The 72,089-nt window shown below is 34.3% G+C and overlaps 2 protein-coding genes across 7 annotated transcripts; both read left to right on the top strand.

Annotated features, from left to right (window-relative positions):
- Window positions 1-28,244: 28,244 nt before the first annotated feature.
- Window positions 28,245-47,462, top strand: LOC104899617 (probable disease resistance protein At1g15890). 6 transcript variants are annotated; one of them, XM_048647869.2, is made up of 4 exons: window positions 28,246-28,403; window positions 28,588-28,681; window positions 43,918-43,952; window positions 45,320-47,462. In XM_048647869.2, the coding sequence occupies exon 4, from the start codon at window positions 45,427-45,429 to the stop codon at window positions 46,924-46,926; it is 1,500 nt and encodes a 499-aa protein (XP_048503826.1). In that variant the 5' UTR covers window positions 28,246-28,403; window positions 28,588-28,681; window positions 43,918-43,952; window positions 45,320-45,426; the 3' UTR covers window positions 46,927-47,462. The 6 variants fall into 6 exon arrangements, 5 of the variants coding, with proteins under 5 accessions (XP_048503826.1, XP_010685135.1, XP_010685134.1 ...); XM_010686833.4 differs by lacking the exon at window positions 43,918-43,952 and adding an exon at window positions 32,420-32,544; XR_008970105.1 differs by lacking the exons at window positions 43,918-43,952; window positions 45,320-47,462 and adding an exon at window positions 31,661-32,413 and having other exon boundaries at window positions 28,245-28,403.
- A 21,251-nt stretch (window positions 47,463-68,713) lies between these two features.
- LOC104899615 (putative disease resistance protein At3g15700) lies at window positions 68,714-72,056 on the top strand. Its single transcript, XM_010686831.3, has 2 exons — window positions 68,714-69,005; window positions 70,742-72,056. The coding sequence occupies exon 2, from the start codon at window positions 70,754-70,756 to the stop codon at window positions 71,921-71,923; it is 1,170 nt and encodes a 389-aa protein (XP_010685133.1). The 5' UTR covers window positions 68,714-69,005; window positions 70,742-70,753; the 3' UTR covers window positions 71,924-72,056.
- Window positions 72,057-72,089: the final 33 nt, after the last annotated feature.

Here is a 72,089-nt window from a genome sequence, read left to right as displayed (position 1 = left end):
CAATTCATTTTTTAGTCTATTCAAGTCGGGTCCATTAATCTGCAAGGTCTAATGGCAATGGGTCTAGTAGCCGCATGTTGCATGGAAAGGGGTTGTGGTGGAGGCGGGGAAAGAAAGAGGGAGTATCAAGGATTGTTGTAAGATGGGATCTGTTATTGTTGATGTCAATCGATAATAGAGACTTTTTTTAAATTAAGTGGTTACAATTAATATTAGGAAAATTCGCCAAAAAAAACCTTCTACGAGTTCATTTTTGCGAAAAAAAAAAAACTTTCTAAAGCATTTTTTGTGAAAACAAATAAAAAGTTAATTATTTTTGCAAGATGAAACCTGAGACCATTTTCTGGTGTTGACCCTTATCTTTCTGGTGTTAATGACCCTAGTAATTTCCCTTCTTCCTCCATAATCACCACCTAGCCACCACTACCAATACCTGCCGCCAACCCCCAACCACCCCTGCAGCCCCCACTTCACCTCCATCCCCAGCCTCCACCACCTATATCCCACCCCACCCCCACCAGCATATGCGCCACCTAGAACCCCCCTCCGCAACCCCCTCCCTCCCACAGATCCCCCCTCCGCAACCCAGAAAATCTGAACCCACCACCATCACATGACCATAAAACCCCCACCACCACCACGAAACCTACTACACACTACCACCACAAATGAAACGGAAACTATCGAAAATCGAAGAACGAAAACCATCGAAAATCGAAGAACAAAAACTACAAATCAGATTCAAACCGAAAATCTCAAACATAGCAAAATTGCAAAATAAAATACCTCGAAAATCTTTGCTCAACATCATCTCATTTCTTTTGCTCAACCAAAAACTACAAATGAGCAGATCTCGAACTTAAATACTCAAAAATCGAACTTTTGGGTTTTATACTTTAATTTGAGAGTCAGACCTTAAAATTCAATTATTGGGTTTAAAACTTTGAGATTCAAGCTGTAATTTTCAAAAACAAGTGTTTGAAGTTGAGATTCAAACAAAAAAAACCAAAAAGTATAAGGAAGAGGGAGGTAATTTAGGAAGGGATAAGGCTCAGAGTCTGAAGCGGCAGCACACAGGAGGAGGAGAGGTGCGAGAAAAGAAAATGGGAACCATGGGAAGTGAGAGAGAGGATGAGTGAGGAAATAGAGAGGGGTGGCTGGTGTGGTGGGGGGCTGGCGGCAGGTGTTGGTAGTGGTGGCGGTGGCTAGGTGGTGATTATGGAGGAAGAAGGGAAACTGTTTGGGTCAACGCCGGAAAGATAAGGGTCAACACTGGAAAATGGTCTCAGGTTTCATCTTGCGAAAATAATTAACTTTTTGGTTTGTTTTCGCAAAAAATGCTTTATAAGATTTTTTTTCGAAAAAATGAACTCGTAAAAGGTTTTTTTGGCAAATTTTCCTTAATATTATTGTTGTCGATTTTTCCTTTAGGGATCTATACTTCATGCTTTTTTTTTTAATTGCATCATATTATTTTTCATGTTTGCCAAGACGCATCTTTGAATGTCAATATCTCTAATTGCGTATAAGTAAAAGTTATGAAATATTGATATTTGGACTCCTTGTATTGAAAGAAATCTAACAAGACTTCAGTTGGTTTTATTTGGCACTAGCTATTTAGGTCGCGGGTAGCGGTTGGACAAGATCAAAACGCTACTTTAGAAATTTATGCATGTTTAGTAAGGTAGTGGTTGTAATAGCAGGTAGCTGTTGGTGCAGATTGTGGGTAACAATTATAAAACGTTACTACATGTAACATTTGAAATTTATAGGTAGCAGTATATCGAATAAACACTATATAATAGTATAAGATAGAATTGTGAACCAATGTTTTTAATTTCTTTTTCTTTTTTCTTTTTTCTGTTTATTAATTACTTTTTTATGGCAATTCATTTTTTTTTCTTTTACAATAGCAAGGAAGTGATTTAAATATTTATTTTAAAAGAAGATATAACTAAAATATCATAATATTTTATACTCCAAATTCCACAAGCGTTTTAGTTAAAATAAGTAATATAATTTTTTTAAGAGTTAAATATTATCTTAAAATTTTATACATTTCTTTGAGTAGTTAAAAAGGTGTATACTCTTTTTTTGTGTAAGCTATCTGAAAAATAAATATTGAATTTAACTATTGAACCAACTAATGAAATTATTTTAGTTCATTTCATATTTGCATAAAAGACATTTATTGTCTTTTACAATTTCAACAATTATTTTAATTGCCAAACACTTCTAATTAAACTAGGGACGTCAATGATGAGCAAGTCGAATTCGAGTTTGAGCTAGCTCGATTCGACTCATTAACATTTTGCGTTGAGTTCGAATTGAGTCGAGCTCACTTGAGTCGAGTTTTGACCGAGCGTTGACTGAGTCGAGTTTTGACCGAGTAGGTTGTCGAGTAGCTTGCAAGTGTCTCATGTTAAAAGCAACAATAAGGTAGAAAAATGTTCAATTTAGGTATTTTGCTATTTCATTGGGTATTCGAGCTTCTCTAAGTTTTCGAGTCAAGTATCAAGTTGCTCAACTCGACTTACCAAGTGACCAACATCTCGAGTCGAGCTCGAATTCGATTCAAGCTCAATCGAGTTGAGCTTTGACCGAGTCGATCTCGAGTAAGTTGCGAATTGTCTCGTCTCATTTATACCTTAAATTAAACAACTTTTTTAAACGCTAAGTAGACATGTAGCAATTACTCCCAATAACTACAACTATTGCAAGTTTGCAACATCTAATCATTACTAGAACCGTTAATTTGTCCGAACACTCAAAAAATAAAATGGTTTAATTAAAAAGAGAAGAAGTAATTATCAAGTTTTAAACCGAAACTTGGCAATAGTCGGGGACTCGTGGTAGACTAACCGTGCTAATATGGAGGAAATTTTTGGAATAAAATATATAGATGGACAAATTCAAATGGTTTTGGCGAGAAAACACCAAGTTTAGTGGACTTTGTACGTTGTCTTGACTCGTGAGTAGTCGTGACGAGAGCTTTCTAAGGGTTATTATTGGAGTTCCCAGAAATATTTAGTGGAGTGAGTTTATACATAATATTGACTACCATTGACCAATGGCAGCAAGCAAGCGTGAATTGCTGATGATAGCAAAAACGTAAAAAGATTTAAAGTATACGAATGTTAACTAATCAGACAAGTAGACAACGCCTCAAAAAACAAAATTAACCAGACAAAGCGGCATAAATTATGGCACAATTATATGGGACAAAAACTTTATGTTCGGAAGAGAGTGAGATTTAATTTTTGTTTATTGCCACTTGAACCGATCATTGACGTCAATGGTAGGCCAACTGCCAACATGTAAAGGAGGGATGAATTGGGCATTTGGGCCTTTGTCATATTACTTGGATTGGAAAAATGAAGTATTTTTTTAAGAATTAGCTAAATTTTATCAATGAAAAGTTATATGGTATTTGATAATTAGGGATGCAAATGATGCGAATCGAGCTTGAGTTTGCCTAAACTTGACTTGAATTCGAAAACTCGAAGTCAAGTTCGAATCGACTCGAAAAACTCGCGAGCTTGAAAAAATCAAACTCGAAATTCTGAACTGGAGCTCGAACTCGAATTAAACTCGAAACTTAAAACTTAAACTCAAATCAAGCTCAAACCAGAATCTCGAGCTCAAAATCAAATCAAACTCAAACCAGAATCTCGAGCTCAAAATCAAATCAAGACTCAATCCAAATTTGAGTCAATCCATATACCTTGAGTTGGGTACTTGGAGTCGCCTTTTATAGAGAAAAAAAGTTGTGTTTCATTGTCCAACTAATGTGGGATCTGATGAAACAAACTTTGAGAGAAAATAATAGTTTCCACCCAATGAAGAAATGCAATAATGTTCCATGTATAAAAGAAAACAACCTTAAACTTTTGTTTCCCAACCAATGTGGGACAACTTAAATTCAAACATTGAGTATAGTTATAGTAGTAATATTTTATATAGAAAAAAAGCTATTGTTTACAATACAAATCAACGTGAGACATTTAGTATTTTACATGAAAGATCATTTTTCATAATCTTTAATAATTTTTTAGTTTGTTCATGAGCTTTCGAGCTGAGCCAAGGTTAAGGCTCTTTAAAATCTTATGCTCGACTTGTTAACCATCATCTAAAGACAAATTATAATTGAAGTACACCATGAAAATATTTTTTTATTTAGTTTAATTTTATTTCATGAACTTCGCGTGGTGGGAAGGCTTTCACAATTCGCATCTTCACGCAAGCACCCTCCGACCCAGAAAATGCCAACAGAATTACCCGAGGCTATCCTAGCTCTAGTTTCGCTAATACGAGGAAAGTCTGAAAAAGGTTGTATCCAAAACAAATGCTAGCTACTAATAGAATATCAAGTAAAGATGGAATTGACGAGGAAGCTTTGAAAAAACCACTTGTTCCGCCGTCGTTTCAGTGACTTATGGGGCTTCCCTCAGCTCAGTCTTTTTGGTTCTTAAGATGTTTCAAGGCCACTTGAAAGGGATTTTCTAAGACGTTAGGTCGATGCGTTATCTAGACTTTCTAAGTCAAATACTACCTTAGGCACACTTTCTATATATGTCTTTGTTATCGGTTACATGACATTGACCTATGAGTACAACACCGTCCGAATCCTTAGATTGCTACCAACTAGACTAACAGATAGACAGTCCCTCTAGGATATTCTCCATAAGAGAAAGAGAGGAATATTGTTTGGTTTTAGGGGATTTAAAGTCCTTCATTGATAAGGAAGATCTTCCCGAATCCTTCGTTAAACTTTTCAATAAGTTTATTGATAGAAAATTGGTAAAAAGCATTTGTAGGAACAAAATTGGACATAAAGCAGCCGACGATTGATCGTTTTTTGGCGGTCCGGAGGCCGAATCACTTGGGGCTTATGTCGAGATATTGATTCCTCCACACAACAATTTGCTTCTCGTATCGAAACTCTACCCTTTCTGCTGAGACGGACAAAGGAAAGAGGGAAACGGGGGAGTTGGCTGATAAAGATGGACAGTAAGGATTCAACTGGATATTTCATTTATGTAGGGATCAAAAGTGCCTCCCATCTTTGATGATGTTTTCACTTCTTTGAAACTCGACACTTTCCTCCCTTTTTTTTTTTCAAAAGATCTTCAAAATTGGCAGCCTCATCAATGAGAGTTTGACCTTGTCATTCTTGAATTCAAGAATTCTTCACCTTTCTAAGTACTTTAAAGCGACCTTTATTCAGAAAAAGCTGCATAGGTGTCAAAGGCGAAGAAGCGCATTCATCCATCCTTAACGTTCTTATGCCTCAATTGGATCAATTTAATTATTTCACACAATTATTCTGGTTAAATTAGGGTGTTCCTATTGATCGGCGAAAAATAAAGTTTCACATTTTTCTTTTCTTCTCATGGGATCAAAGTTTCCTTCAAGCCAGGCAGTATCATTCCAGTTTATGGCTATCCACCAGAGCTTGTTCGTGCACAAGCTATTTTTCCATAAAAGAACCATCAATCTGGTCAATTCATTTCCGCTGCAGCACCAATGTCAATGAAGAGCCTAAAGCTTACATCCACCCTCACCCATTCATGGATCTTACCTCCTACGAGTCGTCCGTCAGAAAAGACCGTTCCAATTCCTTTCCAATGCCTCCCAACGGAAATCCCGAATCGGATCATCCTAAATCTTTCACTCACTGAGAAGTGAAAACCTATGACAAGATCATCCTGAAGAGGAGTGGGACAGGAAAAAGTGGCATTTGGAAGCGTTGCGAGCCTGCCCACTGCCAGCTTCATCTCTCGACCCGACATTCATTGGTCTCGAATGAAGTTTCAGGTTTTCAGGCATACTCGATCTTTTCTCTTTCAGTTGCTGAAAGAGCATAGCGGATGGGGCTTCTCGATCCGCTTTCGACTTTCCCCATTTGTTTTCACGCACGAATTCTTCCACTTTTCATCTGATTTTATATGATACGAAGGTACAAATCAACATGTTTGTTAGGGATGAGATTATTAGAGTGCAAACTGCTCTATAAACCAACTCACTAACTAAAGTTCTTTTTTCCGGGTAAGGAGATCCAAAAGCCAGCGAGAGAGGTTTCCCACCCTTCTTTAATCCGTCTTTGAGCCGAATGACAGCCTCGACGAGAACCCCTTGGTTAAAGAAAATAAGGATCCTGATTCTGGGACGGAGCCGTATGACACGAGAGTGTAACTCATAGGTCGCACATAAGTCGTGTTGTATAATATGAGCACTATAAGAGGGGGGGTGAATTATAGTGAGAGAATAAGCACTACTTTTTGCGGAATTAAAAGTAAACTTGGGAACAAACAATGGGAACACGAGAGATTTTACGAGGAAAAACTTCCTAGGCCTAGTAGGAAGAAACAACCTCGACCACAAGGGATTTTAAACAACTTTCCACTATAATAGGCCAAAACAACTCTGATTACAACCTATTACTTTTCTCTCGATTCTCAACTTAAGTCACTCAACTCAAGTTCCCAACGACAGTTCCCAACAACTGACGTTTTCTCTCAAACTTCACTCGAAGTTCCTTTCTCTTTCTCTTCTCTTTCTCTTGCTTCACTCAAAGCTTTCTCACACTTACAAGAGTTCACTCAAACCCTTTTTCTCAAAAATACACTTTGTAAAACAATGGAAGAGTAATAAAACTCGATTAATGTAAGTATGAATTCTCTTAAGGAAAGGCACTGACACTTTAGATAACTTAAGACAAATTAACTAAGTCAGACACAATTTTTCTCAAGTGAATTAGGCGCCTATTTATAGACTTTTAAGACAAGACATGATTTCCACTAACTTAGACCATTATCACATGTTCTCCATGATTTCTAATTAATTAATTAAATTAAATTATTTATTCTAAGTCATGTGCATCATCCACTAACCATTACTTCACTTCATAGAAGCAGTAACAAATACGTGGTTTTGCAAACTTGGAGAATAATTAATCTTATTTAATTTAATTAAATACTTGGAGGATAATTAACTTAGCCACTAAATCCACTAACTCCATAAACTTGAGCAGTAAATCACTTTAGGCGTGTAAGCTAGAATTTAGGAAATAAATAAATAAAAATCCTTTAGCTATTTTTAGGAAAAAATCTTTTTCAAAATCTTTTAAAAAACCGGAAAACAGATTTTTATTTCGAAAAATCCGAAACTTTAAAAACCGGAAATATATATTTTTAGAAAACTAAATCTTTTAAATAAAATATAAAAGATAAAATATATATTTTAAAAAGATAAGATTTTAAAATCAGAAAATCTATTTAAAATCTTTTCCTAACAAACTTAAACTAACTTCCTAAAATTATGGATCTTAGTCAAATTATCCCTAAAAACTCTAACAACTATATTGGGCACACAATTACTTAGGCGCACAATATTAGTCACTTAGAGTTCCTAAATTAGTTTTAAAGTCTTGTTCCCTAATTATTAAGTCTTGTTCCTAAGCCTTGTTCCTATAGTGCCAGGTCTGTTCCTTTCATGGGAACAGAACCAAGTTCCTTTGAGAATTCACCACGAACTTAATAAAGCTATTACTCAACCTTAACAAGAAGATTAATAAATACCCTAATGTATTCTAATCTTCATTCCATGCTTGATTCTTCATTTCTCGAACATCTTTACTTCGATCTTGATTAATTCTCCGCTTTAATCTTCAATCAAGTATTCTCTTAGCTCGAGCATGAATTACCTTGCAACAACATAAATAAAATATACTATGTCTTTTGTGGTTAGGTCATCTTCAAAACTCAAGGGTCAACAATTTCCCCCTTTTTGAAGATGGCAACAAAAGGCATATACTAAAAATAATATATATAAGTCATATAAAAATAATTTTAACAAAGTATGTAACCAAGTTAAATTAATTATTATAGACTCGTTATTTTATTTTGTAAAGTCGAAATATGAGAACATAATTCATGACAAAAAAAAATTTACTCTGATTTGCCTTATCTTTCCCCCTTTGGCATCTTCAAAAACATAGTCCACGATTTCAAAAGATGAATATATTCACTAAACACATCACACCACCAAACTTGTAAGAAATAAGTTGGTTAGTATAAGCAAATAAAGCATTCAACTCTCAAAAACCGCAATCCAAGAATATTAGCCATTCATTTAGACGCACACATGCAAAAAGATCAAACTTAGAATTAAGCAAACCAAGAAGTTCCATTGTAGCATGATTAAAGGAGAAGGATAGAAAAGACAAATATTAAACAAAGTTCATGTTCCCACACAAAATAAAACAAGCTAAATGAGAAAAGTTTATGTTTAGGAGAGGGAGGTTGTTCTACTTCTTCCACCACATCATGAAGCTTTGCCATCACTTCTTGATGATTTTCGGCCATGTATCATTTCCCTTGAGCACAATTCTTCCAACTTCAACAATCTTGAGTTCATAGCTTGAATGAGGAAGAAAGTTCACCAAGCCGAGCCATTATTTCTTGTTGTCCATCCAAGGCTTTGTCAACTTTGCTCATAACCCCTTTTACCAACCCATTTAAATCCTTAGCTTCCGTAGCAAACTCCATCATTGCTTCCGAATGACCCATAACCAAGGAAAACAAAGAATCCAACCTTCTAGCATGAGCTAGAGTATATGTAGAACCAATGGTAGGATTTTGAGAAGCGAGGGAGCTTGAGAAGGCTTGGGGTTTGCGGTTTGTTCCTTAGGTTTGGGAACAGCAGGTTGTTCCTCTAGAATGGGAACACCAACTGTTTCCTTAGCTTTAGGAACAGAACAGGAGGGTTTTGAGGTAGAGGGAGGGATAGAATCATCTTGTGGTGCTAGGGTAGAGGGTGAGGCAGATTTTTGTGGAGATGGAGGAAAAGGAGGATTGGTTTCCATGGGAACAGGAGTCGGTTCCCTAGAAGGAGGTAGGTTAGATTCATAATCTTCCCTATCAATCACCTTTACTTCATCTTCCTCACAACTTTCTTCGGCATCAAGATAGGAAAATTAAGCACTTTCATATTTTGAACCCTTTGACTAGCTCTAGTGCTCTTCATAACCGGTTTCACCACCTCATCAACCACCTTCTTCCCTTTCTTTTTAGTTTCTTCTTTTTCTTTTTCAATTTTCTTTTCTTTTTGATTTTTTTTTTTCTTTTTCCATTTTCTTCTCTTCAACTTCTTTTTCTCTTCTTCTTCTTCCACTTCATCATCCACATCATCATCATCCTCATCATCATCAAGATTAGCACGTCCCTTAATAACTTCTCCATTCACAACACAAACATTTAAGTTATTCAAGGCACGCACATTCAACATATTTCCCGTGGACACACTTATGGACTGAGTTCCCGAAATTTTCACTTTAAACTTAAGTAGAATTTCGGTTACTAAGGCTCCATAGCCAACAACAAATCCATTTTCAATGCAATGACTCAAATGTTGAATCATTAACGAAGGAAAGTTTATGTGTTTGTGAGAAGCAAGACAATGAATGTAAATTAAATCCAACATGCTAACTTGAGCACGTTTGGAAAGCGAGGCAATAAAGCTTTCTTGAGGATGTGAAACAAAATTTTGTGATAAGGGGAAAGAAGATTATGGTCAAGAAATGTTTTTCCTTTTGACCTCCATACTTAACAATCAATTGATCAAAGGAAATGTCCGAAAATGGATAGGAACCACGTTGTTTCTTGAAATAACACATTGTTCCTCTCACGGGAACACCAAGCATTTACCCAAATTTTAGCATTAAAATCAATTTGAGTTCCTTTCACCAAGTGGAACAATTTCCTTCTTCATCCATGGAAAAGTTTTCACAAAATTCGTCCATCAATTTAGGAATCAAACTATTTCCATAACATTTCACAAAAAGATTTTCCCAACCTTGAAACTTAATCATATTAAGTAATTGACGAAAGTTTACTCTTTTGCACCAAGAAACATCAATAAAAAGTCCATGCACATACCTAGTTGCCGTGGAATTTTTTCGAACAACCCGAGTTGTTCCTCTCTCGGGAACATCTGATTCCCCCTCACTAGTTGCATGAGCTTCTTCAACCTCCATTTCAACCGATTTCTTTTGTTTCTTCCTTTTCCTTAGAATTCTTGATGAAGAATTGGGAGAAATATCCATGGGTGTTGGTGATTCAATTTTAGAGGATGAAGGAGAGGGTTTTTCGGCTTTGTGGGAGGAGAGAGAGTGATGAAGTGTTTTTGGTAGTCAATTTTGTGGAGTAATTTTCGGTTTTATGAGAAGGAAGGAAAAAAAATTTGTTTTGATTTAAGGAAAGAATAACATATAAAACCGTGTATTTACACGTGTTTAAGAAAAAAATCTTAAAAAAATATCTTCAACTAACTTGAGAGATATAAGGAAAAATCAGATTTTTAGGAAATAAAATCTGAACAAATATTTTTGGTTTTTCGAATTTTGAAAGAAAAAAAATCTAACTCTAATACGCTGGGAATTGGGAACAGCGTTTGGGAACAGTGAATGGAACAATGAAATTTTGCTACTTTGGAACTCCATTAATTCTTTTAATCCTTTGTTATCACTTAAGGCATAGAATTGTCCTATGAACAATAAGGGGAATATTATTGGACATTGGTGAGCAGTTTTCAGACATTTTTACTTATACATATGAAATAATCATATAAGAATTGTGATGTATTTAAGCAAATAAAAACATCAAAAATGCACATCAAGACATAATGCCAAAGAATTAACACAAAGGGGAATAATGTAGCAATCATTTCAATTTATTAAGCCAAGTTCAAGTCTCAATTTCTCAAACCTATCTCTATTTAAGGGTTTGTCAAGATATCTGCAATTTGACGTTCAGTCTCACAGAATTCCATTTTAATAAGACCCTTTTCAACATTATCTTTCAGAAAGTGATGCCTAATATGGATGTGTTTGACTCTTGAATGTGTACGGGATCTTTAGAAATACTAATAGCACTAGTATTATCACAATAGATGGGAACACATTCAAAGTAGATTCCATAGTCACGTAGTTGTTGTTTTATCCATAGCATTTGGGAACAACATGCTGCTGCTGCAACATATTCAGCCTCTGCTGTAGATAAAGCAACTGTGTTTTGCTTCTTGGTGCTCCAAGAAACTAAACTATGACTAAGGAACTGAACCATACCTGATGTACTCTTTCTATTGACCAGATCTCCTGCATAGTCAGCATCCGCAAATCCTTTCAATTCAAAGGTATCACTCCTCGAATAGAATAGGCTTAAATCATCTGTTCCCTTGAGGTATCTTAGGATTCTCTTCACAGCTGTGAGATGAGATTCCTTTGGATTGGCTTGAAACCTTGCACATAATCCTACACTGAAAGCAATATCAGGACGACTTGCAGTTAGATATAGTAATGAGCCAATCATACCTCGATATTTGGTTTGATCCACACTTGTTCCTATAGAATCTTCATCCAATCTGGTTGAGATTCCCATAGGTGTATGATTAACTTTGGATGCTTCCAAACCATACTTTTTCAATAGTTCCTTTATGTACTTTTGTTGATGGATGTAGATTCCTTCTTCTGTTTGCTTGATTTGCAACCCCAAGAAGAAGTTGAGCTCACCCATCATACTCATTTCAAATTCTTTACTCATGAGATTAGCAAAGTCCTTGCACAAAGATTCATTAGTAGCACCAAATATAATATCATCAACATATATTTGAACAACTAATAAATGTTTTCCTTTTGATTTTAAAAACAAGGTTCGATCCAATTTTCCTCTTTTAAACTCATTTTCAAGAAGGAACTTAGAAAGTCTTTCATACCATGCTCTTGGAGCTTGCTTTAACCCATAAAGAGCTTTGTCAAGCTTAAAGACATGATTAGGAAATTCTTTATTTTCAAAACCTGGAGGTTGTTCTACAAATACCTCCTCATTAAGATAACCATTTAGAAAAGCACATTTTACATCCATTTGATACAATTTGAAACCCATGAAGGCAGCAAAAGCTATGAAGATTCTAATTGCTTCCAATCTTGCAACTGGAGCAAAAGTTTCTTCATAATCAATGCCTTCCTGTTGATTGTATCCTTTCACAACTAACCTGGCCTTGTTTCTTATGATAGTTCCGAACTCATCTAATTTGTTTCGAAACACCCACTTTAAACCAATAACCTTGTTATGTTTAGGCTTAGGTTCAAGGTGCCAAACTTTGTTTCTTTCAAATTGATGAAGTTCATCCTGCATTGCTACGATCCAATCAGCATCAGTGAGAGCTTCTTCATGATTCCTAGGTTCCAACATAGAAAGAAAAGCATGAAAAGCACAAAAAGTTTTTCAATTGAGATCTCGTTTGAGTTCCCTTATTTATGTCACTGATTATTAGTTCCACAGGATGGGAACGATGAGTTTTCCAAGGCTTTGGTTGGAAATCCTGGATGGAAACTTGGTTTCCTTGATCATCTTCATTTTCCTGTACTTGGGAACCAGGTTCAACAATAGTGGATTCATTCACTAGTGCATCATCACTTAGTTCCTCTTCTTCCTCATTGGGAACAGGAACAGGATGTTGTTCCCTTGGCTTTGTTCCCATGACTTCGTCTTCCAAAGTCTCATCAATAAGACTTAGGTCTTTTGTCAATCCTATTTCGAAGTCATCTTCAACCTGTGTGCTTGCATCAAATTTATCTGTTTCATCAAAAATAACATGCACACTTTCTTCTACACACATAGACCTTTTATTATACACTCTATAAGCCTTGCTACTAGAAGAATATCCTAAGAATACAGCTTCTTCACTTCTAGCATCAAATTTTCCAATATTTTGTTTCCCATTATTATGAACAAAACATTTACATCCAAATGTTCTGAAATATGTAATATTGGGCTTTTTACCAAAATACAGCTCATAGGGCGTTTTATTTAATAAAGGTCTTACCATGGCTCGATTTATAATGTGACAAGCAGTATTCACAGCTTCTGCCCAAAAGTTTTTAGGAAGTCCACTAGCTATCAACATAGTCCTAGCCATCTCTTCTAGTGTTCTATTCTTCCTTTCAACAACACCATTTTGTTGAGGTGTTCTAGGGGCTGAGAAATTGTGATCTAATCCATTGTCTCTGCTAAAGTCATCGAACTTATAATTTTCAAACTCTTTACCATGGTCGGATCTAAGGTGAAGTAATTATGACCACTCAAATTTTGTACTTTCTTTGCAAAGACAAGGAACTCATCATAAGTCTCGTCCTTGCTAGAAAGAAAAATAACCCAAGTAAATCTAGAGAAGTCATCTACAATTACTACACATATTTCTTTCCACTCTACTTTGTATCCTCATAGGTCCACATAAATCCATATGTATTAACTCTAAAGGTCTTGTGGTACTCACCACATTTTGGACTTGAAAGAGGACCTAACATGCTTGCCTTTTGCGCATGCATCACAACATGATCTAAATGAAACTTAGTAGAGGGTAAACCTAAAACTAGTTCTTTAGAACGCAGTTTGTCAAGCAAGGAAAAGCTAGCATGACCTAGACGCTTGTGCCATAAGAATGAATCATCATCAATAACACTAAGGCATGTGAATTTGTTTTTGGGAACAAGGTTGAGATCCACAACATATGTGTTCCCTTTCCTTGTTCCTTCCAAAATGATATCCTTTGTGCTATTGTTGACTATCAAACATTTTTCACTATTAAACTTCACACAGTTCCCTCTATCACAGAATTGGGAATATACTTAACAAGTTATGCTTTAATCCATCAACTAGAAACACATTTTCTATGGAATGTGACGATGACTTACCAACTTTGCCCATGGCAACTATGTTACCTTTCTTGTTGTCACCAAAAGTCACACTTCCACCATTGTAGGCTGAGAGTGAGAGAAATCTTGATTTATCTCCAGTCATATGCTTAGAACAACCACTGTCTAGGTACCATGTGTTGTTCCCCCTCACTCCAACCTGCAAGAAAACTAATTGTTAGAGTTAGGAACCCAATCTTTCTTGGGTTCCTTTCCTTCAGGAACAATAGATTTCTTTTTCCAAGTTACTTTACTTGTTTCCAAGTTCTCATTGATTCTTCCAAGTCTTTTAGGACAAGAGTTCCTAAAATGACCAGTGTTCCCACAAAACATACAAACTTTATCACTTGGTAAATCAACTCTCTTTTTAGGTTTTTCAAACTTCTTTTTGTGATTAAAACCAAGACCTTCAGTTCGTTTTGTTTGAGGTTCTTAATCCAGTTTGGAATAGGTAGCATTTTCTTTTCATTTCTCATTTGGTGAGTTCCCCTTCAAGTTCCTTATTTTCAATTTCCAAAAATGAAACATGATTTTTCAATTCGTTTATTTCAGATTTGAAACTTTGCAAGGGAACTGACTTAATGTCAAATGAACTTACTTCAGGAACAAACTCTTTTAGTTGTGACAACTCAAGGCTCAACAAGTAGTTCTCATTTTTAAGATTTTCGAAATCCTCTTTTAATTTAAGATTTTTGTCAAACAATTCGAAAAATCTTTTCTCAATATCAACTCGAACACTTTTAAGCCAAGAGGTATGTTCCTTTGCTACACTTAAAGCATTTTGACATTGTTTTAGTTTAATGGTTTCATCTTTGCAATCATTTACAGCGTCAACAATAAACTCAAATAATTTTTCTTTACTTAAAGAATTAAGACGAGTTTTGATGGTGTCTAGACTTGCCTCAAGAGATTCAATCTCTTCATCAGATTCGGAATTGTCAAGAGCCATAAGACAGAAGTTTGCAGTCTCCTCATTTGGTTGAGGATCATCTTCTTTCTCAGAGTCAGAGTCTCCCCATGCAGCAACCATAGCTTTCTTCATGTCAGATCGAGTATAGGAGTTTTTGTATTCTTTGTTCCTATCTCTGCTCTGTTCCCTTCCTTTGCCTTTTTCTTGTTCCCATTGGGGACAATCCTTGATGAAGTGCTCAGAACTGCCACACTTATGACAAACAAGTTTGTTAGAATATTTCTTATTCTTACCTTTGTAATCACCTTTCTTCATGTTCCTAAACATTCTTTTGAATTTTCGGACCATGAGAGCAGATTCTTCTTCATCTGTTTCTGAGCCTTCACTTTCATCAGCTTTTAAGGCAATCGACTTTTGCTTGGACATTTCTCCATTCTCATTGTCCAATTGCAACTCATGAGTCATGAGGGAACCAGCAAGTTGTTCCAAATTGAACTTAGTAAAGTCCTTAGTTTCTTGAAGGCAGTTACCTTAGCCATCCAACGATCCCTAGGAAGGCTCCTTAGGACCTTTCGTACCTGTTCCTCAGATGTAATCACTTTACCAAGAGATGTTAGCTCATTAATTATATTAGTAAAGCGTGTAAACATGTCTTGGATAGACTCTTTTGATTTCATTTGAAAAAGTTCATATTGGTTCATCAAAAGATCTATTTTTGATCTCTTAACTTCACTCGTACCTTCATGAGTGACTTCAAGAAGATCCCAAATTTGTTTTGCGGTTTTACATCCCATGACACGATTGTGTTCATGAGGACCAAGACCACAATGAAGCAATTTTATAGCAAGAGCATTAATTTCCATCTTTTCGAAATCAGCTTTATCAAAATCAGATATAGATTTAGGAATTACCTCATTCTTGTCATTAGTGGTAGTGACTTCAAAATCACCTACCTCTATGACTCTCCATACCTGGTAATTGTCGGCTTTGATAAAGATCTCCATTCTGTTCTTCCAGTAAGTGTAAAACTTACCATTGAACATTGGTGGCCTCTGCGTAGAGTACCCTTCTTCCAGTTTCTCTCTAGTATTCATATTTTTCAAGATCTTGAACTCAACAGGGTTTCCTGAATATTAGAGTTCCCGCTCTGATACCAATTGTTGTATAATATGAGCACTATAAGAGGGGGGTGAATTATAGTGAGAGAATAAGCACTACTTTTTGCGGAATTAAAAGTAAACTTGGGAACAAACAATGGGAACACGAGAGATTTTACGAGGAAAAACTTCCTAGGCCTAGTAGGAAGAAACAACCTCGACCACAAGGGATTTTAAACAACTTTCCACTATAATAGGCCAAAACAACTCTGATTACAACCTATTACTTTTCTCTCGATTCTCAACTTAAGTCACTCAACTCAAGTTCCCAACGACAGTTCCCAACAACTGACGTTTTCTCTCAAACTTCACTCGAAGTTCCTTTCTCTTTCTCTTTCTCTTTCTCTTGCTTCACTCAAAGCTTTCTCACACTTACAAGAGTTCACTCAAACCCTTTTTCTCAAAAATACACTTTGTAAAACAATGGAAGAGTAATAAAACTCGATTAATGTAAGTATGAATTCTCTTAAGGAAAAGGCACTGACACTTTAGATAACTTAAGACAAATTAACTAAGTCAGACACAATTTTCTCAAAGTGAATTAGGCGCCTATTTATAGACTTTAAGACAAGACATGATTTCCACTAACTTAGACCATTATCACATGTTCTCCATGATTTCTAATTAATTAATTAAATTAAATTATTTATTCTAAGTCATGTGCATCATCACTAACCATTACTTCACTTCATAGAAGCAGTAACAATACGTGGTTTTGCAAACTTGGAGAATAATTAATCTTATTTAATTTAATTAAATACTTGGAGAATAATTAACTTAGCCACTAAATCCACTAACTCCATAAACTTGAAGCAGTAAATCACTTTAGGCGTGTAAGCTAGAATTTAGGAAATAAATAAATAAAAATCCTTTAGCTATTTTTAAGAAAAAATCTTTTTCAAAATCTTTTACAAAAACCGGAAAACAGATTTTTATTTCAAAAATCCGAACATTTAAAAACCGGAAATATATATTTTTCGAAAACTAAATCTTTTAAATAAAATATAAAAATAAAATATATATTTTAAAAAGATAAGATTTGAAAATCAGAGATTTTAAAATCAGAAAATCTATTTAAAATCTTTTCCTAACAAACTTAAACTAACTTCCTAAAATTATGGATCTTAGTCAAATTATCCCTAAAAACTCTAACAACTATATTGGGCACCAATAAACCTTAGGCGCACAATATTAGTCACTTAGTAGTTCCTAAATTAGTTTTAAAGTCTTGTTCCCTAATTATTAAGTCTTGTTCCTAAGCCTTGTTCCTATAGTGCCAGGTCTGTTCCTTTCATGGGAACAGAACCAAGTTCCTTTGAGAATTCACCACGAACTTAATAAAGCTATTACTCAACCTTAACAAGAAGATTAATAAATACCCTAATGTATTCTAATCTTCATTCCATGCTTGATTCTTCATTTCTCGAACATCTTTACTTCGATCTTGATTAATTCTCCGCTTTAATCTTCAATCAAGTATTCTCTTAGCTCGAGCATGAATTACCTTGCAACAATATAAATAAAATATACTATGTCTTTTGTGGTTAGGTCATCTTCAAAACTCAAGGGTCAACAAGTCGTCGAATCGCACGACAGAAGAACACCCAACATAAAGATGCACACTCGTCATGCTGTCTTTATTCTAGCTTTTATTAAGCTAGTTGGAAGACAAGGAAGGCTAGTCCGGAGCCTGAGACAATAGAGTAGGGAGAAAGTGCCAAATGATATGATTTCTAACCTGTTAGATATGGTAAATCATAACCGTTAGAATTACATATATAAGATACTCTTTGCCTTGTTTTCCTTCGAAACTTCTTGCCCCATTTTCTCCATGAAGTATACTATATAGTTCCAGAGGGTTCATCTTTATGTCAAGCCATTGCATTATAGCCTGGCATATTCTGTTACTCATAGGACATCTAAAGAATAAATGGAAACATGATTCCAAAACATTACCACACATAGTACAAGTATCATCAGGGATGATTCTAGCTGCAAATAATATGTCCTTTGTCTTTACTTTTCCTAGCATAACCATCCATGAGATAAATGAATGTTTAGGCAAATTGTATTTATTCCATACCCAGCATTAGTGGCGGAGCCAGCTGGGGGGACATGGGGACAGATGTCCCCCCACTTTTTAAAAATAGTTTCTTAAAAAAAAAGAAAAAAAACACGCTCAACAGACACGTGAAGGTTTTGAAAAAAACACGCTGAAGCCTGAAAGGAAGAGAGAGACTGAGGAAGAGAGAAACGCTAAACTCGGCAGCAGAGGGATGATGACGTCGACCACACATTCGCATTTGTCGGAGCCAACAACGACGAGCGGTGAGGAAGAGGAACGAAGTCACGAACTTCTTACGAAGGAGTCAGGAGCGGTGAGGAAGAGCCGAAAAGGAACGAAGCCACGAAGCGACGTTGCGATGGTGTCAGGAGACGAAGAGACGCCGCCACCCCCACTGCCCACGTCCATTCGCCGTCACCGACCTTCCGAGACGCCCACTTCAGTCAGCCAATAAGTTTTCTAAACCATAAGTTTTAGTTTAAGTTTTTTTAAAAGAAAATATTTACAATTTACATTGTTTGGTTGTGATTATGATACTTGTGAAATGTGAATTTGTGATTGTGGATTTATGGTTGTTGATTGATTTGATGTTGGTTTGGAATTGGTCATGGACTCATGATTTAGGAAATTGTTAGTTTGCAATTTGGAATTTCTAATTAGGAAATTGTAAATATGAGTTGATTTATAATTGAAATATTGAATAGTTTGGTTGGATTACTTTGATATATAATTGATTAATATTTATCAATTTAATAGGAAATGTCAAGTAATTCACATTCACCTAATTCTAATAAGTCCAAGACTAGGAGAAAATAACCCAATCTTCGATAATTTCTCTTTAAAAGAATGAAATCCCAAGAAACCTCTTCACCCGCTCATAGTGAAACATCTCAAAATGAATGTCCTTCATTTACCTCTGCTCAAACTCATGCTGTTGATATGGATGTTGGTGGTTCAAATACTAGTAATGTACTATTAGAGGAGGAGGAAGAAGAATTAGTATATGATGTTGAATTACTTCCTCATGATCCGGGAAAAAGAATGAACATAATGAGTTATCCCTCAAATCAAAGAAATGCAGTGAGGAGAGCTTATATTCTTAAATGATCGTGTCAACCAAAAACTCATGCCTTTCCTCAAAGATTGGTGTCAGGTTTACGCCGTTTAAGTGTTAGTTGGTGTTGTATTGTTCTTTTTCGATCTAGTTTTTTTTCGAATGTATGACGGTCGAATTTTGTCCCCCCACTTTGAGAATCTAGCTCTGCCACTGCCCAGCGTTGCCGTGGAACTTTAGCCTGCTGACCAGTTTACCACTTATATCCTTCCTTCATAGAGTATCTTTTTGTGCCATCAAGCATCCTTAAACATATTCTTCACCACTGCAAACATTTTTCCACGGCCAACTTGCAGATTTAAAGGGGCTTCGAATTCCCACCAATTCTCCTCCTTAATATAAATGGTGTCAACCCATTTAATCCATAACACATCATCTTTCTGAGCAACTTGCCACACAGCGTACTTCCCAATTGCAGCATTGTTCCAAGCAAGACAATCTTTCACCACTAAACCACCATAACTCTTAGGTCTGCTAATCAAGTCCCAAGCAACTGGATGAGTTTTTATTAAGAACCACCTTCCCTTCCCACAAGAAAGCCCTGTTGATCTGGATAATTCTTTGCAAAACAGCTTTGGGAAGGATGAACAACTGTGCCTAGTAGGTGTGTATACTCATAAGCACAAAATTGATGAGCACAACCCTAGCAACATATGATAAATGTCTGGAACTCCAGCATAATACTCTCTTCAAAATCCTGTATATCAAGATGTCACAGTAAGCCTTACCAATTCTCTTGGAAGTGATGTGCAGTTCAATTTCTCGCAGTCTAAAAGAATGTGGCCTAAATGTCATAAAAATATTTTACTTTTGCAAGGGATTAATTCTCATCTGTTTTTGGCAGATATAGGCTATCTTTAGTTCACCTTATTTTTACTGATTAATCTGAACTTATTTTTATTGATTTGAATGAACTTATTTTTTCTGATTTGAAGTTATTTTTTCTGATCTGATCCAAACTTATTTTTTCTAATCTGATCTGATCTTATTTTTTTTGATCTGATGTGAACTTAGTGCAACATTAAATTGTTGTACTTAAAAATAAATAGAGGAAGTATTTTATTGATGCTATTTGGATTAAAATAAAGGATATTATAATTAATCAAAGGGCTTTTTCACCAAATACCCCCGACAAATTAGCAAATTCACCATATACCCTCAAGGTTTCAGAAATGCACCATATACCCTCAAGTTTTCGAAAACGTGTACCAGATGACCTTTTTCTAACTTCCGTTAACTCGCCAATACTTTATTTACCATTTTGTCATTATTAACCATAAATCATAATTATAATCTAACCCTAACTCTAACTCTAACCCTAATCTTAAACCTAAACCCTTAACGTAACCCATAACCCTAACCCACCCTTAAACCTAACACCCTGCCAGCCCCCACCCCCAACTCCTTCCCCTCCACCCCAGGCCCCCACCCCCTCCCCTCCCCTCCCCTCCACTGCCGCTCCCTCCACCCCCTCCCCTCCCCTCCGCCGCTGCTATGATGGTAAAATCGTAAATAAATCTAACGGTGGGTTAACGACATTTAGGAAAAGGGTATATGGTGCACAGTTTTAGAAACTCAAGGGTATATGGTGTATTTATAAAACATTGAGGGTATATGGTGAATTTGTTAATTTGTCAGGGGTATTTGGTGAAAAAGACCTTAATTAAATTACCAAATATTTTACACACCATCACAAATATTAGTTTATGTGAGTTAAGCTAAATTGATTAAACCCAGATATCAAGGAGATCAAGTCGTTCAAACCCAAGAGTGTAGCTCCAAAAATCTGATCTGATTTAATTGAAACTGCTAAACGGCTTAAGCAATTCGTGTTTCATATTTCTCTTATGTGCACCTTCCAAATATGCCCTTTTTCTTCTTTATTTCTCTTCTACAGCTGCTGCGTGTGACAGGGAAGAATAAACCAAGCTTGTCTTCTTCAACTAACAGTGTGAAAGCAATAATTTCAGCTTTAAACGCGGTTGAATTATTCAGAAGTCCCTATTTTCCACAGATAATCTAGAACCACAACCTCAACTCTCAACTCAAGCCACGGGTAGCTTTTGATTTTTCGGTGTAAAAAGTCTGTAAACGATTATTTATCTTTATGCTATATCTCCAATCATTGAGAAATGAGAATTAGTATACAACCAAACAAACTCATGTCTCTCTGAATCTCTCATAGAATACCTCACCCGTGACTTGTCAAGTTGTCATTTGTGAGCTAGTGTGCAAAGCTTAGCATGTAGTAATCCCCCGTCTTTTAATATTTCTAACGAGTGAGTATCACGGATGATGTTTCGGGTTGTTTATTTTCGTAAATTTTTGTTTGGTGAGGAAAAAATTGACCTTACAGTTTGAAAGATATAAGAAATTGAAGTAAGAATTTATGTCTACAATAGTTTATTATCATTACAATTAATTTGTGTAGGTATCTAATTACATGTGTAAGTATTTTAATGAGATATAATTACAAGACCTTATTATATTTTATTTTGAAATACAAAATAATGATGTTATGTTGGATCAATGGTTATTGAGCTTTAACTTTTCATTTCAAAAGTTACGTGTTTACATTGTAATTACACAACATTATTTTTTTAGTTGAGGGTTTGACATGTAAATATAGCATCTACATATAGCCTTAGAGGAGAGTGCCACATGGCACATAGACATTCCTAGGAACGTCTTTTAATATATTAGTATGAACTTGTAATATTAAAAAATATAATTTTTCTAGTACGTTGTTAATAGAGGTGATCATTTTGGCCCGGCCCACGAGCCCGGCCCGGCCCGACCCGCGAGCCCGGCCCAGCCCGACCCGTTTTTTGGCCGGGCTTTGGGCAGAAATTTTCGGCCAGCAGGCCGGGCCCGGCCCGCCCGTACTTTTTTTTGCTTTGGCGGGCTTTGGACAAGCCAAAAACAACTTTCTAGTCTATTTTTTGGCCCGGCCCGCAAAAGCCCGCTAATTTAGGCCCGAAATAGCGGGCATTGGACACAAAATTTTGGCCCGCAATTTTGGCCCGCAATTTAAGCCCGTTAACTATTAAATTTTGCATTAATTATGTGCTTCAGCTTGACTATTAGCATTTTTATTAATTATATATACAAAAAATTATATTTGCAACATAAAAGTTAAAACAGATTTGATTTCCATTAATCTACCTACCTAGTACAAGAGGTGATCAAGGGGCCGGGCTTTGGTAACAAAAAATGGCCCAATTCGGCCAAGTGTCGGGCCAAAATTCTTGCTAATTCGGGTCCTGCAAAAAAAAGCCTAATTTTTCATATGTATGTTTCCCGTAGCCCAGAATTTTTGCCCAAACATTCGGGCAACCGCAGGCCGGAAATTTGTGCGCAAAACTCGCCCATTTTCGGAACAGGCCCACATTAATCACCTCTACTTAATACTTACTCTAGATCCAACCAACAAAAAAAGTTCAAAGGCATGGACCACTTGATGAGAGGAGAGATAGTGTGAATGAATTACTTGGAAGTGTTATCAGAGAGAGTATGAAAGAGAAAACATAAGTCAAGGTGAATGTAATATTGTACTTTTTTAGGATTTGAAATAAGTGAAACAATTTCTTACAAAAACTTTCACATAAAAGAGAGAAGTACACTTATTTCAGAATGAAGGAGGTATATCTTGGGCGTGTTCGGCAACAGTAGCTGTGGTGATAGCTTTTAGCTGTGAGAGTAGCTGTTAGTGGTTGGTGTGTAGCTGTTAGCTGTCCAAGTAGCGGTGTAAAATATTGATGTTCGGTAAAAAAAGCTGTCAAAGTAGTTGTTTAAGAATAACTAGTTAAAAATTCAAATAAAACTTTAACATATAATTTATACACCACTAAAAACTACCCAAAAGCTCTAAATTGTAGCTTTTGACAAACACTATTAAAACACTACTTGTACCACTAAAAGCTACTTACACCACTACCTTGTCAAACACTCTTATTTTTTCTAATTAGTGTTTTGACCTAGTCAAGACACTAAAAGCTACTTAAAAAGCTTGTGCCGAACACGCCCCTTACCTCCTTAAGCTAAAATATGACGGAAGTATGATTAGGTAAAAAAAAATTAAAAAAAAAAAACGAAAACAAAGTAGAGATCAATGATATACGAGATGAAATATTTAACAACTACGGTTTGCAAATACTCTAATTCTATCGATTAAACCCAATATAATTTATAATAAGACTTGGAAGTGTTATATGAATCTTCCAGTTAGATGTAAAATAATATAATAATTAATCGAAAACATCCATGAATAAAACAGAGAATTTGGACCAATTTATGAGTTCATGTGAGATTGCACTATGTTGAGCGGAAAAAACTTGGTTAACCCACTGGGTAGACTATCCACCCCATAATATAAGGTTGTGGTAATTATGATAGTGGAATCCAACTAGACTTACATACTAATATTTTAATAGTCTATTAGTAGCGGGTAGTCTACCTGGTGGGTTACTCAAGCAATGTCCATGTTGAACCAATATGGTTTTGATGATGACAAACTAAAGTAATAACTAACAAGGTTTATAAGTTTTATGTGTGCAAGATTCATGAATTATAAATGATGTTTTATAAAGATAACAAGTGAAGTTATTGAGTTGGAACTCCAAGAGAAGAATGAAGTTCTTGAGTTGGAACTCCAAGAGAAGAAGAGCTTAGTTACATAAGGGTGTAATTAGGTTTCTTATATAAGAAACAAAGATCAACATAATTAAGGTAATGAATTGGAACTATATGGAGCTGATTCTTTTAATAAACAAATTGTTCCTATGGAACTCTGTTAGTGGAAATGATATAGGAAACATGTATCTAAAATGAGGAACTAACGAATTAAAAGGAACTAGACATATGTTAAATGATGCAACGGTTAATTTGTGTCGATTGAGTTATTAATGCCTAGAAAATAGGAAACCGTTTTTTGTTTGTTAAAAAATCTGATTTTGAGGAAAAGATTTTTAAAGGAAATATTTTCTTTTAAATTGAAATAATATCCTTTTCGGCTTTTAGAGAAAAAATATTTTAAAAGATATATTTTGATAAAAGGATTTAATTTTGGTTTCATTAATTATAATATTTTCTATTTAAATTATATTTATATTTATTACACAAGTAGTTGCTAAAATTAAGGAAGCATTGTTAATCCTCTAACACACATTCAGTAAGATCCTGGTGTTCATGGACAATTAGTGGAACGTGTTCCTTTAGTTGAGGAACATCACGGGAAAATGGTTTATCCACTAACACATGCATGAGCTAAACCACGTTCATTAAACTTACTGCTATTTAAGACAAGCACTTAACTGAGTTCCAAGTGTATCTGACAAGTGATAATTACTTTAAAAGGTATTAATTTGAGTATCGCGTTTATTGAGTGTTGAGTCAGTACCATTAAAGATCAAAGTTCCAAGTTTCAAGTTTCATCACCATATGAGTTTATTATTTCATTAGTACTTTCTATCATTCTACTATTCTGTATTTCAAGTTGAGAAAAGAGTTGAAAATAACTCTTATAGTATGATTTTGCGGAAGGTGTTTGAGTGAACTCCTGTAAAGTGAGAGGCTTTGAGTGAAGCAAAGAAAGAGAAAGGAACTTCAAGTAAAGTTCGAGAGGAACAACAATTAGAGGGAACTGTTGTTGGGAATTGAGTTTATGGAGGACTCAAGGAGTGGCCTGGGAGATAATAGGTTTGTAACAAAGGTGTTCGGGCCTATTACAGTGAAATATTGAGTTTAGAATCCCTAGTGGTCGAGGTTATTTCTTCTTGTTGGCCCAAAAAGTTTTTCATTGTAAAAATCTCTTATGTTTTTCTCTTGTTCCTTTCATTGTCTTATAATTCTGCAAAAAATTACGTTTATTTCTACACATATAATTCACCCGCCTCTTGTAGTGTTCCTATTGAAATAACAATTGGTATCAGAGCAGGAACTCAGAAAAAAGTAGGAAACCCTATTGAGATAAGATCCTGAAAAACATGAATACTATGAAAAAGCTAAAAGAAGGTTACTCAATATTACGACCTCCAATATTCAACGAGAAATTCTTTACATACGGGAAGAACCGGCTGGAGTTCTTCATCAAGGGAGAGAACTATCAGGTGTAGAGAGTCATAGAGGTTGAAGATTTCAAAATCACAACCAAAAACAAAAGAAACAAGGTAGTTCCTAAACCCATGTTTCATTTTGATTCAATTGACTATAAGAAATCGGAAATTAATGCTAAAGCTATCCAGCTATTATAATGTGGTCTTAGCTCATGAATACAACTGTTTCATAGGGTGAAAAATCGCTAAACAAATATGTGATTTTCTTGTAGTCACCCACGAAGGAACTAGTGAGGTTAAAAGGTCTAAAATTGATTTACTAATGATTAAATATGAACTCTTTACAATGAAGCCATATGAGACAATTCGTGATATGCTTAATCGATTTTCTAACATTGTTAACGAGTTAGAGTCTCTTGGAAAGTATATCTCATCTGAGGAACATGTTCACAAAAATTTAAGGAGCTTGCCACATGATAAATGGATGGCCAAAGTAATTGCTCTCCAAGAAATCAAAGATTTCACCAAGTTCAATATAGAGCAGGTAGCTGGTTCATTGTAGACCCATGAACTCCAGTTAGGAACTCAATATGGTGAAAGTTCCACAAATCAGGCACTTGCTCTAAAGGTTGATAAAGAGGAAGAAAGAGAGGAAGACTTTGATGTAGAAAAAACTAGGAAGCTTGTTCGAAAATTCGAGAGGATGCACAAAAATTTGAAATCGAACAAAACCAAAGTTAAAAAGTCTTCTAATTCAAAATTTGAATCTGGTTTCTATAAATTTGGTAGTTTAGATCATTATATTAAAGAGTAAACCTCTTGGAAACAAGAATCTGAATTCGAAGAGGAACTTTGGGTCAAAGAATCTGCTTAGTTATGTCTATTGGCCAAATCTGACTTTAAGTCTAAAACGGAGTTATGTATTAATAAATCTAATGTGTGTTCAAGAAAGAAACTCAAGGAAATGTGGGTTCCTAATTCTAATAACTAGACGTTATGTATGCCTTAGTGAGGGGGAACAATATATGGCACCTATTGTTCCTTGCATTTATCTAGTGAAGTATTTAAATTTCTCTCACTCAAAACCATATAAAAATTGTAGAGATGATTTTGTTAAGTAAGTTATGATGTCTTTTTTCTCTAAATGGCAAATACACCTAGCGTGCATATGTAGAGTTTTTGTGAAATGCCTTCCATATGAATGTGTGTCACCACGATTGTTTTTATGTTTTATGCATAGTCATGAGTTAAATTTAATATTACCATTACTGTCCATATTGCTAATTGTTAGTCTAAAGGAACAGGAAGTAAAAAGTGTAATAATTCCTTTCATTCAAGGAACTCATTTGTTATACATTCCACCCGCACATAGTGGTGCATTACATGTGAATGTCTAATTATGTGCACAAACGAGCACTATCATTATCTAAATTATCAAACCTCTTATTCCATCATTAATTTATTTTTAAAAGAAATCCTCCAAACCTTTCATATCACTTTTACATACCTTTTTCTTTCTAATTAGTTCATCATATATTCAAATCCTTCAATTTATGTTCCTCCACTGTAATTAAATATTAATGATGATGCAACATTTAAGGGGGAACTAAGGAAGGAAAAAGAAAAGTTTTAGGGAGGATAAGTTGATATGGTGATAAAAAAAAGAGGAGAGATTGAGGGAGACAAAGAAGAATAAAAATATAATAGCAAACAAGAGAATAAAAGGATAAATGTGTAAGAGGGAGATAGAGAAGAGATTCAACGTTCCATAAGTTATTCAAGTTCCTAGTTCTTCATAGTTGTCATAAAATCTATGGGTTATAGTAGTCCCATGTATGTTTCTTTAGTATCAAATCTAAAGTAAACAAAAGGAATTAATTAGTTCCTTAAAACTTAAAGCAAGGAACAAAAAGCGGATTTCCATTCAAAATATCGAAAAAGAAGTAAGAAACTGCATGTGATTTGAAAGGAAATGACGTGTGTTTTCAAAGGCAAATCACAAAAGTAAACTACATGTTTAGGAACGGTAATGATGGAGGAACAAGTGACCAATTTATATATTTTTTTATCCATTTAGCCTATTCCAACCATTCCTTCATAAAAATGAGTCTTTGATCTTCTCTTTGAATTTTATTGAACATTCTATATGTTTTCTTCTCTATGGATTGCACTTTGGTAAAGTGGTGGTTTATGTTTAGTATGCTTTAGCTTCTTTAATTAAGTGATTAACATGTGCATTAGGATGACTAATATTACTAGATTGATGTTTGAGCAAAATGGAAATTTTCAACTCATGTTTGATCATTAATTATATATTTATGGTGGTGTAGTGTCACTTTAAGTTTGGAAGATTGATCATAGATTCTTGAAAAACAAAACGTTTTTTGATGATGTCAAAAGCGGGAAGATAATGGCAAAGTAGCTTATTTATTGTTCTTATACTGGTTCATTCTCTACTTAACATGATCTTGCATTGTTATATAATATTTTATTTATGTTAGTTTTTATATTACTTTGTCTTGGTTTGTCATCATCAAAAAAGGGAGAAATTGTTGAGTCAATATGTTTTAGATAATGACAAACTAAAGTAATAACTAACAAGGTTTATAAGTTTTATGTGTGCAAGGTTCATGAATTAAAATAATGGTGATTTATAAAGATAACGAGTGAAGTTCCTGAGTTGGAACTCCAAGAGAAGAACATAGTTCTTGAGTTGGAAGTCTAAGAGAAGAAGACATAGTTACATAAAGAGTGTAATTAGGTTTCTTATCTAAGAAACAAAGATCATCATAATTAAGGTAATGAATTGGAACAAACGTACTAGTAAATAATAATACTCCCTTTGTATTTTTTTTTTATCTTTGTCACTTAGAATATTGATATTGTTTATAATTAGAGAGAATCTTTTAGATTTTTTCTCAATATATAAGAAAAAATATAGTCATGTGGGGTCTTGTTTGATTCGTCTCAATGAGTACTTTATTAATTCAATTATTATAATTTTTACTAATATATAATGAAAGATATTTAATAGTAATAATGAGTTTTTAAATATAAACATGATCTGATCTGAACTTATTTTTTCTGATTTGATCTAGCTTAATCTGATTAGATCTAAAATAAGCAAAAATAAGGTGAACTGAACATAGCCTAAATCCTAGTGCTGCTAGACTACAAGGCTTACTACTAAATTAAAAAAAAAAATAAAGAAAAGAAAGACTTGACAAAGTCGTCTTCTCTAATCTCTAATACTCCTCTGAAGTTATGGTGCTCCTTCCTCCAATGCAGATCTATAAACCATACTCTTTATTTACATATGACCAAAGTCTTCATCCGGTATGAATTTTCTAGGTATGTTCATCATACCTTCAATGATATGTCGCTTCATCGCTTGAACCAAGAAATTACATAATAATTAGACAATAATTTATCATTTATATAGTAGTATTAATCAAGTTCAACAGCACTGAACTGAAAGTTGTACTACTAAGTACTAACTCCCTTTTTTCTGTGTTGGGTAATCATTTCATGTCAGGCTGAAATTACGGATACCGCCATACCGGTTATGGAAGCAAGCACACATCCCAATATCCCACGATGGTGGTAACTGAAACTTTGAAATTTATTTGGTGAGTTTCTATTTTTGCTGATTTATTTGATTTAACTACTTCACAATGATTAGTTAGTAATCCCGTCAAAAGAAAAAGTTAGTAATATAAATATATAGTTTGTATGCTTTCTCTTCATTGTTTCATATAGATCTTTAACTATACCGTCTTTATGAGTATTTGTTGTCAAGATCTTTGACTATACGTAGTGTCTTTAACCGTGTTTAGGCCATGTCTTTTACAGTTGAATGGACAACCTCAACGGCCGCCGATCGGGGCTGAGCCGATATTTTTATATGTAAATATTGAAATAAATAAATAACATGGTTGCTAAATACAACCTCACTTTACTACTACAACCCTACAAAATATCTAAAATACCCTTAACCTTAAAACCCATTTCTCTCTCTAACTACTCCTCTCTCCACTCCCCTCTCTCTCTTCTTCTTCCTTCTCCCTTCTTCCTTCTTCGTCCTCTTGAAGATGTTTCTGATTCAATATTAATTTGTACCCAATTCTCCATCATATGGGGTGATTTCCCCATTTCTCTCTCTAATCACTCCTCTCTCTCCATCTTCCCTCTTCGTCCTCTTCAGATGTTGAACAAATTGGGGCTGATTCAAGAATAATTTGTATCCAATTCTCCATCTTTTGGAGCGATTTACATGAGTTATGTTATTGGCTTCATGCAATTCGAATTGGGTCTTGATTTTTAACCAAATTTCACGACTTTGGCGCAAATCGGTTAGTTCTAGGGTTAATTTTTTTGAAAAATTCTGGCTGGTTGGCGCAAATTGATGATTTAGTATTTCGTGCAAGGTGCACGAAACAGATTCAATTGTTTCGTGCAGATTGCACGAAACGGAATCATCTGTTTCGTGTAGTCTGCACGAAACAGAATCATCTGTTTCGTGTAGTCTGCACGAAACAGAATCATCTGTTTCGTGTAGTCTACACGAAACAGACTAATCATGCATTACGAATTTGCGGAAAAAATTCACAACTTGAATCGTAATTGCGAAATTAAATTCACGACTTCAATCATAATTACAAATTTTTTTTTACAACTTACATCAGATTTTGGATCAAAAAAAAGATTGAAACACAATTGGGTCAAAATTATGGTCCATTGAATATCAATTTAAAATTTGTAGAGATCTTCAATGAAGTTTTTAATATCTAATAGTTAGAGAGGAGGAGAGAATATTTTTAGAGAGAGAAAGGGTTTTTAGAAAGAATATAATAATAAGGGTTTTTTGGGGTTTTTTTAAGGCTGCGTTACTAAAGTGAGGTTGCGTTTAGCAACACCCATAAATAAATATATAAAATAGGTTCATGTCATAGCTCCCTTATGGTAAGAAATAAGAATAATGAGAATCGATCTTTTTTTGTCAATTTATAAATGAGAACATAAATGGATGCTCAAACATGTTTTGTGTATCATTAATGACATTTTTATAATTAATTAAAAACTCACAAAAAATTTTCAACTTCCGTAAAATTAAAGCTAAATAAAAGTAGATTAAATCGATTGAAAAGTAAATAAAATCGATTGAAAAGTAAATAAAATCGCTGAAAATTAAAGAAATCTGAAACTAGTTTGTGAAGTTGCAAAATTACAAAATATGTCATTAAATGATACAAGAAGTATCTAGACCATTCAACTTTTATGATCTAAGGGCCTATAATCATAAATGGATGCTCAAGATGCTTCATGTGTCATTAATGACATTTTATAATTAAATAAAAACCTACAAAACTGGTTCACAGTTTCTGTAAAAGTAAAGCTAAATAAAAATAGATAAAATCGATTGAAAAGTAAATAAAATCGCTGAAAAGTAAAGAAACTGTGAAATAGTTTGCAAAGTTGCAAATTACAAAATATGTCATTAAATGACACAAGAAGCTAAGTATCTAGTCCATTCAATTTTGATGATCTAATATATATATATATATATATATATATATATATATAATATATATATATATATATATATATATATATATATATATATATTATGTAAGCCAAGGACGAGCAATAATGTTCTCCTTGGAATTTACTTTAATGCCCCGAATATAGATATTACATTTCAAGTTTCCACAAACAACCTCTGGCCACCTATTCAACCCCAACTCCATGCATAAACTTGCCAAAATAAAAATATCAATCAAATCAAACTTAAGCTCAATCAAGTCATATAAGATTCAATACATAAACTTGTCAATAAAAAAGATTCAATCAAAAAGATTTATAATCAAGAACTTACCACACATTAATACTAAATACAATAACATAAAAAATTACACGACATAACATCCTCCCAAATCAATTTTTTCCATAACACAAACTCAATTACAAACACAAACTCCAAAAAAAAAAAAAAAACAATTCTCTTTATAGATTGAAGCTTCACGACATATTCAAATACAGAACTCTGAAATTTGGCGATTCTTTACCGTTAATCATGTATGCAGTTCGTTATTAAAAATAAAATTATGTGTGTTGTTCTATGTTCAGTAAATCTTAAAATTATTCGAGTAAAATCAAACTCAAATTACAGTAGCTCTTACGAATATGTGTTGTACACTTGTATTATTTTTTTTTCCAAAAAAAAATTTAAATTAAATTACAGTTTATTTAAAATTTAATTCGAATATAGTTGAAGTTCAGATTAAAATTACATCATAAATGGTCAAAAAATAAAATTTCGTTAAAAATGACTTCAATATTCGTGCCCTGGATAAAAAAATATGAGAACTTGAATTATTTTTCCGCCCATATTTTAAAAAGAATTTGTGAAAAAAAATACTTAAACCCATATATTAAAAATCAAAAAATCAAATTTCGTTAATATAACTTTAATATTCGTGACAAGATATTAAAAAAGAATTAAGACATAATATGAGAACTCGGATTTGGGAAAAATCAAAAAAATACTTAAACCCATATATTAAATTCAAAAAATTGTGCCCATAATCGAGTTTCAACATAAACTGCAGAGCTTGGGCCATGACTACAAGCAAGCTTGGCGATCCATGACGGGCTGAGCGAAAGTCAATTCCATGACCGTCAAAACCAACTCTGCAACTTGCTTGAAATAATCCTCAGCTAATAATCAACGGTCTCAATTGAATAGAGAAAGAAAAAATCGAGTTTGTGGTTTGAATTGGGGGAAAGTGATGAAGATAATGTGCAATTGAATACAAAGAGAAAAAAAAAATTACGTGAAATTCATAAATATTAATATGGGTATGGTAATTGGGGGGAGTAGTTTATTTTGGGGGAGATGTCGTCGAACGCATCGCGTTAATTAAAAGCTAGTATATGTATAGGGGAAGACTCTTGTGAGAACACCTCTTTTATGTGATGAGAACACTTTCTTATGTGAAAACACATCCAATGTTCTATAAATTAAGTAATATATTCTGAATTATGTCTTCTCCTCAAATAGAATCCATTAAAGTTTTAAACTCAAATTCAACCTACTTCTTCACAAATATTACTAAATTCTTTGTTAAATTTTCTGAAATTCAATCTTTAATTTTTAGTTCACATTCATTAATTACGAATTTATTTCATCTCTCTCTCCTCTAAAAGACTAATTATCTCTCCTTAAGAATACCCATTTTCTTTCCTCAAGTAGACTTAGTTGAAGCTACAAGTTCAACTTCAATCAAGTTTTTCACAAGTGCAACAAATTTTTATTATAAAAGATTCAACTTATATGGAGCGAATACATATTTGTTCTCTTTTCTCAGGATGACCATTTTCACTACTCAAGAATAACCATTCTCTCTCCTCAAATAAACTCAAGCAAATTCAAGATAAAATTCAACAAAGTTCTTCATATATAAATCAGCAAAGTGACATGAATTCAACAGAGGTTCTTACCAAGTTTAACGAACTCTTTATCAAAAATTTTGAATTTCGATTTTATTTAGGTTGAATTTCATGTTCTAAAATTTTTTATTTCATGTTTTAAAATTTGTTATTTCATGTTCTAAACTTTGGAAATTCGTGTTCTAAAATAATTGTTATAATTGTGTTGATGGTACATGATTTTGATCATTTGATATGATAGATGATGATGTTTAGTTATTGCTAAGTAGCAATTTAAAGCTTGTTGAGATAAGATGAGTTCGTCTCACATTGTGATTTAACATATTTGGTATTACATATGTTCTAAAAGCTATTATGTATGATATGAGATATAGTTTATATATATGTTCTACAAAATGGTGTTCATGTTCTAAAATTTTATTGGAATTAATTAGGATGTACTTATAATCATGTATAACATACTTGAAACAATTTAGAACATGTTAAAAACAATTTAGAACATACTTGGAAAAACATAGAACACACTTAAAATAATTTTAGAACATACTTGAAATAATTAAAACATAAACTTGAAATTAAAAAACATGTATATATAAATATTTGTATTTGTGCTGATTAGGTTCTTACGTGAAAAGGTTTGTTCATAGTCTAAAAATCATAGCATATGTTCTATAAATTATTGTTCTAAAAAAATGTTGCATATGTTCTAAGAAGTGTTGAATATGTTCTAAAAACTAGGGGTGAAAGTTATTCGGATAAAATCCAAAATCCAATCCAATCCAATCCGAATTAGTAATTTGGATCGGATTCGAACTGTGTTCGGATTGGATTCGGATTGAGATTTTTTTAAAAATTGGATTTTCGGATCGGATTGGATTGAGGGTAATTGGATCCAAAAATCCAATATAACCGAATAGTAATATGTCTTGTCTTATGTATCTGGATTGGGCTTAAGTGCTTAACTGATTTTTTATTATAAAAAAACTACTCCATAGCCCAGTACACATAGCACTTCAATCCTTCCCCTAAAACACTAACTGCACTCAATTACTCATTTCCTAAATCTACTAGGCTGCTGTTGTGCTTTATTTATTTCATCGAAAAACTAGAGTTTTAAAAAAATTGGATTTTCGGATCGGATCCAATCTAGAGTATGAAATTTCGGATTGGATTGGATCGGATTCAAACCCTAATTGGTTTGGATTCGGATTGAAAAATTTAAATCCAAATTTTATTCGGATCGGATTGGATTAGGCCCTAATCCAAATCGCACACCGAACTTTCACCCCTACTAAAAACAAAAAATTAAGTATGCTCTAAAAAGTACTGCATATGTTCTAAAAAGTATTGTCTATAAATGTTCTAAACATAAATATATTTTCATATAAGATATATGTTCTCACATAAGAATCCATTCTCACTGGATCCCGACCCTGTGTGTGTTTAAGTTCATATGAGAACCACCCTTATGGTGAAAATCGTGAGAGCCTCTCATTTTTTTTTCCCCTCATTTCACAAAGATTTGGCTCATTTCACAACTTTTTGCTTATTTTTTGTTGTTTTTTCTCATTTAACATTTTTGGTCATTTTATGTTTTGCTCATTTTGCGTTTTTGGTCTGCTAAAATTTGTGTTTACACTCATTTAATTTTTTTTATTCTCATTTTATGTTTTGCTCATTTTACATTTTTACTCATTTTACGTTTTTGCTCATCTAATGTTTTCTACTCATTTAATACTTTTGCTCATTTTAAGTGGTTCTCACGGTTTCCACCATAAGAGGGTTTTCATTAGAACCCAACCTATCCCTAGTTCTAATGAGAACTAGCTTCAAGGGTTGTGAGTCTTTACACCTGAGGCACAATAATCCCAATCACCACTCGGTTGTGTAAGGAAAAATTGATCCAACTTGATCTGAACATAACCTGAAAGGTTAAAAATAGCAGCATAGGGTTTTAATTTTCTAGGTACCCCTCCGTCCTCGCGACTATGTACACTATTATCCTCAACAATGAACATGGAAATGTAGGTGGAGATCAGAGGCGGATCCAGGATTATAAGTTTGAGGGGATCCTAACTAATTAAACAATCTATGAAAGTAAAGAATATAATAAAGAAATCGAACAATAATTTCATCACATGACAATGAGAAGTTGAGTTGTAGGAATGAAAAATCTAAAACTTATATCGTTCATATCAGCTATTGAAAATTATTTCATTTTTGAACTCCATCCTTTTTTTTTACTATATGACTTTTATACTCCAAAACACAAAAGTATAAGAAGTTAATAATTACAAATTACTACAGAGTATATAGATAGATTAATAAGATCAACATCTTATATAATAACATAAATTTGGCTTGGTCTGACTTGATATATAGAAAGTGCATATATAGTTAAATTGCTACATTTTTAAAAAAAAAAAAAATGAATGGATCAATATTTATAAGTGTGATAAAATGGTTAAAGATTCAAAGTTGGATAGAATAATATATGAATGGTTGGTCTATAAACAACGAATACAGTGGATATTAAATAGAAAGGATATAAATAAGCTTCAAATGAAAAAAAATATTGTTATTTTTAAAAAAAAGTTATAACCAAAAAAGTTCATTTGACTAAGGCTCCGTTTGATAGGGCGTAAAATATTTTTTTGGAAAATTAGTTTCCTCTATTTTCGGTTTTACATTGTTTGGTTGTCAAAAGAGTGTAGAATCATTTTTTCTTGGGGTAAATTACTCTCACAGTAATGGAAAACCATTTTCCCTTCAAAATGAAGGGAAAATTGTTTTCCTTATCTCTCTCTTACATTCCTCTCACTACCATCTTACTCTCCCTTTCATTTTCCTTTCGTTTCATCATTTTTCTTATATGGAACCAAACAACAAAAAATTAATTTTGGAATTTTGTTTTACATTGTAAATTGTTTTCCATGAAAATCGTTTTACACTGAAAATGTAGTTATAGCCTTTTCGGTAATTTACTGAAAACATCATTGTTTATAAAAAGAAAAAAGAAGCTATAGCCAAAATCTTATTAATTTGATTACCCCAATAATTGAACAGCGCTCAATTAATCATGCATACCTAAGTAACCTAACACTTTCTGCTGCCCCTCTACCCATTGGAGCACATTCCATTCTATGAATTGTTCACGGGGAAAATTCTTTTATCTAGTATGTATTGTATGTTTGACGAGAGGAAGAAGTTGAGGTCGTAGAATAGTGATATCGCTCCCTACCTTTTATTTTTGAGGTCTAGGAATCAAATTTTCATGAGATTCATTTGAGGATTTCTCCTTATTTTCTTTTAAGTGAGTCTCCTTCATCTTATCTTAAAAAAATGTTTGACGAAATGAAAAAAAAAACAGGAAAATAATTTTTGGAGGGTTGTGCCACCCAGAATCCTTTATAGGTCCACCCCTGATGGAGACAAGTAACCAGACTACGAATAAATTGAAGCCAAGCCCATCATGAGAATACAACCTCCATTCTTTTATTAGTTGCAAAATTGGTAACAATTTATTTAAAATTTTATATTATATATGAGCCTAAACTTTTCGGTAAAAATTAGTACACCCTCCGTCCCAAAATATAGTTTCCATTTCTCTTTTTTCACGGTAATTTATGCAAGTAGAATCTAAGAGGGATAGTAAAATTTTTTTTGTTTATTTAGATAAATGTTGTATGGGAAAAGATGATTTTAAGAGAGAGAGTGGAGAATAATTGGTGAAAGAGCATTAATTGTAACATTTTGGTTGAATAAACAAAGGAAAAAATAAATTTCAAAAAGAAAATAAATGATGGGATACGATTTTTCTAGACAAATTATGGAAAAATGTGGAACTAATTATGGAATTGGGAACTATATTTTGGGACACCCAAAATGGAAATGGGAACAATATTTTGGAACGGAGGGTGTACTGATATGCTCAACAAGTTAATTAAAAAAATAAGTAGCTGTGCAAAATAAAATATGTCAACTAGTTTAAAAATCAAAGCATACATATTTCAACTAATTAAAAAAATAAGTAGCTGTGCAAAAAAAAATATTTTCTTGTTAACCATAAGCATTAATTAAGTAACTGATATGTTCTACAAGTTAATGAATTAAACTATTAAGGTTGAATGGTTTGACTTAAAACCAAACAATTGAAATTGACCGTTCGCTGTTATTACTAATGCTATGTTAAGTTCACCTGATTTTGTGGAATTAGGTTCCCTCTAGGTTTTCCTTGGGAAGGTAGTTCTAGGCTATTCTAGGGTTCCCTTTTCGAGGGAGATTTTCGAATTTCTTCTCGAAAATCTGTCTAGGTACACATGGCGTCTTCGTCCCTCAATCAGGGGGAAGGAGAAATCATCAAACAAAATGAAATAAGAGACGATTACCATAGCACTAAAGCAACTGAAGGTGCTATTTTAGATGACGAAAATACGGAATAGGGAGATGGGGCAATTGTATGGCAGGAGGATGAAGCGAAGGATGAGGATGCGAGAATAGAATTGGGATTGGTGGGCAAGATTTGGACGAAGCGTAGGATAAATATAAATGCCTTCATGGAGACGATGAAAAACGTATGGCAACCGAAACATGGTCTTGATATTAGTAGTATGAGAACGTATTGTGTCGGACTCGTCCGACCATAATCTTGGTCGGACGACTTTCAGGTGGTTCCAATTTTTTTCAGGTAGTCTCCATTTTTTTCAGGTGGTTCCAATTTTTTTCAGGTAGTCTTCATTTTGTTTTCAGTTAGTCTTCTTTGTTTTTCAGTGGGTTTTTGTGCTTCAGTTAGACTTACTTGGGTTTCAGTTGGTCTTTATTCTTTTTCAGGTAGTCTACATTTTTCTTCAGGTAGTCTTCATTTTGTTTCAGTTAGTCCATTATTTCTTTCAGTTGGCCCATTATTTCTTTCAGTTGGTCCAACTGAAAGAAAAGAAAGTCCAACTGAAAGAAAAGAAAGTCTAACTGAAAGAAAAGAAAGTCCAACTGAAAGAAAAGAAAGTCCAACTGAAACAAAAGAAAGTCCAACTGAAACAAAACAAAGTCCAACTGAAACAAAATAAATTCCAACTGAAACAAAACAAAGTCCAACTGAAATTGGAAAATAGGAAAAGAATGAAGACTGAACATCATTTTCTCTCTCCTCCCGTCACCTCTGCTTCGCTGCAATTTCTTTCACAAAATTTTTATCACCTTCAAAAGTTTTGGAGTTCATCTCTTTCTCTTAAAAATTTTCCCTTCTTTTTTGTTGTAATTATCCCATCGTCTTCTTCATCAATGTCTTCATGAGGTCTTTTTGATTTTATGAGGTCTTCATGAGGTCTTTTTGTTGGAGTCAAATGTCTTCTTCCATCACCTCACAACCATCTGTCGCCATTGTTGCAGTAGTTTATCAAGAAGAAATCGGTTCCTTATGTATTTGGACTTATCTTTTATCTCTCTCCATATATACCATTGGCCCAAGGTATGAATTATTCCAGTGGCGATGATCAGGAGTTCCGATCACCCACGACAGTAATGCCAGGTCACCGCCGTGGTAGCTCCGATTTCGGCAACTCGAAACGAACTCGGAAAGTGGTGGAAATATCAGCAGCTCATAGCTCAACTTTCCAAAACCTAGATTGAAACAGATGATGAGGAGAGAGAAAGATGCGCCGAGTGGAGTGGAGTTTCTGAAATTCAAATTCTGAAAAGTGGCTTTCTTCAATATGAGAGAAGTAGGGGTACTCGCTCTGCGTAACAAAGCAAATTAAAATTGTACAGTACTGGGCAGCCCGTCTGACAATATGTATTGGTCAGACGGTTTGACCCAATACTTTCACTAGTAGTATTGGTGAGAATGCTTTTGTTTTTCAATTCCATCACTGGAAGGACAAGCAAAGAGTGGTCGAAGATCAACCATGGCATTTTGACAAACATGCCATAACATTGGAAGACATAGTAGGGCACATTAAACCCTCGGACATGAATCTTTATGAACTTCCCATGTGGGTTAGGGTTTACAATTTACCATTTAAGGGACGCTTAAACACTGTTAATGTGGAAGCCATTGGCAGCAAGATTGGAACTTTCATTAAAATGGATAGTTCAGGGTCTATGAGAATAGACAAATCCATAAGACTCAGAGTTAAGATCGATGTCAGAAAAGCTTTAATAAGGCGAATCAAGGTGAAGATGAGAGGAGGGGTGGAGGAGTATTTTGAAGTCAAGTATGAAAAGCCACCATTATTCTGTTTATGGTGTGGGAAGATGGGACATGGTGTCAAAGATTGTGAAATGCGTAGCGACGAGGACGATGCTACCATGCCTTATGGGGGATGGATGAAAGCATCACCATGGAAAAGGAGTATGACGGGAGAATGGAGGGGAGAATCTGGAAAACAGTCGTGTGCACGAGCTCTCTTTGTTACTAAACCACGCCCACCCCCGGATAGTACTATTAATGAGCAAGTAAGTGGGGTCCTAAAACAACTAACTTCTTGTGCTCTGCAGGAGGATGTGGTAATTACAAACAATGTGGATGTTAAGGGAGATCATGCAAGTGGTAGGACCGAGGGTATTGTGGATGAAGGAGGAGGGAAGAGTGTGAGTATAGGGGTCTCTAAAGCTGGCAGTAAGGCAACGGAGAAGGCAAATGGGAATGAACAAACTATGAAAGAGATACTGGATGGAATGGAAAAGAAAAAGAAGGGGTGGAAAAGAAGTAACATGGAGTCTGGAGGGAAAGAAAAAAGTGAGGCTGTACAAGTGAGCACTCGAAGGAAGATACGAGAGGGAGAGGAGGGGGAAGGAGATCACACTCTTGAAGGTAAGGATGGAACCAACAAAAGGCGAATAGTAGAGTGGAGTGGTCCAGATTATATGTTGGAGGATGACACTGTGAAAAATGTGGCGGGCCCCACTCTATGGGCTCTTGGTGGTCAATGAATGAAATCCTCTTATGGAACTGTCGGGGTTTGGGAAGCATCCCGGCAGTCAATGCGTTGCGGCACATAGTGATTACGGAGCATCCTTTTTTAGTATATTTGCAGGAAACAAAACAAAAAAAAAATTGAAATGGAAAAGGTGAGAATGAAATTGAAGATGAAAGGAATGTTAGCTGTAGATTACTTGGGCCATGGTCGATCTCGTAAGGGAGGTTTAGCGTTGCTATGGAAGGAGGGGTGGGATGTAAATATTATGTCTTTTTTTGAGAACCATATTGACGCAATGATTGAGGATAATAATGGGGAGAGTTGGCGTTTCACAGGAGTGTATGGTTGGCCGGAGGAGGAGAATAAAGAAAAAACGGGGTTGTTACTGAAGGATCTTTATGTGGACGCATGTACACCATGGCTTTGTGGTGGTGATTTCAACCTCATGCTGTGGTCTCACGAAAAACAAGGAGGAGCGGACATTAAGTATTCGGATGCGGATCATTTTCGAAAAATGGTGGAATACTATCATCTTGAAGATTTGTCTTTCATAGGACATCACTATACCTGGACTAATAATCAAGGGGGAGAAAAAAATATTCAGGAAAGGCTCGATAGATGTTTTGGGAATCTTGCATGGAAGAATATGTATGAAGGCTCCTTTGTAACACATCTAGAAAAAAGACGATTGGACCATCTTCCTATGCTTGTGAGCATTCGGAAACACGTCGGGGTCCAGAAGGAGCGAAGGAAGAGGAAGCTGTTCCGTTTTGAGGAGATGTGGGGGAGGGACGATGCGTGTGTGGAGGTTATCAAGCAGGCGTGGAGTAGTGGGGAGGATGCTGTGACAAATGTGACAAGGGTGGCGACAAAACTGCAGAGATGGAGTAAAGTGAAGTTTGGAGAGTTCGCGAAAGAAATGAGACAATGTCGGGATCAAATGGCGAAACTCATGGAGGAGCCGCAAACGGGGGAAGTTATAGCACATATGAGAGCTCTAGATGGAAGAATGGATGAGTTAGAGAGAAGAGAATAAATATACTGGAAGCAAAGAAGTCGTCAAGAATGGCTACAACATGGGGATCAAAACACGAAGTTTTTCCATGCTAAAGCTAAACAACGAGTGGTGCGAAATCATATTGGGACCATACGTGATGAGGCCGGGAATGAATATGTGAAGGAAGAGGAGGTGGCTGAAGTTTTTGTTCGATATTTTGAGGGGCTTTTTAAATCAAATGAACAAGTGGATATAGTGACTGTCGTGCGTCGAAAAAGTTCAAGCAAAAGTATCACATGTTTTGAAGCGGACGCTGGAGGCGCCTTATGCAGAGGAGGAGATTCGTGTGGCCCTAAAACAAATGCACCCGACAAAATCCCCGGGTCCTGATGGTATGTGTGCCCTCTTCTATCAGAAATATTGGGATATTGTGAGTGCAGAGGTGAGTGGGAAAGTGCTGGATATTCTAAATAACGAGGGTGACATAGCTTCGTTAAATAAAACTTCTATTGCTTTGATCCCAAAAAAGAAACAATGTGTCTCACCTGTTGATTTCAGACCAATTAGTCTTTGTAATGTAATGTATAAACTTGTGTCTAAGGTGCTGGCTAATAGACTGAAAAAAATCCTCCCTGAGATTATCCATGAATCACAAAGTGGTTTTGTTCCAAGAAGGATGATTACAGATAACATCCTGGTTCCTTATGAATGTTTCCATTATCTGAGAAAAAAGAAGAAGGGAAAAGAAGGCTTTTTGGGATTGAAATTGGACATGAGTAAAGCCTATGACAGAGTGGAGTGGGTGTTTCTGGAGAAAATGATGCTTAAACTGGGCTTCCCTCGGAGCTATGTGACTATGATTATGAAGTGTGTTAGTTCCCCTACTTTCTCTATACTGATAAATGGTCAGCCGTCTAGATCTTTTTGCCCAACTAGGGGGCTGAGACAAGGAGATCCATTATCCCCCTTTTTGTTTATACTGTGTGCAGAAGGGCTATCTACTCTTCTTAGAGATGCTGAAGCGAAGAGAGAAATCCATGGTCTGAAAATTGGGAAAAAAGTAGATGCTATTTCACATCTATTTTTTGCAGATGACAACTTGTTATTCACCAGGGCGAATGAAGATGAAGTTGATAAGGTGCTTGATATTCTTTCAATCTATGAAGCTGCGTCAGGTCAAAAGCTAAATATGGAAAAATCAGAAGTGTCTTTTAGTCGAAACATTGATCAAGAAAAGCAAGATATGCTTCAGATGAAGTTAAATTTTAAGGCTGTAGAAGGACATGAAAAATATCTTGGTTTACCCACTTTTGTAGGTGGATAAAAAAAACGAGTTTTCCAGAAAATTAAGGAGCGGGTCCTGAAAAAGCTTAAAGGATGGAAGGAAGTTTCTTATCTCAAGCAGGTCGGGAAGTTCTGATTAAATCTGTAGCCCAGTCCATACCAACGTATGCTATGCAGTGTTTTGCTATCCCGGAAAGTATTCTGAAGGAGATTGAGAGCTTATGCAGGAACTTCTTTTGGGGTCAAAGAAAAGATGAACGTAAGACTGCATGGGTAGCATGGGAGAAGGTATATGGGGCCAAAAAAGTGGGGGGCTTGGGAATGCGGAATTTGTCCGTTTTCAGTAAAGCTCCACTGGCCAAGCAGGCGTCGCGATTGGTGAAGTACCCGGCATCTTTCGTAGCGAAGATTCTCAAATAGAAATATTTTCCCAATAGTTCTTTTCTTGATATAAAAGTTAGCCCTGTGGCTAGCTTCACTTGGAAATCAATTTTATCTGCAAGAGATTTGCTGCAAAGAGGTTTGAAGAAAGTGGTGGGAGGAGGAAGTTCAATTGATATATGGGAAGACCCATGGGTACCCCAACTACCAAATTTTCGGGTATTCTCACAAGCCATTGAAGATGAGGAGAGGCCGAGACTGGTGCAGGAATTAATAAGAGATGGGAAGTGGAATTCGCAGGTGCTGCAGAGATGTTTTTCAAAATGGGAGAAGGAAGCGATTATGCGAATTCCTTTACCTTTGTTTCCTTGTGCGGATGGCTGGGCGTGGCACCACTCAAAGAAAGGAAATTTCACAGTTAGGAGTGCGTATCATGTGGAGTTGCAGGAGCGAAAAGGGAGGGCAACCTCCTCGTCCTCCTCAGGCGACATCGAGGTCTGGAACAAGCTGTGGAAGGCGAGCATACCAAATAAAATCCGTCATTTTGGGTGGAGAGCCATTCACAATGGTTTACCTGTGTGTGATAACCTTTTCAAAAGGAAAATTGGGGTGGATAGAATATGCCCATTGATGATGGTTCATGGAAGATTGGACGTAAGTGAAGCTGAGGCTCTAGCGGCTCGTCTGGCGCTCTCTATTGCCATTGATGTGGGGCTGCGAGATGTAGTGCTTGAAAGTGACTGTCAAAAATTAATCACCCAGCTAAAGCATGGTAGTGAGGACCAAACAAGCTTCGGGTTTATCTGCAGGGATATTTTGGAGCTGGCGAAATCATGTCGTAGTATCTCTTATGCTTTTGTAGGTCACGAGGGTAACAAAGTAGCACATAACCTTGCCCATATCAGTTGTAATGTGGGAGAGTTAAGAGTGTGGATGGAAGAAGTGCCTATAGAGGCGCATCAATTTGTACTCTCTGATTTGGAGTTTTTGAATGAATAAACAACTGATTTTCTGTCAAAAAAAAAAGTTCACCTGATTTTTACTGATCTGAACTTATCTTTTCTGATTTGGTCTGATCTGAACTTATCTTATCCGATCTTATCTAAATTGAACTTATCTGATCTGAACTTATCATTTATAAAATATTTTATTACTAATATTATTATTATTTTAAAACTGTACACAACTTTTAATAATAATAATAATAATAATAATAATAATAATAATTATTATTATTATTATTATTATTATTATTATTATTATTATTATTATTATTATTATTATTATTATTATTATGTTATTATTATTATATTATTATTATTATTATTATTATTATTATTATTATTATTATTATTATTATTATTATTATAGCATAATACTTTTTTTTTAAAAAAAAGAACACATAGTATATGAACATACAATTAAAAATAAAAGATTACATATTTAAGGTTAAAAAAATATATTGTTTATAATAAAAAAAAACATATTGTTCATGTCTAATGTCTATTTATAATAAGAATTCAGGTAGTAATGAAAGAACATATAATGATAATATAAAAAAGAACATACATTGAAAGAGCATACAAAATATATTTAAAGAACACATACTAAAAATAAAATATAGATGTCCCCTCAAAATAAAAAATTAAAAGATAGATGTTATTTTTATATTGATGACATGTTTAGATTCATTTAACAATAATTTTTTTGTTATATCAATCAATTGTTCTTTTTTCATTATAAATAAACCTATGAATATATATTCTCATATGATCTTGAACAAAATTATAAATATTCTTCTTATATCGTTGTTTTTTCTATATAAACTTTGTTTTTAAAGATAGGTTGAAATCTCGTGTAGGGGGAAATTTAAAGGTAATGCCAACACCATCAGGTTATCCCTTGCTACTCATATTTTATATAAACTAGTAACATATACTTTATATTATACTGCCAAAATTGTTAAAAAAAAGAACATCATATACTTCATCTGTTCCAAATCAAATACAAAAAATCCACTTTTCCACTATTCACAATTTTTACTTTGACTAAGATTTTTGATTTATACACAATGAAAAGCAGAGTCAAGTGGGATCTTATTAGATTCATCTCGTGACGTACTTTCATAAAATGTATTTTAAATAATTTGACTTATATGTAATTATAGGTATTTGTGGTCAAAATAATGTCTCGCCATGTGTTACAGTGAATTTGTTGCATTTGATTCGGAATGAAGAAAATACTATTATCATGTTCTTTACATGTACAACATAAAAAAAACATTGCATATCAAAATTGTTAATTAGAACAAATATAAAAAAGAACACGTACAAATGCCAAAATAACATTATTCTTCTTGAACACAAATAGCTTGAAATAAAGATATCAATGATATTTATAATAATAACAACGACATTGATAAAAATGATCAATATTAATAATTAATAATTAATAATTAATAAGTACAACAATGATATTAATAATAATAATAATAATAACAACAACAACAACAACAACATAATAATAATAATAATAATAATAATAATAATAATAATAATAGCGTTTAGTAATACTAATAATCATAATAATTATCATACCAATCATGATACCAATAATAATAATAACAATTATAATAAGTTTTTAAATATAAGAATCATTTGATCTGATCTGAACTTATCTGATCTGATCTGAACAATTTGGTCTGGTTTGATTTGATCTTAACTGATCTAATTTGGAATAAGCAAAAATAAGGTGAACTGAACATAGCCTAAGTCTTTCAGCAAATGGTTAACAAATTGTTTAATTTTATTGGTTTAGTAATAAAAATTTAATTATCTTAGCTCCCAAAAAAGTCGATAATTTTTCAACATATATAATGCTATATTTTAGTGTATAATACTTCATTGGGGATAACACAATCCACGCTAGATGAGAGTTTGACCACATACAAGGTTGGCAGGGTTCCATCCTAAAATCAATTGGTGATAGATGGAGTAACCTACCAATCTAGCTATGTCTTAATGATCCTCTCTTTATTTCTTCACTTTAGACAACTCCTAAATCACATGTGAGTTATACTTTTAACACAATTCCTTAGCAATCCCTTGTTAGATCACTTAAAAGGTGAGAATCGGTTTTTAAGAATTCTAGACCAAATTTCTTTTTCCCTTGTGTACTCTCTGCTTAATATATTTGGAGTAAAACTGCGGTGTGATGTGATCCAGTTTCCTCTTATTTTATAGGCAATTGTGCAAGGATGCAAGTTGTATGATTGGCCACTGTGTAGGCTTACTATGGATACCTCCAAGTGAATAGCATATATAAAGAAGCTTTAATAGATAAAGAAAAGATGGCCGGGGCCATATTGGGGTTAGTGCCAATGGTATATGAATCTGGTAGACGTTTAGTGGAGGTTGACATGAAGCGCGCTGAGCTCAATAATGTACAGAAGGAAGTGAGAGGGAGAATGGAGTACATGGATAATATAGCAAGAACTGAGGAGCGAAAACCTGGGAAGAAGCGCAAGAATGTGTTGAATGCTTACTTCAAGCAAGCAGAAGGGTACATAGTGTCAGCACAAAAGGTGTTAGACGGAAGCCAGGAAGGGCAGTGGAAAGTGAAGCGTATGAAGTGGGTGCCCAGCATTGAGAGACACCACAAGGAAGGACAGGAGCTTGTGAACAAGGCCAACCAGTTGCTAGAGGAAGGCCTGACATACGATGGGGTTAGAACGCATGGCGAGAAGTTACCTTTGGAAGAGAATCAATACATCTGTGAGACTGTTCGTGGGCTACAGGATAGAGCATTCAAAGACATGAAAGAAGGCAATGTGAAATGCATCGGTATATATGGTCATGCTGGAGCTGGAAAGACCAATCTCATGAAGCACCTCTACAACAAAGTCTTTGATGATGAGGAGGGTTTCAAGGCTGTTTTTTGGGCTACGGCACCTAAATTTGAGAATGATCCTAGAAAGTACAACCAAGCCTTGCAGAAGTGTGTGGCTGATGGGATGTGGGTTGATTTAGGAAATGATGTTGCTCACGATGAGGCAAGAACTGCAGGAAAGTTATTGGCAAAACTCCATGAAATTGGCTCCGACAAGCCATCAGTTTTCTTCTTGGATAATGTGACACATGAGTTTCCAGCTTATGAACTTCTAGGCATACCGTCTCAGATGAATCCAGAAAATAGTGATGCGAAATGCATCCTTGTGTTTAGTACATTGTCCAGAGATGTATGTAACAGGATGCAATGCGACCTCACTCTGAAGATGGACTTACTAGAGAAGAAAGAAGCAGAGGAGTTGTTCTTGTATGAAGTCAGAAACAGAGAAATTAATGAACATCAGCTATCAAATCGTGAAGAACGAAGGATCAAACAAGAAGCCGTAAAAGTGGCAAATGAATGTGCAAGAATGCCACTAGCTATCATTATCATAGCCCGGTCCATGGTTAATATTAAAGAACTTCCGGAATGGAAAAACCGTCTAAATGAGCTGACGGGAACCATCAGCAGCATCCATGATGAGGAGGATAAGATACTGGAGCAGCTCAGATTTGGGTATGATTGTTTGGAAGATAACACTGTCCAACGTTGCTTTCTCGTCGCTGCAAATATGTTTGCCAAGGATGATCAGATTTCTAAACTAAATATGATTAAAGAGTGGAAGAATCGCAAGCTAATTGGTATAGACAGACCAACTAAGTTTGTGAATGATCAGGGTCACACTGTACTGAATCAACTTGAGAGAATGTGTTTGATTCAAGTTGCACCAAACAGTCAAATTCTGACTATGAACAAGTGGATAAAGAAGATGGCAAACAAGGTTTCTCAACCTGTTCATTGACGGATATCGAGACCTACTCAACTCAGAGTCAGAGTTCAACTAGCTGATCGCAAGTTGGCAGTTTGCTGCATACCGGTGAACTTTTTTGTCGGATAAGATCTATTAAAATAGCTATTAGGTTGGAAAAGACCTAATAAAAACTTTTTTGTTCAAAAACCTATTATCTTCCTTTTGTTTGTTAATTTAGACCATCTCAACATTTTCTGGCCATGACTTTTTTTACTCCCTTTCACCAAAGTTTAATGACAACGGATTTTTTGGTTCCATTTAATGAGAAGAGGGGAAAAAGTCAAGGCTAAAAAATTGACTTTTTGGTCGGAAAATATACCTTTTGGCCGGAAAATGTTGAGATGGCCTGAAGTAACAAATGGAAGTAAAACAAAAAAAAATTAGGTCTTTTCCAACAAAATAAGTATTTTAATTAGTCTTATACTATGTTTACAAAAAAAATCTACATACTATATATTTCCGTGCTGAGATAAGAATATCTAGGATTTTTTTGAGCAATTAATATGATTTCACAAACTCTTTCAATATTTTCAGTGAGAACCTTTATAATAGACCTGGGTGTACCATGAGCATGGTACATCCAAGGCTATTTTCAGCAAATAAGCAAAATCAACAAAGAGCAAAATGAGCAAATGAGTAAAATAAGCAAATGCAAAATGAACAAGCATTAATACTCATTTAAGAAAATGAGCACACTTTTACCCAAACTCTGTCATTTGCTCATCATCATCTTCCTCAATTTCAGATCTGGAAATTTCTTTTTTTTTTTCGCAAATTTTAGATCTCCATTGTTGTGTTTGGAAGGTTTGGAAGGAGGAGAGAGAAAAATTGAAACAACAACAACTGAACAATTAAACAAATGAACAATAATGAGCAAAATAACAAGAGTAGAACAAACGAGCAACAATGGCATTGTTGGAATTGTGGCTGCTTCTTCGAGTTTTCTTCCATGGCTGACATCTCCATTTTTATGGGTTTTGTTTTTCTTTACTTTTTGCCGGCGGTGAGAGATAGAGGAGTAGAAATGAGCAGCGGCAGCATCGCCGGAAAAAATGGCAGTGAAAGTACACGGAAGAGGAAAACATGGGGAAGAGGAGGAGGAGAAAGAGTAGGCGAAATTACGAACGTGCCCCTGAAATTGTAGTTTATTACAAAAATACCTGGGTGTACCATGCTCATGGTACACCCGGGTGTACCATAAGTGAACTCATTTTCAGTTAATTATCTGTTGCGAGTGTCGAGAACTATGTTTATATTGGACCAACGAGAGTTTGTTTAATATGAAACGTCCTTCACTTTATCTACGTGCTAGTATTTCATAGGTTTTTTTTTGGTTTTGAGGGTTACTCAAATAATTTCATTTTTCTATGGCTTCATTGAAATAACTATAACTTTTCATGGTTTTAACAATATTTAATGTTCTCCCGTTATTGATTTTGCTACCACCAGTGAATTGATTGTTATTACCATTGTTGTAATTAACGTCTACCTAACTATTACTACTATCACCTATTACTCCATACGTCTCAAAATATAGTTCTCATTTTCATTTTTGGTGTCTCAAAATATAGTTTTCATTTTTATATTTAGTTCCACATTTTTTTTGTAATTTGTCTAGAAAAATCGTGTACCATCATTTATTTGCTTCTTGAATTTTTTTTCCTTTGTTTATTCAACCAAAATGTTACAATTAATGCTCCTTCACCAATTATTCTCCATTCTGTCTCGTAAAATCATTTTTTCATATACATTTTATTTGAATAAACAAAAAATCTTTACTATCTCTCTTATATTCTACTTGCATAAATTATCGTGAAAAAAGGGAAATGGGAACTATATTTTGGGACGGAGCGAGTAATTTATAATTTTTTTTCCCGAACTCTACACATTTCCTTAAGTATGGCTACAGTAATGGGTCGGAGATAGGGCGGGTGACCTCAATCCTTCCATCAACCATGGGCGGGAAATGGATAATATTAGAAAAAATTGTTAGTTTGTAGACTTAACAATTTAAAAAAATTAATAGATGAAAATTTAAGCATTAATTAATAGCAAAACGACTAGATATCAATTTTCAATTCATAATATATACACACGGACAATTACTACTAATAATAATAATTCAGTCAAGGAGTTCAACCGTGGGACTAAGCATTACATGACTTACATTGCATCCGCAATGGAAGAGTTTCTAATATAGCAGCCTAGCAGGGAGGGTGGGGAAAACATCTTAATACATTAATCTCTTTCTTATTCTTCCTTCCCTTCATCGCTAAAAGGTCTGCCATCTCATTGTTGGTGCGCTTAGTGTACTCTAGCTTCACTTCCTAGCATGTTTGCAATGAAACAATGAACAAATCATGAGCCTTTTGAGTTTAATTTCCCTTGTTGTTCGAATTGCATCTTGACAGTCAGAATATATAGTGATATGAGTAGCCTGTGAATCATGCGCAAGCTGAAGGCCCAATTGAATAGCTTGAAATTTCAGCATGAGTACTATCACTTGCAAAAGTCTATTTTTGATGGCCCACTACCCATGCATCCACCTTTGTTATCTAGAAAGATCCCACAATACTAAATGAAGTGGTAACATTAACAAAGGTGCTCATGCTAAAGGCGTTCTAAAAAATTTCAATTTTTTTTTCTCATACTTTTGAGAGCATCTCTCTAAAGAAAGGAGAGTGAAACCCAACTTAGTGAAATCCTAACAACATAGTATAAGACCCCACCCGAATGGTACACTCATAAAACATTTCTTGTTTTAGAAAACTGATAAACTAGAGAAAAGCGCCAAAAATCTCTTTCTATTTTTCCAACAAATTACATCATACAAGATAGAATGGAAATCGCTCCAATAATCAACCTAGTCCAAGGTCAAGGACCCTCAATTAGGAGATTCAGTCAGAAATTAGAAGCGTTCGAAAGGAGATCTAATGCTCGAGGATAGCCTTCTACTGAATGTAGTGGTAGGCAAGGTTAAAGATGTTTGTGATTTTCAAGAAAGAACTATCCAGGACTGGGTATATCTCAAATGGACAACCCGTGATGAGATCACAATAAAAAAAAGTGGGTAAGTTGTTCTTCTTCTTTTGTCTTGACTTTAGAGATAGGGAAAATTTACCAGCACTAGGATCAGCCAGTTGTGACGGAGCTCTAGTTCTTTTTTCTACGTGTAGCGCAAAAGCCTCATATCAATCCCTAACTTTCCTGCATGCTCCTATTTAGATTAAGGTAAAAGGATTACCTCTCATGTACAATAAACCCCACATAGCTAGAACAGCCATTTCCAAAATAAGAAGAGTCCTTTAATTACTTTGATAACAAATCTACTTCATCGGTTTTAAGGATTTTTTGAGAGCCAAAGTAGTAATCCCAGTGAACAACCCTTTAATTCCAGGCTTCTATTTCGACTCACAAAATGGTGAACCGGATTGGGTGGATTTTCGTTATGACGGAATCTTTGTTTTTTGTCAAATGTGGAAGAATAGGACATAGGAGACCTAGATGTAAAATGCCTATTGATCTGACAAAAAAGCACTTCGAAATTGTATTAAACAATATGACCCAGGGAAGAGGATCAACCCACATCTCTCTAAACTTCACTCCTTTGTTTACCAACAAACTCATAGGACTCAAAAGAGTTGATAGAAACAGAACTACTGACGTACAACTTTACTCCTTTGATTACTAACAAACTCACAAGACTCAAAAGAGTTGATAAAAACATAACTACTGACGTAAACTTGGTAGATTACTCCTGGGAATGGGATGAGGAGGGAGATAGTCCCTCAGAAGTTACTTTGTCTGAATAATATGACGATCAAGATCAAGAGGATTCGTCTGCTTCAAAAAGCTCGTCAGGCAATTCAGAGGGGGCCGTAAAATGGTAACCAAGCAGATAACGATTCGTCAGGAAACAATCAAGAAGATCACAGTCAGGAACATAATGAACAGATCAATAACCAAGATGAGCAGCGTAATATAGAAGCACGAAAAAGAAAAATAGAAAATAGTGAAGCAAATGCAAGTTCATGGAACAAAAAATTGAACCTAGCGGTTCAAGTAGTGCACGCCGGTTCAACTCGAACCGAGAGAAAATCGGGTACTAAGGGAGGCACGCGCAGGAAGAAGGAGGTGGTGACACAAAGGCATTATAAAATTTAATGTAACAGAGTTCTTTGGCTTCAATGCCCAATCACTCTCCTTACAAGAATTCATTATTCTCTCCAGGTAATGCTCTCTCTAACCCCCCATTTACTTTGGCCAAGTATTTTACCAATCTACCCCCAACTCTTCAGAAACAAACAAGGATTTACCAGTATTTTACCAGGAGAAAAACGTATTTGTCAATGAAAGAGAAAATCTTATCTGCGAAAAAATCCTCCTTTTAATATTCTCTTGAAATACCTAGATATCCACTTTAAACTCTCACTTCCCACCCTATTATGGCAAGCTTTACACCTAAACCCCCCTTTATTTAAGCCAGCCATTTATATTCTCTTTCTCCCCTCACAAGCCAAAACACGCCACCACCCAAAAATGGAACCCAACCCTTTCTCTTCATCCCTGAAAAGAACCGACAGCCAGTTCCCACTTCCACCAACTTTCACATCCTAGGACTCTATCATTCATGAAGAAGACTCTAAAGTCAACTCTGTGGGCCCCCATTCCTCCAATCCTAACTCCATATTTTTCTCTTAATCCCCACCCAGTTGATGTTGACTTGGTAGTTCAACATGCTGAAGAAGGATCTCAGGTACATCATGCGCCTAAAACTCAAAAGGCCCAATAACCTAATAACCTTCTTAAGTTTGAATCTTGGGATGAATTAGGCAGAATTGTCAAACTCTTTCTACAATCTAAGTCCACAAATATCCATCATGGCCCACAAAATTGAGAAGCCCTAGTTGATAATTTCAACTTTGGTGATAGTCCATCCTATGGATTATATCAGTCCTCTTCACAAGGCCCTCCTCTAAATTCCCCAGAATCCCAATCTTCTTACGGATCTGCCCTGTCTCAATTCCAAGCTAACAACTCTGAAGAGTCAATGGGATTAACGGAAGATCTGAACAATATAATACTCCTCAATAGCAAATCAATCCTCCTCATAACTTTAAGATTTCAGAAGATCCCTATTACAAATACTTTCACAGGGCTAACATCAAGAAAAGAAGAGCAAAAAGTGAAAGAATCAAAAAATGGGAACCAGCAGGATTTCTAGCTTTGCATCTAACTAATAGATCTGAAGGGATTGATAGGGAAAAAATTCCAGATCTCAATCTATCACCACCAAAGGAGGATTCATACTATCTGCCACGAGCCTTGAAAAGGAAGAAGATTCAGAAAATCTGTAAGGGGAAAAACAAGCTTGTCTTTGGTCTCAATAACAGTGACAACATTGAGAACCACTCATCTGATAGAGGCTCAGCATCCTGCAACAACTCTGATAAGGGTGCAACTGACCTGGAACAGTCTTCTAAGGGAATATGAACATTCTAAGTTAGAATTGTAGAGGGTTGAGTTCCCATTCATCCCCTCAACACTCTTACCTGAAGACTTTGCCTAGTAAATTAAGCTTAGATTTTATTTTCCTGTTAGAAACAAAATTTAATGTAGGATCCCTAGAGCCTTTTTTCAGTAAGTTAGGGTTCAAGGGTAGTGCAGGTCATGAATCAGAATGTAGTAAGGGTGGGATTTTCCTTTGTTGGTCGGATAGCTTAGCAATCTCCGTTCTCTCTACTTCAAAAAATCTAATAGCATGTAATATTGTACTTCCTAATGGATATGAATGCTATGTAGGCCAGGCTTTGTTTATGGGTCCCTTGTTCTAGTTGACCGAAAACAAGTTTGGGAGGAACTACAATCCATTATTGAGATAAACAAGGAAGGGTAGGTTCTTATGGGTGATTTTAACCAGGTTGATTGCAACTCTAAAAAATTAAGGGGGGGGGGGACAATAAGTTGCAAGGAGCTAAGGACTTGATTGACTGGAAAATCAATAACGAACTCTTGGAAATTCCCTATCAAGGGGTAAACTTCACTTGGTCTAACAATACAAAAGGAAAAGAACTGATCATGGAAAGAATAGACAAAGGGTTTTGCAACACCACCTGAAAAGAATCCATTACAAATGCAAAGATAACTAATCTCCCTATTTTCCCCTCTAACCATTGTCCCATCCTATTACAATCACAACTGCCAACCTTGAAAAGAAAAAGACCATATAAAGTAGAAAGTTGGTGTCTAAAGCAAGAAGAAATCAAGCTCAAACTTCAGAATATTTGGGACAAAGAAATTCAAGGTTCTCCCGCGTGTACATTCCAAAGAAAGCTTGGATTATTCCTACAAGAATCTAAGAATTACTGCTTGAACCAAAAGAACTTAAAGAATATCAATTGGAAAATCATGGAAAAGGAAGCTGAAGGATTACAATCAATCATTACCAACACAATCCAAGGTCCGTCAAGTATGGAGGCTACCAGAGAAATAAAAGACCAAGCAATACATGTGTGTTATGTGATTAGTATCATGATTTTAGGAGAAAGAATTTTAGTATCATGTATAGGAACTTATTAAGTTCATATGTGATTTCTAGTATGATTGATTTTTACATGTTTTATGCCTGTGTGCAAGCATGTGATTTTGAGATTTATTAGGAGTAAAGATTGTCATGTTTGTATGGAATATAAACATGTAGAAGGGAATTTTATTTATTAATTCACATGAGGAATTAATATATGTTATAGAGGTTGAATCATGTTATTCATATGTTCCCTCGCAAATATTATTTTCACTATCTTATGAGGATTGTGGGCCTTATTTGGTAAGTTGATAAGTTATGCCTTTTTAAAGGTAAGATTATTGTTGGCTAGGTTCAACAAAATAAGAAGTTTGAGATTTAAAAAGGAAGTAATCTGGGATTGTAAGTTGTGATCACTTATGTAATCCTAAGATCAAAGAAGTAAGTTGTGATTGATTGATTTATATTCCTATGATTGTTTGTATGTGTGTCATAACAAGTGATAACATGTAAATAACGTAAAGTGTAACAAGGATTGTTATAGACTTTAGACTGGTGCACGTCTAGAGTTGGACATTAGGATTTGGGATTCATGGTGAGCGTGTCATGGCTTTCCTGGGGGTGGATTGATCCTATTCCTATTTTAGAAAAAAAGTTCCTCAATATCGTAGGTCATTCTGGAATACGTGGTAGCTCCCGTATTTCGTCTTCTTAGTGAATGCATTAGTAGATAAGACAGCTCGGGTCCAAGTAACTATTCCATTAAAGTAATAAAAAGATGTTTAGAGTTTAGTTCAGTAAAAGTTGTCTGCAAAATATTATATGATTATATTATTATTTATCCCTGCATGTTATTTATATAGCATCATGTTATGAATGCTTATGTTTTAGTATGTAGTATACAGCTTTGCTGATTACGTGCTTTGTTTGTGTTTGTGATCATAGCTTTGCCTTATTGATCCTGTGATGATCCATTTTGGTGAAGCAGATTTATTAAAGCATTGACATTACACGTTCACAAATGTGCATAATTGGGAATCTGAAATGGAGAGAATGTGTAACTAATATAATTTATTTTTCTGCATTAGTAGGAACCTAACTTATTAAATTTGTTTGAGTAGACTCATTTAGATTATTTGATTTCTAAATACTTATTTATTTATTTATAATAAAAGTTAAAGTTTAGTTATATATTTTCCGCTGCAAAATTCTGAATAAGTCGAGATGTTATCATACGGGCGATAATACTTGGGTAATTCTCTACTTTTGTATTATAAAGGTATTTCTGAGAGTGAGAATTATCGGGGTGTTACAGTCATATTCTACTCCAACAGATAACAAAACAAAAAAATAACGAGGTAATAATATGACAAAAAAAAAATACCAAGAAATAAAAAAAAATACTAAAATAGAAATGAAGATGTTGGCAGTTTAAAGTTGAACCTTGAACAAACGCCTTGAGACTTGAGAGGACAAACAAATGCCACCAGGGTATTAGACAGAAGAGGGCTGCTGACGCTGAAAAGGAAGATAAGAAGTCTTGAGATTTGGATTATTGGGAAACCTGAAGTCTTTGTTGTCCAAATTTTGGCTCCAATTTTTTTCTTTATGATAGTTCTGCTGCGATTACAATATTTTAAAAGACTAGTAGTTTTATTTTGTTTGCGTAGGCGGATATTGTTGGATGAAACGTGAATGTACTTGCTATTAATTTCAGATTTGATGCATGCGAATGTTTACAAGTTGTGCCGAGAATAGTTGAACCCAAAATATTATTGCTCCTCCTCCCTGTTAAAATTTCTTAAGAATTAGCTGGGAGATTTTGGAAAGTGGTTTTGAATTAGGGTAATTAACTAAGATGATTTGTTAGTAAATTTACTTTAAATGATGGATTAGTTAAGTTTTGAATTAAGGCCACTAGTTATCTCTATTACATAAGGGAAGGAGGGAGCAACGGTGTTCTCTTTTGAACTGACTATTTTGCCCCCCTTCCCTTTCTAAATTACAAAAGGAATCTCAATACCAATATGGGGGTCAAACAAAGCCATCGGAAATTAATTTTCAACAATCACTCAAAAATCACTTATATGAGGAAACTTTACAAATCACTCATAGAATTGAGAAAATCACATTGTAAAAATTACGCAAATCACTCAAATGATCAGGAAACTTTACAAAAACTAAAAATTAACTTACAAGCAAAACTAATATACTATGACGTCAATACATACAAAAACATTCACAAAATTCACTTACAAATCATTGTTCTCAATAACCATACACATTCGTCCATCGGCGATTTGCCTATAAACACAAATCTGAGAAAAACATAAGATTTTGACAGTGATATCACACATTCGTCCATCGGCGATTTGCGAACTTTCAAACAGGTACATAATTCTTTTAATCTTCAAAGTTATTTCACATTAATCGACTGTTATAAAGTTGAAAAAATGGAGATAATAACAATTAATTAGTTGAAGAGGGCTTTCATATAATTAAACTTAAATTTGATTCATTTTCATATAAAATCAGAAAACAAGATGTGTATGAAATTTGATTCATTTATGACACATTTAGTTCTTTTTTTCTAAAACTTCCAATATAAAATTTTTGCCCAAAACTTTTGCAAAATATCCATGTTCAGAAATGAATTTTGAAAAAAAAAATTGTAACGCCCCGAAAATTAATAACCTCATTTAAACACATGTACTTATAATTGGTAGCGTAAACTAGAAAATTAAACCTGTGGGTTATGGGCCCACTAATATAATAATTAGCTTAAATAGTCTTAGAGACTATAATTCTTAAAACTCACCAATATTAGCTATAATAATAATATAATCTTCCTAGCCCATAAGATATAAAATACAGACAACAGCATTGATACACGAGATCCATCCTGAACTCTCTCTCTTGCAGTGCTTCTAGCTTGAGCTTACGAACCCTTACTATTAGTGCCATACTAGATTCTTTAACACTCATTAGCAAAATCCGTTTTACCAACGATCTTTCAACTTTCTGACCATACCTAAAACATAAAAGCAAAACGTTATGAGCCGAGGCTCAGTAACAAACTACCCTAGCAACGTAAACTCATTTCAACTCATTTTATTTACAAAACAGGGGAAAGAATAATTCAAACATTTACGAAAACAAAATTCATTCAATTCACTTTAATAGTCCATGATTCCATTTCATCAGTTTTTACTCTGGTTGATGTACCTCAGTCAGTGCTGGGACGTCTCCCAGTATGTGTATGCACCACTGTGCAAGGGCCTTGGCCCCGGGCATTGCCCTACACCAGTAAACAGTAGTGGGCCAGTGCCCCAGTAAACAGTATCGGGCCAGTGCCCCAGTAAACAGTACGGTACGTGCACGACCTTCAGTCAGTCAGTAGGTACAACCAACCAGTTATTTCACTTTACTTTATCATGTTACATTTCTTTTTACTTTAACAGTGATCAGTGTATTTCAGTAACTCAGTAACTTCAATTAATCTCTATTACATAAGGGAAGGGGGGAGCAATGGTGTCCTCTTTTGAATTGCCTAATTTACCCTCCTTCCCTTTCTAAATTACAAAAGTAATGTCAATACTAAAATGGGGGTTCTAACAAAGCCACCGGAAATTAAATTTCAACATCATTCAAAAATCACTTATATCAGAAAACTTTACAAATCACTCATAGAATTGAGAAAATAAAAAAAAATCACGAAAATGATCGGGAATTTTTTTACAAAAACAAAATATTTAACTTATAAAATAAAACTAATATACTAGGACGTCAATACATACAAAAACACTCACAAAATTCACTTACAAATCATTGTTCTCAAAAATCATCTCTATTATCTCTATTATATAAGGGAAGGGGGAGCTATGGTGTCCCCGAATGAAGAGACTATTTTACCCTTTTTCCTTTCTAAATTACAAATTCACTTACAAACCAAAGGGAGATTCAAATAAAAATATTGGAAATAAAATTATAACAATCACTCACAAGTGAACTAAAATCATAGAATTGCATAATTTACGTTATACAAATCACTCAAATGAGTTAACTTTATAAAACCAAAAAATTAACTTACAACCAATACACTACAACGTCAGTACATACTCACAAAAATTTGACTTGAAATCCAAGTGTCCACTTTCTTCACAATATATGAAGTAGTGTACTTAATTCAAAAATCAACTAAAATATTATAATATTAGAAATCATAGATAAATTCAATAAAATGTCTATTTTGTTCATAGAATTTAACTTTGAAAAGTAAAAAAAAAAAAAAAAGACTGGTGAGAGACTAAACCAATTAAATTTTATAACTAAAAATAATTATACTTTGTATGTCTAATGTTCAAATTCAGACTTTTACATACGTCGAAAAAAATCGAGTTTCTATCTTGAGAAAAATTCAAGCACGCATCGCGTGCAAAAAATTCTAGTATTTTATAAACAATGTCATTTCAGTGATCAGTATGCTTCTGTAACTCAGTATCTTTCAATCATATAAGTCTCAGGATACGTAATCAAAACGTGTAATAATCCCGCAACTCAAAAACACATGTTCATAAATCATCATCTCAGTAGCATATTAAAAAAAACGCATTTCAAAGGAATTGCGGGTACCAGCAGTAATTGTTACCTTGATTGCAGAATAATAATAATAATCCTCTTCTTATGTCCTTGATATCGTCCTTACTGAGCTCCGAGGAACGAGTTCTTTTATGTTTCAAAACGAGTATTTTTTATAAGTTAGTAAATTAATAGAACATATTAGTATTAGTGCTCTTTAAGTGTGATTCTTAGTTTACAATATTATTTATGTAAGTTATATAATCTAACTTATTTCGCGGTTATGTAATACGTTGAAGTTATACTAGCTTATCCAAAAATCTTTATACTTAGTTCTATAGATATTATTTAGAAATCATGTTAAAAAATATTACTCATATTTTATTCCCATTAAATAGTGACAATTATATAAGTGAGCCAGTTATTAAAATTATAAGTGTTATAACTTTTAAACTAATTTAGGAGTATATATTAAAACATGTTATAACTTAAATAATTTAAAGTTTGACTATCTATGTTTTTGTAGGACTAACCGTAAATAGTATTTGCTAAACTTAGCTAACCTATAATTTATAAGTGACTTAACTTAGTTATAAGCTTGCATCATTAACACTGTTATTACTTAGCCATAACTCATAAGGATTTAATAAATTTGAAAATTAATATACAAAGTCAATGTTCAATAAAACCAAAGTAAAACTCACCCAAATAAAACAACACACACGCAGGGGAGAACGAGAGTCTTCGACGTCGGGACAGGAGGACCGGCGAGTGGGCAGCCTTCCGAGGCGGCGAAGGGCGACAGGAGGCCGGCGAGTAGGGAGGCGAGTGATGATGGGTGGTGGTACAGTAGTGTCGCGTAGAGGAGAGAGAAAGATAGGCGTGCAGGGGGGATTCGAGGAAAATGCGAGTAGGGAGGGGAGATGGTGGGTGCTGGTGGCGCGGCTGGGCGACGGCGTTCCGAGGTGGAGGAAAAGTCGGCAGGTGGGAGGCAAAGAAGGCGAGAGATGATGGGTCGTGGTGTGGTGGTGTGTGCGGCTCATGAAGAGGAGAGAGATTGAGGCGGGTGTGGGGGGGAACGATAGGAAAGAGGTGTGGCGTGGGGGTGGTGTCGCTGCCACTGGGCGGCAGCCTTGGCGGTGTTGTAGGCTCACCGGTGCTGGTAGAAAGGTGGGGCTATGGTTGTTGTATGGTGGTTGTAATGGTGGCCAAAACAGAGGAGGGAAAAGATTGAATTTTTGTTTTAAATTCTTCCCATTGATTGTATTTTTCTGTATTTTGTTGTTGATTTTGTGATTGAGAAACTCAACCATTCTTCCCTATTTATAGAGGAATCCCCATCTCAGTAGATGAATTTCAGAATTTTAAATTACTAAAACCATTCAAGAAAACAATGGCTAAAATTAAGGGGTTTTGAGAAAACCAGTGGATTAAGGGTGGTTGAGAGGGTGAAAACTCAATTAAATTTACTGAGATAGTTTTTGACTTTGTTAAGAAATCTCCATTCTTGTCCTTCCACTTATGGAGGAGGAAGAAGATGGAGTTATTGCTTTTCTTTTCATTTGTGTTTTAATTTTTCTGATTTTTGGAGAAGAATAGTGTTAGGCCTTTTTGTTTTGTTTGGGCTTCAAAAGGTTTGGGCATTGGGCATTGGGTCCATCAGAATTTTGCTAACCTTAAGTCTTACATTATTTACAAAATTTATGCTAGGACTTAGAATTATAATTTATGAACTTTGTTATCCTAAAATTATTAAACAACATATCTTAGAAATTAACTTAGAAATTTTTATTTACTAAAATTAGTTCACTATTAGTTTAATCATTAAGATTAGTTATTAATTAATTAAGAGTAAAACTTGGGGTATTACAAAAAACATATCAAACCTTTTTGCGAACAACTTTTGCAACAATCCATTTTCAGAAAAAAAATTACATTAATTTGCGAAAACCATTTCATGTGAAATCAGATTGTGTATGAAAATTTTAAATTTTCATTTCACATATAATTGAACTCAAAGTGTTAAAATTTAGAAAAGGAGAAAAATTAGAAATGTCCATTTCATGCGAAATCATATTATGTATGAAAAACTTAAAATTTCATTTCAAATATAATTAAAACTCAAAGTGTGGACATTTAGAAAAGGAGAAAAATCAATCTTCACCGATTTAAGTGGCAAATAAGTATATGGACCAACTGTTTCTGGTTAACAAGCAAGATTTTTTTTATAAAAAATACTCCTAAATTAAATCAAACAGGCAGTGCACAAGTTTTATTGCTCAAAATAAAAATAACCCAAACCAACCCATCATGATTCATTTGGATGTATCCTCGCATGCATCGCGTGCACAAAAGGCTAGTAATTAACCAAAGTAAGAGGTTACTTGGTATAAATTTGCCTGCCACTAAGTAGAAAAATCCAAATTAAGATGCCACTATGTAGAATTTTCTCAATAAAAGTAACTCAGTCTAATTTTATAGGGTATGAGGCACAAAATTAGGTTTGAAAATTGAGCCTGGCCCAACATCTTATAGCAAAATTCTGGTCTCGACCCTCGATGACTTCTATCTTTGGGTCAAATAACGGAGAACCTCGTCTAATTTCGAATCACGCATCGAAATTCAATTGAAATAGCATGCATAATATGTATATTTTTTTTTTTGAGCAATCATGCATAATATATTTAATTGACAAATGAAGGCTTTCTTTGGTAGAAAAGATTTGGATGGAAAAGAAAGAAAAGGAAAGGTGAAAAAACTTTTTCATGTTTGGTAAAAGAAAAAAATGAAGGGTTTGATTGGAAAAGAGAGAAAAATACTCTTAAATCATTGTTTTCCTTCCCTCCCAAAATCGAAGGAATTTGACAGAACATACCGTTAACAAGTTTTTACATATATTTTCTTTATTTCCTTTCCTTTTACTAATGACAACCAGATATATGATGAGAATCTTTATAGTAGACCTGGGTGTACCATGCTCATGGTACACCCAGGGACATATTCGTAATTTATTGCAACTTAAGGTGTACACCGAGCCCAAACTTTTTAGCCCAAGTCATAATTTTCAAATGAATATAAAATTTGTCTGATTTCTCCGATCCCTCCTCTGTCACTATGTCTCTCTCTTCTTTATTTTTCCTCTCTGACAATCTTTAACCGTCATTTTTGCTTGGTTCCAGCTTCTTGCAAGCTCCTTTTGATGCTCATTTTCAAGCTCTTTGTTCATTTTAATTTTATTTCTTTAGTTGTTATATCTGAGCAAAGAATAATATTTTTGTGCACATATGATCAAAATAAAATATGCTCATTTTAAGATAATGAGCAAACATTTTAAAAAGATAATGATCAAATCATCAAATAACAATGCACATTTTGACAAATGAACATATAAACTTGTTCATTTTGTGCTAATGAAGAGTAATTTTGGAGAATCAATTTTGCAACAAGGACTGACACATATTTATTCAAAGCAACAATTGAGCAAAACTCTTCTTGTTCATGTACATTATTTTGAATCATTGTAGTATTCATTTATCAAGTTCAAAAACAGAATAAGAAAAACAATGCACATTTTAATAAATGAACATATAAACTAGCTCATTTTGTGCTAATGAACAGTAATTTTGGATAATGAATTTTGCAACTAGTAACTGACAACTATTGTCATTCAACTCAACACTTGAGCAAAATTCTTCATGTTCATTTACAGTATTTTGAATCACTGTAAGATTAATTTATCAAATTCCTAAACATAACAAGTAAATTCCAAAAAGAATAAAAAAAATCAAAAAAAGGTATTAGATGTTTATGTTATCTATAGGAAAATATGGCAATATTCTGAGTTCACCATTGATATCTTCTTCTTCTGTTTAGGGAAAAATTAAAAATTGCGTCACTAATTAGATAAATTTAGGGCAAAAATTTACCTGAATTAGTTTCTGATTGCATGCCAACAGTAAGTATTTCACTGAATGAAGAAATTTGCAATTCTGTTGCTGATTCGCATGTTTGGATTGATTCCGCCATTAATGATTCGCACGAATGAGTTGAATCCGCCATTGTTGATTTGCAAAAATGAGTGAAATTAGCTTCTGAATCATCTTTGATACAATTTATTGCTTTTAATAAAAAAAATTGCAACTCTAATTCAGATGTTTGAGTTAAATCCGCCATGAATGATCCGCAAGGTTGTGTTGGTTCCTCCATTTTTTTCTGTTTCTAAGCTTTGGAAGGAAGAGGGAGAAAGAACAATTATTGCCTCAAAATTACTAGCGTGCCCTTTAACTTGCAATTAACTACGAAAATGCCCCTGGGTGTACCATGAGCATGGTACACCCGGGTGTACCATGAGTGGACTCGATATATGATTTCTTAATTTCTTTCAAATCTACTAATTGTACCAAACATTGGAAACTACAATTATCTTGTTTTCTCTTGATTTTCTTTTTTTTCTTTCTTTTTCCTTCCTTTACTAAAAAAAAATACCAAACCAAATGAAAGCGACAAAATTAATCTGCATAAGTTAACCGATGAACATTCAGAAGTCGTCAAACGAATCGTTGCAGAAAAAAACAAAAGAAAAAAGGGCGAATTAGTCAAACTGATGGGGGTGTCTCAGTGTTCTTATACAATTACGGCAAATACAAAAGTACGTATTGCATCTTCCACGAAGATGAACAAGAGTACCCCACTTTTATCACAAAAATTTCAGACAATCTAACAAACTGTCAATTTACCAAATATATCAAATGAAGCATCAAATATGACATCTTCGGATATATGACGTGGACTTTGACCAACTGAGATGCAGTGGAGAATTTCGTAGGAGACGCCGATTTTCCTGATTTCCTTCTACAATTGATTTTTGATAGATATAGGTGTCACAAATTCTTAATCGGATTTTTTCAGTACTTCAACAACACTATTGTCCTAGCGCATGAGCCATGAGGCCATCAGCCATGATAATGAGGGTAGATAATGTCTACATATGTAAACTCGTGTATCAAGTGAATAAGTTTAGCTATATTTAGTTTTCATTTTTTCTATATATAGTTAAGTTCATGTGAGAATAGTGTTTTATATGAAAAATGAGAATAAATATCCACCCTTAGTAGTTTAGTTAATGGACCAGATTAAAAGTTAAAGTTAAATGAAAATACCCAAAACATTCCCAATTTTGTCGCGCATTAGGGTTGGGTTCTAGTGAGAACTTTCTTATGGTGAGAACCGCGAGAACCCCCTAAAAATAAGTAAAAAGTTTACAGAATAAGAAAAAAAAATTGAGCAAAAGCATATAATGAATAGAAAACATTAAATGAGCAAAAACATAAAATGAGCAAAAAAAATATAAAATGAGAAAAAGTAAAATAAGAATAAAAAAGTTTGCGCAAAAACGTTACAAAATGAGCATAAAAATGTTAAATGAGCAAAATCATAATATTAGCCATAACGTCGTAAGATGGGCAAAATTATCGTAAAACGAAGGAAAATGAGTGGTTCTCACAGTTCTCATCATAAGGGTGGTTCTCATATGAACTTAAACATATATATATATATATATATATATAATATATTTATAATATATAATATATAATATATATATATATATATATATATTATATATATATATATATATATATATATAAAAGATCCGCTGAAAACTGAAAACTTGCTCATTTTACAAATCGTTGCTCATTTTACAAATTTTTGCTCATTTTCAAATTCTTGCTCATTTCACAAATTTTTGCTCAATTTACAAATTTTTGTTCAGTTTATAATTTTTGCTAATTATACGTGTTTGCTCATTGTGAAAAACTTTTGTTCATTTTACATATTTTTTGCTCATTTTATCTTTTTGCTTATTTTATTTTGTAGTTTTCAGCATAAGGAGTGGTTTTCACGTGATCATATTCCTATATATATATAATATTATATATAATATATATATATATATATATATATATATATATATATATATATATATAGAGAGAGAGAGAGAGAGAGTGAGAGAGAGAGAGAGAGAGAGAAAGAGAGAGGCAAGATCACATGAGAATGCTCCTTACATGAGAAATGAGAATGAATCTCAACCACACGATTGGTTTTAGAGTTAGAACACTTAATCATTAGAGTTATATCCCTCTAAAAAATTTTGAATTCAATTTTTTTTTGTTTTTTTTTTTGAATTTTTTTTCCAAATATTTTGTTTTTGGAGTTACATCACTTTTTCATTAGAATTACATCACTTATTCATAAGAGTTATAGCGTGTAAAATTTATCCTCATTTCTCATATAAGTATGCATTCTCATATGAACTCACTTCTATATTATATATATATATATATAGGAATAGGATCTTGTGAAAACACCCCTTAAAATGAAAACTGAAAACAGAAGATCTGGAGCGTTGATTTCTAATCGAATGGTTCTCGCGTACTCTCTCTCACTTGAGTTGCATCTCTACTTCTCTCTTTACTCCTCTGCTCTTCTACTGATGCATCCCAAAACAATAATCCTCAACACCCTCAAACTAACTGACTCAATCTTCAGCTTATCAAACCCACTCCATTCTATAAGCTCCAAGCCTACAACGTCGATCTCCAACACAAGACACCCACACAAAATCCTAGAAATTATCTCCTCATCCAATTCAATTTTCGTTATTCTCAGTAACTTCAAACAATTCTAATTATATAATCCTTCAGAAGAAAATCTACGTAAACAAGTAACCAATTCCACCAAATTCGCATCATCGTACAGAAATTCAGGCAAATTATACTCAACACCTGCAATCTGATGATAATTACTACTAGATTTCTGAGTAAAATCCAAGCACAAAGATTTGACCTGCTTTTGAACAGCGAATTCAATCCATTCATCAACGGAATTCGTATATTTTGGATCGATTTTTTTTCCATTGTGAAACCCTAACATAGAGTCGACAAGTTTGATGAAGGAGTTGCCAAATTTGCGATAGTTTTCGTCGGAGAAGGTGAGTGTGGAGACCGAATTCCAGACTGAATTGAATTGTTTGTACAAAACGATGGTTTTCGCTGCTTCTTCGACGTAGAGGTGAGAGAGAATGTGAGCGAGTGCTAAATCGGGCAACTCAGTGAGTCGATGAGGAGCGATTTTTAGGCGTTTACCTCGCGCGAGTTCAGGATCGCCGGCTAATTTGCCGGAAAGTTCATCCTCAGGTATTTGTTCGTCGACTACCATGAGAATAGTGGGGAGGAGCGAGTTCGTCGTAGGTGTTTTTGGAAAACCAAATGGCACTAGAACTTTCGAGCAATAGTCCATTAAAGACTCTTATAGCATATTAAGTTACCCTAAAAGTGCTAAAAGTTACCCTTGAAATATATATAAAATTACCTTAAAATTGCTAAAAAATGGTAAAAGTTACCCTAAAAGTGGTAATAGTTACTCTTATAATAAATAAAGTTATTCTTGAAATATATAGAACTATCTTAATATAATAAAGTGACCCCAAAATTGACAAAAATTACCCTAAAAGTATTAAAAGTTACCCTAAAAGTATTAAAAGTTATCCTAAAGGGGTTAAAAGTTACCCTAAAGAGGTTAAAAGTTACCCTTGTTTTCAGTTTTCAGATTAAGAGCGGTTTTCAGCGGATCCTTAGGCTGAAAACTGAAAACAAAGTAACTTTTAACCCCTTTAGGGTAACTTTTAACACTTTTAGGGTAACTTTTGTCAGTTTTGGGGTAACTTTATTATATTAAGGATAGTTCTATATATTTCAAGGGTAACTTTATTTATTATAAGAATAACTATTACCACTTTTAAGGTAACTTTTTACCTTGAAATATATGTTAGTGAGAGGGGGGGTAACAAATAACTTTAAAACAACAACTAATCACAATACTTTGGCAACTAATAACAATACTTTGTATGAATTTCGCCAAATATATGTTAGTGAGAGGGGGTAACAAATAACTTTAAAACAACAACGTAACTAATAACAATACTTTGGAAACTAATAAAAAACTTGACATAGGGTGACTTTTAAGTTTTCAACAAATCTACACCAAAATCCACCAAAAATTCACAAGTCAAAAATCAAATCACCGACAACAATCACGTAATTTGACAATTACAATTAGAAGATTAGAAGAGTATGCTTTATTTTCAATATTCGAGCTATTGAAAAGTAAATAACATTTAACAAGAATAAAAGAAAAATCAAGAAGAATGAATGTTAATAGCCTAAAAAAAGCATCTAATATGAATCCAAAATTGAGCAATCCAATAAAAATCCATAAGAATAGTCCAAAATTGAACGAAAAATGAAGATCTCTTCGCAATTTCGATCGAAAATTACTAGATTCAAAAATTCAGTTGAAGATCTGAAAATGATAAACAAAATGAGCTCAAAATTATCATAAAATTGACAATTACTCATCAAATCACATAACTCTCAAACCATAAAACAGAGAAATTTAAAATTATTCAACCTCAATCAATAATCAAAAATTCTCTCTCCATTGTTTCTTCACCATTGTTCCTTCGAGTACTTGCATAAACCATCAATTTGGTTATCATAACAATGAAGACAAGATAACCAAAAAAATCTCTTTTCTCTCTCCTAATCACAGTAACTAATCACAATCGTTCCAATCAACAATTCCAATCAAAATTATACCAAAATAAGTGACGGTTGGTAGATAATCTCCAATTACATCACATTTTGCGCTACAAAAACCTAAATCCTCAAATTTTCTTGAAAATTTGTTCGAAGTAGTTTGCTCATAGCAAAAAAATCAAACAAAAATAGCAGATTCGAAGGAACGAAAGTAGCTGAAAACTTATTCAGAGGTTGCTTCTCTTTTCATTGTGGTTGGATTCTTCATCTTCCTAATATGAGAATATCGCCATTGTTGTGATTAGGAGAGAGAAAAAGAGATTTTTTTAATAGAGGAAGGTGAAATGAGAAAAAAGAGTTGAGCGTGAGATGATAACAATGGTGAAATCTAGTTGAAGAAGAGTGGGGAGAGAGAGAGAGAGACAAGTAGGTGAGGAGAGAGAGTGAGAAAGTGAATTTATGAAAGAAGGGAGGAAAGAGAAAAGAGTTTGATTTTTAACGAAAAAATTGTTGGCCGCGCGATAAAAAATTAAGGGTGTGGATGTTTTGTTTTCATCAGTTTTTCAGCCTAAGAGTGGTTTTCACAAGATCCTATTCCTATATATATATATATATATATATATATATATATATATATATATATATGAAAATGCCTCTTTACCTGACAAATGAGAAAAAAATATCAACCACACGATTGGATTAGAGTAACAACACTTGTTTATTAGAGTTATAGCCCAAAAAAAAAAATCGAGCCCAACAAAAAAAATTATTTTTGGAGTTACATCATATTTTCATTAGGTTTACATAACTTGTTCATTAGAATAATAACGCGTAAAATTCATTCTCATTTGTTATGTAAGTATGTATTCTCATATATATTAACAAAGGATATTATTCTTATAATTGATATTGTATATAGTATTCTCTCAAAACTTCAAAATTACTAACTTCCTAAATTAACATTCGTTCTTTGCAAATAGCTATGCCATATTTATCAATTTTGTTCAACAATTACAATTCGTTAGAACATTTTTCCTTACATGGAAAAGTTAAAAAATATAATAAACTCAATTTCAATTTTGTTAAGCTTCGATTGGTTGCAGATGGCATCAAAAAGTCTCTAACATAGGAAAGATAATAGATAACTGAAGCCTTAAAGTTATATCAACTAGTTGCATATGCACGCGATGCGTGCGTCGACAATCGTATATAGTTATAATATACAAATTGACATGTTTTTATTTAAAATTATTTTGATAGTGATGTAATTTATTGAGGTTCTTTTAAACTAAAGGTAAATGATTTTTAACTGTTCAATACTGTTAGGGTAAAATTTGGTCGATGAATTAATAATTTACTTTTCAACGACTTTGTAAAGTTCTTTTAACAATTATAAATGTTAATAAACCATATTGTTTGAACTTTGTAAATATGAAATATTATGTTATCACGATATATGACTAACTTTTGTTGGTTGAAGATTCTAATTGATTTCGTGAATTGATTGTGTCAATCTAGTTTGTGAAGTTATTAATCTTATTGCATATTTCATTTTTGACGTACTCATATGGCAAGTTTCATTGATTCCCATTTTTCAATTTTTATAAAAAGAAAAAAATTGTTTTAAATTATTAGAGGGTATTTTAGTCACTTCAAAAGAGGACACCACACCTCATCCCTTGGCTTATATAATAAAGATATACCCGATATGATATCATGTGGATGTGATGCGCCTTAGCCACTCAATTAAAATTTTAATGTTAGTAGGATTTGTTCTTCTCGACATAAAACAGGTGAACTGAACTGAATTTATCTAAACTAAACTGAATTGAACTGAATTGAAATGAATAGTGATATGTGAGAGTAAAAGTATTGTCCAGAGCTGAATTGAATTGAATTGAACTGAACTGAACTGATTGAACTGAAAATAAGATAGTTGAGTGGTACGAAAATTCACCGTTTCAACACGATACGACTATACGAGTGATAGTTGTATTAAAACTGCTAAAAGCAGTTTTTTAACTAAAAAACGAGAAATATAATATGGAAAATATGGCGCTAAGTAGTAAGGGAAGCGGGAAGCCGCATTATACGGTGAGCCAAAAATGAAATTTTCGCTCTTACTTAGATACCTTCTTTTGTCGGCTTCTTCTACGCCATGAAAGATTTATTAAAATAGTATCAATTAGACAATAGCGATTAGTACTTTTTAATTAGTGACGTTTTAAATATTTATTATTATTATTCTTCTGAAAGAAATTCTGGATGGGTTTTTATTATATATATTGGGTCAATATTATTATCTAGTCTGTATAATACCATATCGTCATTTTCGTTTCTCTCTAACTTCTGCAGCTGTTGCGCCTATTACGAAGGTACTTATTACTTGTTATTTTCCCATAATTATCTTCAAATTATTGTTAATTAAGTTGTTTCTAATAGAGTATTTATCATTTCTTCTTCATTTGGTTTGTATGAATGAATTTGTGCTGCTTTTGATTATGAATATGTGATCATCAATTGGAATAGATAAGATGATTCTTGGATTTTATATGAACCCCAAATTTAGTGCGTTACAAACGGTTGAGATTTAGGTTTTAGTCTAATTTGACGTATGGTGATGGTGGTGGTGGTGGTGGTGTTTGTAGTGATGACGGTAGTGGTCGTGGTGATGGTAGTGTTGATGCGGTGATGGTATGGTAATGATGGTGGTGATTGTTATGGTTATGGTGGTGGTGGTGGTGGGGATGGTGGTGGTGGTGATGGTAGTGCCATGGTGGTGGTAACGGTGAGTTGGTGACAATGATGGTTATGTTGTGATGGTGGTGGTAATGATGGTGATTATGTGATATTAATGGTGATGGTGATGGTGATGGTGATGGGATGGTGAACTGGTGGTGATAGTGATATTGAAGAACAGATGATGTCAAACTATAGTCAACCAAGATAAGAAAAACAAACATAGTGTTAAGCCGACCTGGTTATTGGGTGGGTCGGGTGCGGGTCGGGTTTTGAGAGGGTGCATCGTAAAGGGCCGGTAGTGGGTCAAGCCAAAGGGGTAGTGGATCCATAGCGGGTCGATAATGGGCGGGCTGATAAACGAGCAAGAAACAAATAGAGCTAAAAGTGAGTATAAATGAATATGAATCAGTACATATAATATTATTTTAAAAATATTTTCATTTTTCAAATTAATTGGATTCTTTTGTTGGTCTAATAATGGTCATGTCTAATAAAGCTCTGTCCAATAAAAAACTTTATAAATTTGACCCTAATTTTTTAGCCATTGGATTGTAATCAAGTTTAGTGTTAAGTCATAGTTTCAACATGAAAAGTGAGTTGAGTTTGAGCCAAAAAATTGAAAGTGTGACCCATAAAGTGATAAAACCATAGTGCTTGTGGACTAGAGCCAAAAGACAAGAATTTACTGATGTATAGACTAATAAATGATTTTTGGTCATGATAAGAACAAGTTTGTTTCTTCTTTAGAAAAATTAGACAAAGCTCATATGAGCCACAGTTTGAACAGGCGGTTAATCACGCCTTATTTGGAATTGGTATGGGTGATCTGGTCTTAAACCATCAGTGGCCAGTCTAGTCACCTATCTATATCTAGGATGTCCCCCTTTTTAGATATAACCCTTCTCTTGAGGTAAACCTTAATTTGCAAAATGTTATTCAATAAAACAATTTTAGGGACGTCATCATTGATGTAAAGAATCCTATGTATACAGTATACCTCCGCAAATTGCATCTTTCGAAATTTTGAAATTCAGAATAAGGTCAAGTAAGAAGAAATTCTATGAGGTAGATGAAATTTTCAAAAGGAAATGTAATTAGGCGAGGTATTAATATAATGTTATATACGATTTAAGGCGTTCCCAAATATGCCAAGTTGAACGACTTTGCAAATTGAGGGTTGTCTTAGGAAAGGATACTAAATCTGGGTTATATGATAAAAACACCTTAAGGCTTAAATATAGGTTATGTGGTTATATGGTATAGTTAGCTTCTTTCTATCACATTGACTTTATGTTTTTTTAGGGAAGACTACAAGGCTTCCATACATAGAAAATCTGAAACATAGTTTTTTAACATACTAATATTGCAGGAAATCCTCGCTATGAAGCCCTTTGCTGTTCTCTGGGATGTATTTAGGCTTCCGAAGATCCTAATCCAGGAAGGAGGCCTTGTTGAGAGGCAGCGTATTCTTATGGGTAAAGCTGATTACATAAGAGCCAGGATAGAAGATTTTGAATCTTGCGTTTCTATTGAACAAAGTAGGAAGAGAAAGAGGGACGATGACCTCTTTTCCCGGTTAGCCAAGGGTCGAGCATTTTCACATCAAGCGAAAAGCTTGCTAGGACAAGTTAGTGAAGCTTGTTCAGAGAAGAAAAGAAGAGTTGAAGGAGGTAGCATCTTCTCCTCCCTAACATGGGCAAAGCGGGTACTAATTCACAAGTTGATTAACACATTGTCAGCTTATGAAAAAGAGGCTGATATGCTTCTGAGATGCACTTTGTCTGACAAACAAGGCTCAGATCATGGTAATCTTATGCCAGTCAGAAATATTTTTGGCCAACAAGCTTCAGATGTTTTGGACCAAGTTCAGGCCCTTTTAAGAGGTGATGAGATTGGAAGGATTTCTATTTATGGAATTGAAGGAATTGGTAAGACCTTTCTGATGAAGCACCTGCATAACTCTGTGCTAAAATGGGTCGAGCCTGAGAAGTTTGATTTTGTCTTCTGGGTTACTACTCCCCGTCAGTTCAGCATTGAGCGTGTGCAAGATGCTGTCGCTGCTGCAGTGAAGTGTGATCTCAGCAGTGATGATGACTTGTCTGTAAGGGCTAGAATACTGTCAAATAAGCTTGCACAGCTTGGCAGTTTTGTGATTTTCCTAGATAATGTACCAGAATCCCGTATTTCTGATCTTGACCAGATAGGAATTTCAGTCCCTGCAGAAGGGAGTAAGAGCAAAGTAGTTATAACTACTACGTCCAATTATGCTTCTGAAATGTTGGATAGTTTCAGAACTGTGAAACTTGGCCGTCTCTCGGATGAAGAAGCATGTGAGTTGCTGAAAAATGAAGCGAGCATCAGCACGAGAATGAGAAGTGATTCTTCGCTTAATAGCGTTACTAGCTTACTTGCAAAGAAGTGTCATGGTGTGCCGCGCATGGTTGTAGACGTAGCTACTCGTATGCGTGGCATTGATGACCCGTGTGAATGGAGAAATGCATTATTTGAGCTTAGGGGAACTCCCTTTTCAGGTGATAACGCTAGAACTTGATACATAACACTGTAAATTGAAGATGTAAGTTGTTACAGTACAAATTTACAGTCTTTCCTGTATAATTACCATCCAATGAGACCATTTTGCAGGCAAAATATTAATGAGAAAATGAATTGCGGATTAGTTATAAGTTGTAAATATTTTTCTTGGTCTCACAACAATA

Source organism: Beta vulgaris, chromosome 7 (genome assembly GCF_026745355.1).
Source record: "Beta vulgaris subsp. vulgaris cultivar EL10 chromosome 7, EL10.2, whole genome shotgun sequence".
NCBI lineage: Eukaryota > Viridiplantae > Streptophyta > Magnoliopsida > Caryophyllales > Amaranthaceae > Beta > Beta vulgaris.
This window is presented reverse-complemented; position numbering and strand designations above follow the sequence as displayed.

Excerpts from the sequence above, each read along its gene's own strand:
- LOC104899617 (XM_010686832.4), top strand. The coding sequence starts at position 45,427 with ATGGCCGGGGCCATATTGGGGTTAGTGCCAATGGTATATGAATCTGGT.
- LOC104899615 (XM_010686831.3), top strand. The coding sequence starts at position 70,754 with ATGAAGCCCTTTGCTGTTCTCTGGGATGTATTTAGGCTTCCGAAGATC.